Source organism: Patiria miniata, unplaced genomic scaffold (genome assembly GCF_015706575.1).
Source record: "Patiria miniata isolate m_02_andy unplaced genomic scaffold, ASM1570657v1 HiC_scaffold_13, whole genome shotgun sequence".
Taxonomy (NCBI): Eukaryota; Metazoa; Echinodermata; class Asteroidea; order Valvatida; family Asterinidae; genus Patiria; species Patiria miniata.
Genome location: NW_024037051.1, coordinates 53595 through 125683, shown reverse-complemented (window position 1 = coordinate 125683; position 72089 = coordinate 53595). Strand labels below are relative to the sequence as shown.

The following is a 72089-nucleotide window of genomic DNA, read 5'->3' as shown; positions in this document are numbered from 1 at the left end:
ACTTCCCCTTCCCCCCGGCTATATGCGGCATCTCCAACCATGGCAACCAGTGAATATAGGAAATATCCAAAAAAAAGGTAAGTGTTCTTTCCGCAAAATGAAAACAGTTTAAATCGGGATGTACATGAATTAAGAACGCTTACCTTTTTGTGATCCGTGCGCTATGGACAGAACTTTGTTTGTGTTCAAAATTCCCTAACTTGAAATGTACATGAGTGATTTGAATGATTCTTTTACTGAAAAAAAACTCATTAATTAGGCTTTCCAATCCCTGACTTTGAAAGTGCTACATGCAGAACTTAAATAAATAATTTGTGTGGGCCAATTGGGTTTCCTCATTTTTTGACTCGCCCTTTATAAGGTTTCTGCCTGGAATGCCATCACTGTTTTGATCATGAATATGGGAAATTGCATAAGCATAAAAACATAAAGGGCACAAAAATGCCCTTTAATATGACAAACCAAAACAAGCGAAATTAAGGTTAAATGGGACACAAAGGTTCATTGTCGAGGATTGTATTAAAAAATACATTACATGGGCCCATTAACACGAGTAGGTCATTTTTGTTTATACGAGGCGGTCACGGTAGGTGTGTATATTTTTGTTGTTCTCTTTTGTTGTTCTCTTTTCTATCAAACCAGACTATTGATTTGAAACTGTAAAAGAAATATGTTTTTTTTTTGGTCGTTAGTGCGATTTGTTTTTGGTATTGTTAGAAATGATTCTTGTCTTGTCACAGATCAGCTTCGGCTGTCTGGCGGGTGCTCGGCGCGTGAAGGACGGGTGGAAGTGAACCTGGGCACGGCCGGCTGGGCCAGGATGACACGGTGTACACATGAGCAAATCACGGACCTCCTAGCTGATGGAATGTGCCAATACCTCGGCTACCCATTGGCCGTAGGTCCCATGGGTGCCTGTACGATCGGGCCACCGGCTCAGAACGTCCCCACAGTAAGGTCAGAACATTGTGACACAGAGGACACAGACCCGAGAACATGCTTCAAATTGGCGCTTGAACGCAGCTGTCTACAGCCGGAACCGTCTTGCATAGTTGGCGATGTGGAATTCACTTGTGCTGGAGGTAAGTTTGCGACACTGCTCTCGTGGTCATTTTTAGGCTGACTTTAATATTTCTTCATGTGGTATATCAGGCCACTGATATAATACACCGCTAAAGATAAACACTATTTTGATGTCGATGGACGTCGAACCATATCACAAGTTGAAAACAAAGATCATATCACGGCCGATCCGATCTACATAATAATATCTGGCCTAGTCTTAATTTGGGCCAGGATTTGATTTGGAATATATTTTGTTTACACTTATAAAGCCTATCCGACATGCGCGGCCAAGGCGCACACGTCAGGCAGGGTTGAAATGACTTGAGTTCAGTTTCGATTCGAGTCCGACTCCAGTCACAATTTTTGGCGACTCGACTTGACTCAAGACCAAATGGGTGTTAAACTGACTCAACTCGACTCGAGTCAGTGTGAGCAAATGACTCAACTCGACTCGAGTCCTTCATCAGCAGACTCGACTGGACTCGAGTCAAAGGCAAATACTTAACACTCGAGTTCAAAACTCGACTAGATTGGAATCACTTCCTTAATGACTCGACACGACTGGAGTATCAAAACTCATAGACTTGTTGCAACTGTGGCGCCAAATATGCCCTAGGATTTCTTGGCTCAAGTGGCAGGTTTTCAAGATGGCATAGAAGGCATTCATCGAATGCAGTCTAAGCCCAAGACTTTATTACCTGGTCAATAATTGCATGACTTTTACCATAAAACACTTTGTTTGCAGATGACGAAGTCATATCTACCAACGCAAATTTTACTGATGTCTTCGACATTCGGCTCGTCAACGGATCAAGTGGCTTCTCCGGCACGCTGGAGCTTCGGCACCCGACGTCAGGCGGTTGGGGCCCGGCCTGCGTCTACGCGCGTGGTATCCACGAGGTCGCGGTGAAAGTCTGTCAAATGCTCGGATCTCATTGCTTCATCGAGGTCGCCAAGACTGACTTGATCCACCGGAGCGGGGCAATGGAATACATTTTACGGTATCCATTTAAAAGCGAGTCGGTGTGGCTGAGGGCTGAAGACCGGTGCTGGATGCTGAATGGATACAACCTGAAAATCTACTGTAGTCTAGGTTTGTGATTCACTATATGTTATGATCCAGTTTGCTCAGACTTCAAGCTTACACAATGACCGCACCTGTCTACTGTCACAAATGTTGACGCAACTTCACGAAAGAAAATATCCCTTCACTCATCTTACAATTATCTTGGCTTGTCAGACTGGACTAAATTAAATACGCCAAAACTGGGGATAATATTTCCAGGCAAAAACCTCTATCGAAGTTCAAGGTCATGAAAAAGTATAATACTACACAGTGTGTGTGTAAAGGCTCGGGTGCTGAGGAGCTGAAATTCAGATTTAAAGATCCGACATGAAAACAATGAAGAAAATAACAATTCAGTGAAATCTTAAGCAAACTACAACAATCATTTGGTGTTATTTTCTTTTGTTTTCAGATGTAACATTGAATGGTGTGACAGTAAGTCTCCACCCAGACCAGACATGCAATAGTCGCTGTGGCCAGCCATCAACCACTGACCAGTGCGGATGTGACGTCATGTGCCACGTGTTTCGAGATTGTTGCTTTGACGTCGACAGTGAATGTCAATTTTTGTCCGTGGACACAAACGCAACCAATCACGAGTTTCTTTCCTCAACATTGTCAAACCACTCATTATTGTCACACCGTGACTATCGGTGTGTGGAATTTCGCCAGGGTTCGAACTACCGTCTGGTCAGCACGTGCCCCGGCACATGGGTAGACGATGACATCAGCCAGCAATGCGAGTCCGAGTTTCAACCTGTTCTGTACCTGCCGAAGGCTATCCCTTTTAAGAACTCCAGATGCGCATTCTGCCACGGCGTGCTACAAAATCAAACCATACCAACTAATCATAACACCACGTTGGTTCTCATAGACGATCCTCTGGAGAGTAAATTGCAGCCGTGCGATCAGCTCATTGGCTCCTGCGACAGTCAAGACACGGATGTCGTCAGGGAGCTGTGCGAGAGCTACATGGCACCTGTCGAGAAGTATAAAAACCCTCACTGCAAGTTGTGCAACACCACTAGAAATGACACAACTGAATCAAGTGTGTGTTTCAAAGTTGTGAAAAGGGATCCCCCCGATGTCATTCTTCAAACCACTTTAACCTTTCAGCGGATTCCCCTCGAAGTAGGACCCGTGGAACGTCATTATTACCAACCCTTTAGCCAGGACACACAGATCGTTTGTGATCAGAAACAGTTTTTTCTAGAAGTCAGGGTCCGGGACCGTACACAAGAAATCCTGAGTGGAAGTCTTACCCGTTGGGAGTCATTGGAATGTCTGGTTGGCGCAGTGTCTCATTCAAATCTCAGCCAGGTATCACTGAACGTTACCTCAATGCTTCAACTACAATTAGTTTTACGTTTTGGCGAGGAGAGTTTGAACGCAAGTGGCTTTCCCTCCGCGTCTTTGTCTTATATCGATGAGCTAGAGAAAGTCTTGGATAGTATCCTGCGCTTGGATGGGTATCCTCTCAGAACTGATTGGGCTGGTCGCTGCAATCTTTCACAGGTTGTGTTGAGCGAGGAATGCCAAATGTCTCAACCGCCAGGCAGGAATGTGAGTGACAGCCAATGCTTTATCGTCGAGGACAGAAACTGGAAAACACTGAACTTCTCTGGAGATATGTTTGTCTATTTTATGAGTACCGGTGAGCTTGTGGCTCCTGTAAAAATAGAAAGGAACACAAGTTACATCACTCGCCGTAACGACACCACTAAATCGACGTTAATCCGTGTTTGTGGGGAGAGACCAAGTAATCTAACGTGTAAAACTTTAAATGATGATGATGCAAATGAGATAGCGAATCAAGATGCCAAAGTGATGTTGGCCAGTGGGGAGACATTGGTGTGTTTTTCCACGTTGGACCAGGATGTGAATCATGCTCGGGATCCCTTTACGTTCTCTAACCCAGAACTGGTAATCAACATGGTAGGCTTCAGTCTTTCGATGGCCGGTCTGGTAGTGACCCTGTCGACCTATTGTGTCTTTCCTTCTCTGAGGAATGTCCATGGTCAAGCCATTATGAGTCTGTCCCTGACAATTTTCTTTGGTCAGCTGTCTTCGACTCTATCAAGCATTGTGGTCAAGCCTTCCCACCAAGGCCTGTGCACCGCGGTGGCCATCACCACTCACTACGCCTGGTTGGCAATGTTTGCCTGGATGGCTGTCATTTCCTGGGACTTCATGCGTACTTTCACCACCGCCAAACCAGCCGCCACCAAATTCAGCGACAGGCGTAAGTTCCTTCGTATGTGCCTCTTCGGCTGGTGCTCACCAATGCTGATTATCGTTCCCAACCTAGTGTTGTATATCTGCGAGTGCACTGGCGTTGATTTCACCTACGGAGACGAGGTCGCTTGTTGGATGTTGGGCAGTTTCAAGCTGGCTGTTCTCCACGCTCCAATTCTACTGTGCATCTGCTTCAACATCCTCTGCTTTGTGTTGACAGTAAGAGGCATCCGTGCATCCAAGAAAGCTTCAGCTATGCTCAACAATAACATGCCTAGAGCTCAAATAGTTTGGCGTGAGCTTGTTATCTACGCAAAGGTACAGTACCAACTTCACCACCTATCCAGTGTTGTTTTATATTTTTGAAACGAAGTATAGAGACAAAGGTTGAAACGGATCGAGTGTACAAACAAGATTGGATTTACCCATGGGCATTAAGGGGATGCAAGTGTGCTCACAATATACACCATATAGTTGAGCAAATGGGTTGGTATGAAGGACAGTGTTGGTCAATGTACATGTACACTCTTCGGGAAATTCTATTCACTAGGTTGGTCAAATTCGACCCGAATTAACCAAGAAAATTAAAGGCAAATGTTGGGCAAATAAAATTGATTTTTGTTTATATAGATTACTAGTTTGCTGAGCTTTGCTTGGATCCTTGGCTTCATCGCAATGGTGAGTGACCTTCAGGTCTTATGGTATCTATTCACCATCTTCAGTTCACTCCAGGGTTTCTTCGTATTCCTGTCGTTCGCCTTCAATGGCCAAGTGAGGGCGCTGTGGAGGGACAAGGTCCGTCAGCTGCACACGTCGTTGTCGTCCTCGCCCTCTACGTCAGCGACGGCCGCGGGTCAGTCCCATGAAGAGCGCCATCGTTTGACGGAGCTGGACACACAGGTCTGATGTGCTAACCATTACTGTCAAGGTCTTCGCCTTCGCCCTCTTCGTCAGCGACGGCTGTGGGCATAGACATATTAACCTGAGACTTGGCCAAGTCTGGGTTGCGCTCGGTCTGTGCCTATATAGTAAATCCACTCACAGCGCATATCGCATACTTACAGTACATAACGCGCGCCCTCATGCGTCGAATCCGGACCATCACGATAAAAACGTACATGTACATGTTATTTTCAAGTGATGCAGCAACCCATTGCTAACTTTTGCACCACATGTATGCACATGCTCTGAAATACATGCACACACATGCAGTGACATGTACGTGTAATACGCGTGTTGTACAATGTGTGTGCGCATTGTTATACGGCACTGAAGTGGAATGCGCGCTGAAGTGTACCTTGTCGGGCATCTGGAAAGACGTAAACTAAGTGATTTTTGCATTTTTTTTTTTTAAATTAAGATACCGACTTAAAGCAATTCTGACTTGAGTCAAGTCTATATTAACCTAGACATGACATTTGCTATTGCGCCTCTGAGCAAAATGCTGCGCGTATAGAATAACTAAGAAGTATGCGCGTAAATCGAAGCCATATGCATGACGTTCGAGCATTGCGTAATTAAGCCGCGTGACGCAGCCCGTTTTGCTCACAGAATTTACAACGTAAAAGCAGATAATGTCGTGTCTAGGTTCTATTATATGTCTTTTGCTGTGGGTCAGTCTCATGAACAGCGCCCTCGTTTGACGGCGATGGACACAGGTTTGAAGTGCAAACCTTTGCTGTCAAGGGCCCAGTTTTATGGCATCTGCTTTTAACATTATTATTAAAGGAGCATCCCTGCGAACTGTGCAGCGGAAAATCCTGGGTTAACGAGAAGCGCATTTTTATGGGTATAAGCAAGGAATCGGCGTTGATCCTGAACTAAGTACTCTTTACCGATTACCGGTACTTGCTTAGGGCAGGACCGTGACAATGGTAGATCCAGGATTTTCAAAGGGGGTCGCAGGGATGTAGAAGCCCAAGATTTTTCGGGAGGTGTTGCAGCCAATCATTCATTGCATATGCAGAAACAAAGGGCCTTCAGCAGTGAACTAAGATTTGCCGTGCTGTACACCGTTGTTTCATGTGATAAATGTACGGTTGCCGATAATTTCCAGATAAAAGCCTACTATTGGTCGGACGGAAAAGGAGTGGTTCCCTCCCCCCCCCCACAAAAAAAAGCATGACAGTGACCCTGGATTTGATGAAAGTCGAAGAAATGATAAGGCAACGCATGCCAGGGTGGAGTTCAAACAGAATAATATGGCCGCTTTTAATTAACTAAGGATGATTACCATATTTCGTGGTCATTGAAAATTTGTCTGGACATTATGTTTGTAAATAAGTAATGAATTTCTTGACACATGGACTGTTATGATATTATGGTTCACGTATTGTGTTTCGGATAATGTTCTGTTCTGTATAATACCGTGCTGTGTATAATACCGATTAAAATATTGTGAAAATAAATGTACCTGTAGTGTAAATAGGACAAAGTCGTTGGCAGTAATTAAAACAAACCACAACTGCGAGTGCACAATAAGCTCTCTGGCCGTCTTGCATGAAAGTCTTGCATGAAATCTATCAAAACGATCCCTGCCACAGCTTAAAAATGCGACGCCCAAAATGCGACGCCGATGGCACATATGGATCACCATACTTTAGATTTATACCTAGATTTCATAGCAAATTGATAAACACCACGTGACTATGTGACCATAACACTACTGCACATATTTTGCCTCCGTTTACAAACCGATCATAAACATCTTTCCAAATTGTTACAATTTTTCTTAAAGGAATATACATCATTTGCTTTTGCTGTAATTTTCAGAAATGGATGGATTTGGGGATTAGTAAATTTAGCAAATATTGTTACATTGACTTTTTTGATATTTTGGGTTCGTACATGCTATAAAAACTAAGAAAACAATCATTTTCCTGTAGTCTGGTTCCCTGACTCCATTTAAGATGAAACAGAGCAATGTATAGACATTGGGAATTGTTAGGTCATGGAACCAGTCTAACTGGCTTGTACCCGTTCATAGGTGTGTAATCGATTGCAGACAAATGCGGCTTAACTAAATATGGTCAATTGGGGCCACTATTTGAAAAATAGCCAGTTTTGTCCAACGCTGGTCGGCCGACCAGCGTTGGTCGGTCGACCAGCGTTGGAAATTGGTACAAAAATACCACTTTTCTTGAACTTGACAGTATACCAGGTGTCATGATTTTACAGGATACTTAAGACTGTCATTCACTAAGGCCAAAAAAAAAAAGTCTCCGGTTTCTGGTATGGAGCTTGCCCCAAAAGTGGTGCGGCGACGCGGCGTTTTTTTTTTTTTTACCTGTTTTTTTTTTTCTTTTGGCTTCAAATGTCGGCTGATGACTGCAAATGGTGCCCGACTAAACTTAGTGCAAATATATGGGAGTCCAGAGAGGCCACATAAATCTTATTCTCGATCATAACCCCATCTAAAAACACGTTAAAATTGTGCAGCAGCAGAATTCCAGTCAAACCAGTGAGTTTGGCGGTTTTGAAACATCATCTTGTATTGAAAAAAAACCTTTTTCATTTTGCCGACGCGCATGGCTACGGCGACGCGCGCGCATACCAGAAACCGGAGACTTTTTTTTTTGGCCTAACAGTCCAGCAACGTATTTCAAAATAATTTGGTATATCTATTTTTTAATATTTGCAAATGTTGTATTTTCCCTTTAAATATTTAATTAATGTTGTAAGCGCTTTTTTTGGAAAATTAAAATTTGGTAGTTATAGTTTATGGGAACTGACTTGGGGGATTTATTTTGGTCAATTTTCCGGGTACAGACCGACCGACCGAGTACCAAGTGACATGTAGAAGCTCCTGCCACAGCTTAAAACCCTGCGCAGAGTTGACCCTTTGGGCCCCAGGTAACCGAATTTTTTGAAAAAAAAAAATGAGGGCCAATGACGGTCACCTTCCATCTAATCCTCATTCGACCCTTGCCAAATAAGCTGGTTTAATGAACTTTACAGCCAGGGCTTCACCCAGGCCGTGTCAACAAACTTTCGACCAGGCCTCCTGCCAAGTCTAATTGAAACGTCAACAAAGACCTGTAACTTGACACAGCCATCTCCCTTCATAACTGCATACAACTGCATACCACAGCCGCCAGTCAATTATCTTTCCAGCGCACTGTCTGGCAACTGTCTGGCACGTGGCTTTTTGTTGTATTGCTATGAATAGGGTCTTGGGTAGTGCGGAAAAGTACGAGTTGTTGTAAAGTTTTTTTGTAAGCGCTGCGCAAGGTTAAGAAAACCCACCCGGTAAGAATCTACCTGGAATCCGGGCCAGATTTTTGACCTGCATTTTCCTAGGTTGAAGAACGTGCAACAATTAAACTTATTTTGGTTTGTACGTTTACTCGTTTTGTGTTTAATCAAAACGACACTTTCCGGGTCCACTTGCTCGAAAAAAAAAAGGACTCGGAGAAGTCGAATTTTAACCCAAATGGTGTCAGGTCAACTCTGACCAGGAATCTGACCTGGGACTTTTAAGAGTGTTCTTGTCGTGAGGTTGTAGCTTGTTAGTAGTTTTCACAATTGCTCGAAAAAAGTGACTCGGAGAAGTCAAATTTCGACCCTAAATGGTCTCGGGTCAATTTTGACCAGGAATCTGACCTGGGACTTTAAGAGTGTTCTCGTCGTGAGGTTTTAGCTTGTTAGTAGTTATCACAATTGCTCGAACAAAAGTGACTTGGAGAAATCAAATTTGGACCCTAAATGGTCTCAGATCAATTCTGACCAGGAATCTGACCTCGGGACTTTTAAGAGTGTTCTGGTCGTGAGCTTGTAGCTAGGTAGTCGTTATCTCAATCATTTTGTGTACGTTTTAATGGACTCCATTCGAGCGGAGTTATTTCTAGTATCTCGTTAATGAATGAACATTAAAGCATACCTCAAAGATGGCTGCTGAATGCAATAACTATACATTGTAACAAACACCTCTTACAATCAGAAGCATGATGGGAAGGGAACATACATAATCGTCCACCTTAGTGGCTTAATGAGAGGAAAGGAAGTACAAGATGTGAATAGGGAAGGGGCAATGATTTAAGTGGCAACATGCAGAGTGAAGTTTTCGATTTCATGTTAATAAATAATAATATAGTCATAATAATAACGGGTTCTTATCAGTGTTGTAGTCGAGTACTTTTTTGCCGAGTACCGAGTACTGCCGAGTACCTAGGTTGCCGAGTACGAGTACGAGTACTTGTGCTTCCGAGTACTTACGACTTACAACTCCTACGTCCGACTTATAATCCGTACGTACGCTTTGTAAATAATAACCCGTACGTTCAAGTTATAATTCGCACGTACGAGTTATTAGGCAATCCTGGACTGAGGACAAAAGGGTTAGGGCACAAACAACACGTCTACGATTGACCGAACGTCCACGATTGGAATTCGTGTACAAAACCAATGATAGAGCTGTTGCTAAAAAGTACAAACAAAGGAATGAGGATTAGGGACAATAGGGGGTCCACGATTGCCGATGTTTACGAAGATGGGTGCGTTAGCGGAAGTAAGATGGAGTTTGTTTACCGTGTCCGTAATACAGCTTTGTCAAATCTACCACACTTTAACTAGTTTTTGTCAGTTTTAAAACTAAGCCTAATATTATACAAAATAATAATGAATGTTTATGAATGCAATGGTGAGAATATTTTCACGAGTTGAAAGATTGAATGGAACATTCTATCTTTCAACGAATGAAAATATTCTCACCATTGCACGAATGCAAAACATTCATTATTTGTTTTATATACCATCCAAGTAGATCTTTTTCATTCGATTGAAGGATAATACTTTTAGAACAAACAAAACTCACAAAATTGTATCATATCCACTACTTTTTTTCAGCTTGTTCAAAGCTAACAAAGGTTTAAAAGTCAACTCATCGACAATAATGAAGATTAACATTGTAAGTTCTTAAAACAATGCAAAAAAAAGCATCAAGGCAACTGCATCAACTTCAAAGGCAAGGTTTGTACTGCTATAACGCATGATGTGGTCTCAGTAGCGCAAAGCGCCGAGCCGCAGCGCGTCTTAGTGTGCACGCGGCGTGCAATAGATCAAAAGGGATGGGACGAAAATGCACGGTGAATTGAACCAAATATGCACGGTTATGACGCAGGCCGTGCAATTTTTCGATTAATGAATGCCACGTGATCTACATGTTTATGTTGAAATAAAAGTTCAAATATATCAAATGACAAGGATCTATATGTCAGTTATATAAAACAAATATAGGCCTATTGAGTGGCTTTAATTTGTGAATTCGCCTCGTGAAATAGAAAAGTTCAGATTTTACATTGCGATAATATTCCTCCCCTTTCACTATGAGCCACTCAATATTTGTATACTACATCAAAATGGCGACCGGTGGTGCTCGTTTTGCAATTTTAACCGAGGAAGAACTGGGTGACTAATAAATAATAAATCCGGTGTTTTGTGTGAAAGTTAAAGTTATTAAATGACACAACACTAACTTTCTGTTTGTCTCCTTAAATATGGACGCCTGTATAGGCCATGTTGTTGAAATGTGCATTAAAATAACAGCAATATGACTTCGCACCTCTTTCTTTTTCCTTTTTCTTTCCCCCCTCTTTTTTCTCCCTTTCCCCTTTCTTTTCCGGGGGGGGGGGGGGGGGGGGGGGGGGGCAAGCGCCCCCTGCCCCCTCCTGGCGACTCCCATGATTGATATTGATACTGATCCTCAACTCTGAGGTGTGACAGTTATAATTAGATGTAAAATCAGAAACAAAAACTGTAGAGGATAAAAAAAAATTAGTTTTTGTGTAATATTTGGAACAAACAAAGGACAAACGTACGACATCACGTGACTCAAACGGAAAGCGACCGAATTAGAAAACAAATTTTAAAACAATAATAGGCTCGCTCCATTTCATAAAAATAAAAGGGATAAAGTACATGTTATTGACTAGTAACTGTGAAATGCTCACGTAATTTGTATACTCTATTCCAAAATTATGTTTATTTTAATAAAAAAGATCACACGATTCAGCTGTCCACCACTGATCATTTACCGTCCTATGAATATCCATTAAATACAAAGAAATATGGTCGTTTCCCCACCTCCATGAATGAACGAAATCTTGCAAAGGTAAACAGACAAAAATCGCCATCAATATTTCAGGAAAAAAGCTGGCTTGTTCCTCGTATTCAAAACACAAAATCTGATAGTAAACATAATGTTTCAGTCTTGACTCAACTGATTAAAATCTTCATAAGATGGATTTTTTTGCGTCGGGGTGATGTAAATCAAATTAGGTTTTGCCCTTCACCGACGTATTTAAAGGGAATATACAACATTTGCAAACATCGAAAAATAAAACTACCAAGTTTTTACGAAATACCTTACTAGGATGTTGGTAAATGACAGTCTCAAGCATCTTGTAAAATTATGGCACGTGGTGTGAAGTCATTTTCAAGAAAATGGTATTTTTGTATACATTTCCAACGGTGGTCGGCCGACCAGCGTTGGAAAAACCTAACTATTTTTCAACTACTGCTCCAAATTTACCATTTTCTCAGTCCAAATTTTGTTTGCTATTGGTTACATGTTCATGAACGGGTGCAGGCCAGCTAGACTGGTTCCCTTGCCTTACAATTTTTCCATCATCTATAAATTGATACATTTATCTTTTGTGGAGTCAGGGAACCAGACTACATGAACATTTCAGTTTTTCTTGGTTTTTCCAACCTTTTCGAACACAAAATTAAATAATGTCGGTGTAACAATATTTGATCTATTATACTAACCCCTCAAATTGTTCATTTCTGAAAATTACAGCAAAAGCCAATGATGTACATTCCCTTTAAACACTGTATACTCAGCGTGCTACCTCCCAAGTGAAAGTTGAAAAAAAAATCACTCGGGTGGGACTTGAACCCACGACCTCCTGTTTTCTAGTGCAGACGTCAATACCACTCGATCACCGAGCTAACGGGATCGGTTGGCTGGTTCGAATCTAATGTACATAGCAGCGGGTACTGCATTAACTATTCATACATGGACTTTTTTTGCGTCGGGTGATGTAAATCAAATTAAGTTTTGCCCTTCACCAACGTATTTAAACACTGTATACTCAGTGTGCTACATCCCGAGTGAAAGTTGATTGATTAAAATCTCATTTGAAATTGAATGCTTGCATGTATTCTGTAAACTTCACTCAGCTCAATAGCTTCCAATGGCATTCCATGAACATGAAATAAAAAACATACTTTTTAAAGTAAAACACCTGATAACTTCTGACGGATCAATTTCATTAATTCTTTTTTTTTTCAGATGAGTGAAAGAAAATACTTCATTTGTGTATCAAAAGAAATTTAATTCAGGTCACTTTCTTTTTTGACTCAGCCTGTATCTTTGAATGGCACTCACGGGGTTCCGTACAAAAGGGACAGAAAATGCTTCATACATGTTCGGTATGCGTTAATACGGGGGGGGGGGGGGGGTAGGCATTTGGAAGAAAAACGACATTACAGGCAAGGGTAATTTACTAACGTCTTTCAAGCTCCAGTGCAAGTCTATGGCGGTCTGATTTCACATCAAACGATTCTCTTTTCCGGAGATTTTATCGCATGGTATGCATGCCATTCTAAGAGTAGGGCGAGTTCACCAAAAGTATGGCACGCACGGCCATAACCCGTACTAAAGCCAGGCCAACGGGGAACAATTCTCTAGAGCGCGGATAAAAATACAAATAGACATTGCGGAAAGTTTACCGAGTTCAAAATTGTTCAAGCATGTAGGCCCCTCCCCCTTGCACTGTAGTCATAAAAGCCGAGTTGTCCCACTGCACTGTGCACCGCACCTCTGTTCCATTGGTCACCGTTCGCTCAGCTGCTTGCCCAGTGCCCACAGGTAGAAGTTTTGGGTAAGTGGTTGCTCAACGAAACAGATACGGGGCGACAGGTTGCGGTGGATGTTGCGTTTAACGCCCAACCATTTATTGCATCGCAAAAGGAACTTATCTTCACTTCCAGTGCTTTAACTTGCCGTCTCATCCCTCATTCCTGTTAAAAACCTCTCTTTTGCTGCATTGAAAGTCGAGTTGGGGTCTTCCAAACAGGTACGTTTTTTGGTCATGCCTTTCTTTTCCACAGTCAAAACACCAGACTCGTTTTTGCGTTGTGCGACGAACTTTACACATGAGGATAGTTGCGAAAGGCTGTTTTTATGTGGCACTGTTCCCACGGGCGCTTGAAATGAGAAAGTTGAAACAGGTTTGTTATTAGCTTTTATTCGCTTGATATGAAGCATAACCGAGCAGTTACTTCAGGGAGGTTAGAGATTTTACGATTTGAAATTCCAGAGAGCGTTTTCAGTTTCATAATTATGTTTCGTTTGTCTTGGTTGTTGGTATCTAATCTTTGCCAAGGTTATTTAGGGAATTTGGGACAAGATCTTTAATCTTGATTACACTTGAGAAAAGTTGGGATTTTTTTTTAAATTTTCAATATCCATGGACTTTTTATGTTTAATATGATTTTGATTTCAAACGTATAAAGCCGATGTGGCCCCTATAAATTCTCGGCATGGGGGAAAGTGTTGATGAATTGGTGGTAACAAGCTTTTTAAAGCCCCCCCCCCCCCTCCCAAAAGAAAGAAAGAACAGAAAACAGAGGAGTACATGTATATAAATTCACCTACTAATGACCTTAAAATAAGGTATATTATCCCCCTAGTGGGTTCTTCAAACTTCACTCATGATAATTATTTCCTCGAAACTTAACCCTAACTTTGGCTGTTCTGACAAGTTGGGTTTTTTCCCACCTTTTTTTCATGCAGGTTCATACGTATGCCTATCGAATTTTCATTATTTTTTTTCTCCATGCATTTGAAGTAAGAAGAAAAATCAGAGGTCACCTTCATTTATCTAGTCTTGAACTTTGATTGAAAGGTTGTCTTGTTGAATATAGAATAGAGTGGCTGAGGGCGAGTTCAAACGTTGATTGATCTCCCAAAAGGAAGGGTTGCATTCGGTAACTATTGTACAAAACGATGACCACAGTCCAGCTGTACAGGCTACACCATGGGCGTCGCGAGGGGGGTGAGGGGAGGGAGCGGTTGTCCCACCCCCCCCCCTTCCCCCGGAAAAGCAAAAAAAAAAAAAAAAAAAAAAAGGAAGAAAAAAAAGAGAAAAAAGAAAAGCAAAAGAGGCGCGAAGTCATAGTGGTGTAAATTTAACGGGGGGGGGGGGGACAAAATGTCCCTGCCCCCCCTCTAAAACTGATAATTCGAGAGAAAATGTTGAGAAATACGGGATTTTTTGGGGTAAAATATGTTTTGCCCCCTCTAGAAAAAATCCTGGCGACGCCCATGGGCTACACGTGTTAAGCTTTTGTGTTCTGCTGGCAATTGATACCAAAAAAAGAAACCAGCTCAGATACCCACTTTCAATTACATGTGCATCTTGCCTTGAACTTTGATTGCATTGCTGGCAAGGAGAGTTCGAGTTCCGCGCACGTAAGCCCCCTTTTTCGCAAGCCCTCGGAAAATACTGAGTGCACAGTGAAACGACGTTGGTCAAAGGCGCAACCCAATTATAAAAAAATACTGAGCTTTTCTACTGTCGTTTGTACATCAAATGCGTACTCGACCTCTCGTTAAAACCCCATTCCTTCGGCCCTTGGTATATTTGCACAGCGAATTTTTATTGTCAATTTTTGACAGCTTTGCTGTTGATCAATACTTGACAATGATCCAAAGGTTGGGGTTGGTTGAACAATTTCCCTATAGTAGGATTGAAAAGAAGCTTTGTCAGTGGGTACAGGTTCTGACCTTCAGAACAAGCAAGTTCCTTCACGCTATCGAAGTGAAAACCTGGGAAAATTTGCAGTCAATTTTTCAAATTCGGGCTTAATAAGATGATCCCACAAAGCTATTATTCCCCGACACGTCGTAGCACAACCACTTTTCTGCTTGAACAAACTTCCCAGCTTTTCCCACAATTAATACCTGACTATTTTTTTTAAGCACACTGACTTATTTTTCAATCGTGTGTGCATTTTTTTCTGGCGTGATTTTGTTCAGTGAAAACACCCTTTGTGCGTTTTAACACCTTAATTTGTATTTTGTACTACTAAAAAAAAAAAAAAAAAAAAAAAAAAATCGGTTTTATTCGATTTGACAGCTTTGCGTGTTCAAACAAGTGAGTGGAGTATCCCAATGGGCCCAAAGCGAAACCAAATAAGGGTTCCGGAATGTATTGTTGGGGAATACTCTCTGGAGGATCAGCGTAGATTTTTAATTATATCTGTGGTTTGCAACCTTTTATATTGCTTTAGGAAACATTTCTGTGCCTGCATTGTGTGTGCGTTAAGCCGTGAATTTCGGGGTACGCGCGATTTTACACGTTCAGGGCATCAGCACTTTCGTTACACTTGGGTAAATTCTTTACTTGTATTTCAGTAAACGAAGGTTAAATTTTGGTCCGAAACGACACCAATCTCAAAAACGTATACAAACAAGTGCGAGTGCACAATAAGTTCTGGCCGTCTTGCATGAAATTCTTGCATGAAATATATCAAAATGATCCCTGCCATAGAGCTTAAAAATGCGACGCCCAAAAATGCGAGGCCAATGGCACATATGGAACACCATACTTTAGATATATTTCTAGATTAGCTTTTTTTGTAGTTATATTTTAAGTCAATTTTCCACGGACAGACAGACAGACAGACAGACAGACCGATCACCATGTGATATGTAGAAAGCTCCTGCCAGAGCTTAAAAAAGTAAAAACGGGGAAGGGTGGGGAATGGTATTTATTTTATTTCTTTCTGGTAATGAAACCAAGGATTCCTCAAAAGTGCCCTAGGCACTGAAGGCCGAAAGCCTGACGAAACCTGTAGAGAGTAGACAATGAGAAGACATTACAGTTTTAGAGTTGGGAGGAACTTAAAGCCCAAAAGAATATTTCGGGGAAAACCCACGGAATCAGGTATAGGGACTGAAAACCCAATCCAAATATTGGCCCAGGCGTGATTCGAACCCGGGTCACAGCGGTGGAAGGCGAGGAATATACCGCTACGCCAACCTGACTCCCCAAAGATCCCATGTCCTCATAACTTTTAATGTACAAATCTCATGGGACATGCATGTCAAGAAAAAAATACAATGCCAAACAATAGGAACAAAGTAAGAAAGCGTATTGGTCCCCGGTAGTATACAACCAGACTGTGTTTTCTCTACGTTGACTTCATTACCGCAACCACTCCCACACGTCAAAAATCCACTTCGGCCAACCCTTTGAAACATTCTGGGTAAGCCAATGTCATGAAAAGGTCCGTGCTTTATTCAAAAACGTCTCGAATTAACATGGCCTAGATTGAGTTAGTATGGTGAGTTGTGATTGATGATCGAGGAACTATTAGAGTATTTCCATCCAGACCCAAACGCCTTTTTCAATTCAGTGGACTCAAACGACGAGAATATACAGAGAGAGTCAAAAAGAAAGTGACCCGAAGTAATGATTTTTCTTCTTAAAAAGCAATCAAATTTGAAACACTAGTGAAGTATATTTCAAAAGAGCATGTTCGTCCATTTATCTAAAAACAGAATTAATGAAACTGATCCATGCTATCAGAGGTTTTGCCAGTTTTACTAAAAGGAGTAAAAGAACCCATTGTATTGCTGTCCATGGAATACATTGGAAGCTATTGAGCTTAGTAAGAATTACAGATTACGCGCATCTGATGAAGTAGTTGAAGCTGCGAAAGCTTATGCACACTTTCACTCTGGTTTGTCATTTAAAGGCTACCTTACTTTTATATATTTGCCTGACTAACACGGCTGTCCACCACTTTTAGATTACACACAAGCATTCAAATACGAATGAGATTTCAATTATTTAAATCAAAACTGAAACTATGTTTATTGTCAGATTTTGTGTTTTGAATAGAGGAACATGGTTAGTAATCTATTTAATTTCTGAAACATTAATGGCGATTTTGATATGTTTTTCTTTGCAATTTCTTCTCCATTCAGTTCACAAAATTCTAAGATTCTCTTGAGAAAGTTACAACTCATTTCAAGTTGGAAAAAAAGCTTCGAAAGTATTTGGCGCGAGGGCATTGTTGAAAAACTGTTTCTTTTAGATTAGCAATTGCGGAGTGAGAAACGTGTGAGGTATAAAACCCATTTCTTAATCGTTTCACATTCACTGTAAAACGAAAATGCACATGAACATTAAAGGCATGTGGAAACATTGACAATTACCCTAAACGAACCTACTAACGTGAAAATACGACCGGTGTCATATGAAAATCGGACTCGTATGAAAATCGGACTCTTTTTCCCTTTTATTGGTTAAACCCTCTCACGTGACCGGTCCCTCTCCTAATTATCTATGCATGAGCATGCGCAATACCACCAATGAGTCCGTATTTCATAAAACCCAAATTCATGCTACACCGGTAACAAACACGCTGTGAAATTATTCCGCCTGAAATGGTGTCATTCGGCAGAAGATAATCCTTGAAGGTGGTTTTAATACACTTTTAAAACTTTCACGGCATTCGTTAAATACTGCGAAGAATACCTATCCTCTTGGACCTCAACGTCACGGGTACTAGGCTGAATGAAAACTGTGTCCGATCCTGAGTGATGATACTATTTCTATTGGTGTGAGCGAACGTGATTATACAACAATGCAATTATTGACAAAAGATGGAATTTTTAGTAGAGATTTTTGTTCACAATATGATCGGGCTATTCTCCGAATCTGTTTGTCCAAAGTGACTGGAATGTGTTTTTTAAGCCGTGTCACCGGGTTACAAAATTCAATTCAGTAATATTTACTCAATGCTTTTTTTCCCCAAGTGCAAAACAGGTCCGCTGTGTGTATGCTTCAGTACGGGCATTCATCGATCACATACCATACGACACTTGTGCTCGTGATACACATTTCTCAATGTCAAAAGCTGGTACAACAACAAACAACGACCGGTTTTGTTGCCTATAGTATCTATCATGTTCGAACATTGGAGTCTAGTCAAAAAGACGCCCCCTCTTGTCATCGGAGACATAATAACGAGGTTTGATGATCTTAGCATGGGGCAACGAAAAACACTCACAAACAAACCCAAATTTGGCACAGAGATTGTGTAGTCTACAATAACGTAGGCCTAATGATAAATTTGATGAATGTGTCCCAGGGGCGAATCACAACCTCATGTGAGCTAACCTGGTAATAAATCTTTCACTGTGTTTATACAAGAAACTGCTTAATGTGAGCTTTCTACTGTCACGGACGTGCGAATCTACGATTTTGATCAAGTGTCAAACGAAATGCACTTCTTACCCTCGACAATGACGTCACTCGATCCCTCCGACTGTTATCTATTTTCGACACTTCATTTTGCTCGAGCTGATTTTAACGATCGGCGAGAGCTGAACTTCGTGACTCTCAACTTACTGGTCGCTAGTCCTGCTGACTTGGTAAATATTGCTCAAAATAGTTTACAACCGAAACCGCAGTTAGGAAGCAGGGGGCCGTGTATGTGTGTCAATGCTGCAGTCGAGTTCGAGTACTTTGTCATGAGCACAAATATGAGTGCGAGTACTTTGTCATGAGTACGAGTACGAGTACCTAAAAAAACCTCGAGGGCGAGTGCGAGTATATGAGTATATTCAAGGGGATCTTCCCGATGTTCCCCAATACCTATGTTCCCCAAAATCCTTAGGGGTAGCGTTAGGGTTAGATGGTTGGAATCGTCCCAACTGTAATTGGAACCCAAGTCCCAACTGTACTAGGATAGCCCAAACTAGAGCTGCGGCAATCCCAACTCTATATAGTTGGGGCCGATAGAACGCGCCCGCTGAGTGTTATGATTCTCGATATCTAGCCACAGTCTTGTTACAGTTTTGCATAATTAATCACCGAATCTGCTCGCACATCATAGACCCTTGCCGTGCAATGGGATATTCCACAGACGATGCACGAGGAGGCTTCCTGTGTTAATTCACCACGAATGTAATTGTTATCATCTTTTTAAGAGGAATATCAAAATCCACATCGGAACTTGAAGTTCCTGTGGGGAATTGCAGTATATTTTATCCGAATTTTAAAATTGTATACAGATTTTGAGACATGAGAAGTTTTGTCCCCTGGGGTTGTTGAAGTCGAATTCGTAGTTTCCGGGTGAAAATGAAGGGAAGGAGGTAAGCATAGTAAACGCTTGTGATTCCAGATCAGCTATGAAATACGAAAACAAAAGGCTCTTTGGGGAACTTTTTATTAATCGAAGGACGATCATTTGGCTCAGGTTCCGTCCATACTTTGAAAACCATTCTTCCCTACTTCCGTGTCTATTGTAGTGATTGACTTTGCCAGGGCGCGAAACCCGACCCGCACGCTCTGGGAAACTTGAGTAAACGCCAACAAGAATCGGATTATTATCCTTCGGAGGAATTAAGTGAAACCGAGTAGCATCATTTCATCCAGAGCTGTCCATCCAACAATAGATTGGCGCAGGTAGAATTCAAGCTAATCGATTGTCACGTTCTTGCACGTTTCAATTCGGCAGTAATTGCGTGCAGTATAGGCTAAGAAAATAGCCAGTAAAGATTTAGACTTGATGTCAAGTCGTTAGATGGTCGTATTTTGTCCGTGAACTTCAGTCGAACTCTATCGGCGCGGCTGGTATAAGACTAGTACGTAATCGGATCGGCCGGGTTGCGACAAATCTAACGACTTGACGATTATGTTCTGGCACGGTTATTTATATATGCAAGCAGCGCAATACATAATGCAGTGCATTTTTGCTGTGAGATCCAATCGCACACCGCTATGCAAATGAGGACTCATTCATTCCGTTACATGGGGATCAGTTCTTCTCAATACGTCAGGGACATGTTTGCAGATCTGGCGACATTTTAAAGGCCAATTCACTCAGCTTGGTCAATTGTGTATAGAAATAAAATGTATCATTGTGATATACTTGATTTATATGAGTCATGTATGCCCTATAATGAATTTTGTAATGTTACACAACACAAAGTACACACCCTCGAAGTAATGAGAACGATCTTCCGTGGCGGCCTAGAATACGCTCTGGAATCTGAACCAATCAGAGTGCTCGCATACAATTCACTAGTGATTCAAAATATTCCCATGTGTTGTGTACAAAATTGAAAACGTATTCGCCAAGTCGGTAATTTTATCAGAAATAGTCAGCATCATTTGTCCTGGGAACCAGACTACGCGCATTGCAGCGATATTTTGCGTGCGTGGAGCCGGCCAGTAACCGGTTACCGTACGCAAAACAATTACCGACTTGGCACCAAGTCTAGTAAAGATTCTGATATCAACTAAACAGAGAAAAAATCATCGATTTTATATACTATTCATAAATACCTCAGACAGTTTAGCTATTTCTATTGGTCGAGAGCCCGTCACGTGGCCGGTCTTAAACGGATGATAAAGACATGGCTAGCTGGTCTTAAACACTTTTCCAGTGTCACAATAAAATGTGGACTCCTAAAAATCCAGTGCCTTTTATCGTTTCATTGGTTGAACGTTCACAATCCTCACGTAGGCATGCGCAACACTACCAGGGAGTCAGAATTTTATAGTTCTAAATTCAAAACGCAACGCGCAATCGTTCTGCGCGACATCGCGTAGAACATGATACGCGCGCGTCAATCTCCATAAAAGGGTTGTTTACATCTTACTCGCCAGCTGAACACTCCATTATTTTGCAAGAGGGATGTTTCAAAAAGCATAAAGTGAATTTGTTGAACAAAATCGGGATGTTTTGAACGAATTATATGATTTTTTCTTACCGAAAAGGTATTTATGAATGGGAATAAATATGTGCTCTGTCTGTATTTATCTCTCTGTTTAAGACCACTTAGAGTCTGGGTGCTGATAATTACCCTCGCCTCCGGCTCGGGTAATTATCAGCACCCAGACTCTAAGTGGTCTTAAACAGAGTGATAAAAACCTCCAGAGCACACATTTATTCCCTTAATAAACAATACGGGCGAAATTATATTGCCACTCAAAATATTATTGAAAACGTCGAGTAATCAAAACAGGCTTTTAAACTGTTCCCTGATAATGAAATAGACTCAAATACAGACGCCTTGCGGCAACGAGGGGGACGAATCTTACTCCAAACGTTTTAATCTCGACGTGTTCTTGCGGGTAAAAAATCAATGCAAAACGTCACACACCGGGCATCGCAAAACCGAATGACGTCAGACAATACTGGTGTTATTTCGAACCTTCCGCAAGGAGCAGAAGGATTTGCGAGACCCTCACCCCTTAGGCGATTTGTCGCCGCCCCCAGAGGCTTATGTCGATCGACCAGGTTGAAAGCATTTTAGCCCTAGAAGTTATGAAAAGTATTTCTTTGCGATAAAGGTTGTGCGTGCAGGTGGCTTAGTAAACAGGTATTGATGTAAAGAGAGCCTTAGGGCCTGGCGTTATTACTGCTACCCAAATTCCTTCCAAAATCTGTTTTTTCTCTTTTTCTCTTTTTTTTCCAGGCAATCCCTGGATAATCCGATCATATGAAAAAAATAAGTCAAGCTGAAGCATTTTGTTGTTGCATCACTCAATTGAATAGCGTATGGTATGAAAACTATTTGCTGAGGTTATTGCACTTTCAGCATGCCGTTATTGAAAAAAAGTGAAGAAAACATTTAAGAAATTAGTCGTAATCAGAAGGCACGAGTTAGTTTTTGCCATTGGGTTGAGCTTAAAATAACGTAGGCAAAACTGAAGGGTAGGTTTTAAGGTGTTTTGATTAACTGGCGAGTAAGATGAGAGATGTCATCATCCTTCAGCAAAGCGTATAATTATATATACGATTGCAACTTTCGGTATCCGCTTATATCGATGGTTACTAAACTTGGGCAAAAACCAAAGCGGGTTTTGCACAAGATATTCAACAAAACAGCGTGATTGTGACTAGCTGTGACTTATAGAAACAGCAGGTGACCTTTTTGAGTTAGGCTTTTTTGAGATTACAGAAGTGTTTAACTGGTAATAAGCAATTCGAGCTTATTATCTTGTTGTTGGATGGGCCTGTCCATCATACATAAGTTTGCTACGATTGAGATGCCGCTCCGTGAAGTTGTAATGCAGCTCACTAATAATATGCCGTAGATCTACAACTCAAACGCATTGCACACTGGTGTGCCTTGAAATGCAATGCATTGTTAGTGCAGTCTTTAAAAGAGCGAGTAAAAGTGACGAAACTTCTTTGAGCTAACTAAACATTGGGTGTCAAAATTGAAAATGCTAGTGTACGCTGCAAAACTGTGCTTAGCAATAAAACACTTTTTTAAACACTTTCTAGCTATCAGTTTGTAAACTAAAAACTAAACATGATTAGAGTAAGGATGGATAAGTGCATGTTTAGCAATTGAACACATAATAATATTTAGCTTATAAACATTTTTACAAAGTGATAGCAAGATTGTGTTGAACTGCCAAACACAGCTTTGAGAGTGTACACTTATCCAATTTTGTCATTATTCTTAGTTTTGTTATTATTCTGACTCTTCCATGCCTGAGCGCATATCAAAACTGGATCTTGAAATTAAGCAGCATGTGTGTTCTGTGAAGCTTTGATCACGTCATCAAGGGGGGGGGGGGGGGCTGTCTACCCGATGTTCCCGAATACCTATATTCCCCAATACCCATGTTGCAGTTGAGTCACCAATGCCGAGTCCGAGTCTCGAGTCACAAGCCTCGAGTCCGAGTCCGAGTCTCGAGTCACAAGCCTCGAGTCCTAGTCCGAGTCTCGAGTCACAAGCCTCGAGTCCTAGTCCGAGTCACGAGTCACTTGTTCCTAGTTGTTCACCAAACTGATCACATTTTTTTAAAAATTATTTTTCAATCATCCATTGTCTTTTAATCCCAGTGTATATAGTACGTTTACCTTGTGTGTGTGTACATGTTGTTTAGACCCAATATGAGTTTTCCTTTTAAAGGGAATATACAACATTTGCAAACATCGAAAAATAAAACTACCAAGTTTTTGCGAAATACCTTAATAGGATGTTGGTAAATGACAGTCTAAAGCATCCTGTAAAATTATGGCACCTGGTATACTGTCATTTTCAAGAAAAGTGGTATTTTTGTATCAATTTCCAACGCTGATCGGCCGATCAGCGTTGGAAACAACTGGCTTTTTTTCAAATACTGGCCCCAATTGACCATTGCACTTGTTTGCAATCGATTACAAACCTATGAACGGGTACGAGCCAGCTAGACTGGTTCCCTGACCTTACAATTCCCCAATGTATATAAACTGCTCTGTTTCTTCTTATATGGAGTCAGGGAACCAGACTACAGGAAAATGATCGTTTTTCTTGGTTTTTATAGCATTTTCGAACCCAAAACCTCCAAAAAGTCAGTGTAACTATATTTGCTTTATATTTCCAACCCCCCAATTCCATCCATTTCTGAAAATTACAGCAAAAGCAAATGATGTATATTCCCTTTAATTCCCATCCCTAAAAAACCCTCCTCCATCCCTTCCCTCCATGTTTATCATCCAAATATTATTCCTCAGTGATCCTTTCCCATCCCTACCCCTTCCCTTGTGACGTCCCACTTTGTTCCAATTATTCGATTGTTTTGTAGTCTGTGACACTGTGTATATCCTAGAATGCCACGTTCGTCGCACAAATATACGCAACGTTGTTTTTTTCTTTTGATGAAAATACGTGACTCGAGTCACCAAGCTCGAGTCCGAGTCATCATGGTCGAGTCCGAGTCCGAGTCATTTTCCAATGTGACTCGAGTCGAGTCCGAGTCACGAAAAATGTGACTCGAGTCCGAGTCCTAGACTCGAGTCCTACAACACTGCCAATACCTATGTTCCCCAAAATCCCTAGGATAAGGGTAAAGGTTGGGGTTGGGGAACATAAGTATTGGTAACATAGGTATTGAGGAACATAGGTATGCCCATCAAAGGTGAGTGATTTGCACAATCTTCGACCTTTCGATGTTTGGAGCGCCCCAGTAATGATGAAAAAGATATCTCTTATGGGCAACTTCGATAACTCTTTATATTGGCTAATGTCGCTCAGGTTAGCAAATGTCATAGGCCCTAATATAAGAATACTAGATTTTGCTGAAATTTTCGTCCCTTATTTATGCGTTCATGTGACGTGAAATAGTGGCATTTCAGTTGCATAGGAGGCGTTCTCCATGGATTGCTGTAGACCGCTTGGCGTGTTTCCAAGAGAGCGTCGGTAATATGAAACTAAAAAAGCACCGGCGTGAAATATCAACTAAAAAAGCACCGGGGTGAAATATCAACTATTAAGCCATAAAAGAGATATTCAAGGAATATTTGCTTAATCTTCAAGGAGGAAAATATGATACGGATGTCCTGGCAACGGTGTGCCGCGATGTGCTTTTGCATCGTTCGTGCTGAAGAAAAGATGCTACACGTCGGGCTAAATTAACCTTTAATGCAGCGCTCATCGAAATGTCAGAATACAGTCGTTTTCCTAAATAACACCTCGGGACACCCAGTTTGCCCTTTTTCGAGTAATTCTTTTTTTGCCAACTCACTGCACTTATTATAATGAAATGCCAGCTTATTGTCCTTTTCACCAGCCCATCTCCGTGTGAAAATAGCACGGAATCTAGAACTGCTTTTACTCTAGCACGAATGGCTGTGTCAACACGCAGTCATTCTTGTTGCAGGGATCGGTCGGGGCCCCTGAGGATAAAAGCGGACGGGCCCGGGGCATGGGCACAAGCAATATACGCAAGAGACCAACAAACAATATTGTGCTGTCAACAGGCAGTTCGATCAGCGCTATCCACTGGTTTGGAAGCAAACGTGTGGATACCATCAGGTCTGTCATATTTTGCAAACCTCATGCATACCTGTTCATTGTTCTGATGCACTGTCTGCAATACGTCATGTTGATGCTCTTGCAACGATTTGTAAAGAATCACTGAAGAGCATGATTTTGTATTTTGCCTCTCACGAAATGCATTTTGTTCTATTCAAGAATGGGGTGTGAGGTTGACCTACATATACTAACTGACAGTGATGGAACTTTCGTCTGAATTTTTTTTAACAGTATAGCCCAATACATTGTACTGCTTTAAATCGAGGTATTCTTTTATCGGAAATATTATTGTATACGGCCAAATTTCGAGAGCAGCCATTGCGAAGTTCAAGACACGAGCAGGTACATGGCAATAGGTTGAAGTTGGAATGTTAGAGTTTAAGATGACTGTTATTTAATCAGTTCAAAGGTAAGGCTGTCACCATATGTGTCTCGCTCTCATCATATATAGTGTTGTAGTCGAGTACATTTCCATGAATACGAGCACGATACTTTGCCATGAGTACTGGTACGACTTTGTCATGAATGCGAGTAAGAGCAGGCATAAGGCGTTTTTTCCCCCGCGATTACGAGTACGAATACGAGTACCCCAAAAATATACTCGACGAGTACGAGTATGGGTACAAGTACGAGTACTTTCCAGGAGTAGGAGCAAATGTCAATGAGTACAAGTGTTCTCAATGGCTCTTTGCTGATAAAGTAGGCATTAAACAAAACAAATTGCACGTACCTCTTAAAACAAATGTAAATTCTTCCGGGAGAACATTGGCAAGATTACGAGTACGAGTAATTTGTCGTACGAGTATATACGAGTACATGTATACGAGTACGAGTACGAGTACGAGTACTTTGTCATGCGAGTACGAGTACGACTACGACTACGAGTATGAGAACGAGTACTATAACACTGTCATAATTATCACCTAAAATGGATAACCCTTGATGGGAAAAATAATATCATGAAAACAAAACATATAGTAGATGTTACCTGTGACGTAGAACGGAAAGAAACGCCAAGAGAAATAAGAGTGACATTATGTATTAACCGCTACATATTTTTTAGAAAGCTTTCAATCTGCGGGATATTCTAAAAAAAAAGCTGACATCCCAAGATTATTGTGCACGTAGGCAGTTGGTAGACGGGACTCATTCACTTTCTTAAATTTATGTTCGAATTCTTATTTTGCAGGTGAAATATCTTCGTTTTGCAGGATGTAAAATGTTGAATAAAACATGTTTTCAGTTTAAATATAAAAACCCTTTTCCCGAAAAAAAAATATTTTCCAAATCAGAAGACATTTTTTTTCGAACCTCAAAGTTCCTTACCTAAAGGTGAGTTACAACTGTGGCGATTTGTTTCGATCTTATGTACATTAGACGATATTCGCATATCATAATAATCTACATACATCATAAAGCAGAATGATTCTATTGATCCATATATCGACTTCACGCGCCGGTTGACATTTGAAAGAAGGACAATCTCGTGGAAATGGCAGAAGCGCGTATCAGATCTCCATCTGTTGCTTGAGAAAACACTGACGAACAAAGACCATCACCGGTGCCTTGTGACAGAGGACACAGGAGAAATCCCGAAGGTTTAGAGTTGCACTCCCTAGCGGCCCCGCTGTTTTGAGGGAAGAAGACACACAAATCCCGATGTTATTGGAGTTAGCTTCTAGATTGAGGTTTAATAGCACCACCTGTCTGCGCGAGAAGTGGAGATATAAATAACTGGAAATTGGAAAGAATGATCGATATTTTGTTTTGTTTCCAGGATGGGTTGTGTGGAGAGCGCAAATGAGAAAGATGCTAAGCGGCAGCGCGAGGGCATGGCCATGCAGGCCAATGATCATCGCCGCAACGTTCCAAGGGCCATGGGTGATAACCAGAGGAGACAAGGATCTCACAGTCAGGGGAAGCAGGGCTCGCGTCAGACGAAAGTCTTAGCCAAGGGAGTAGACATTGCCATCCAGACGGAGCAGACGGCGGGGCTGTTACTGCGGCGAGTCAGTAGCAGGATCAGGCAGAGACACAAGAAGTCCTTGGAACCTCCCGATCGGACCCTCCTCTTCGACCTCAATCGCAGCGTGGCTCTGAATCACTCCAGGGTGTCGCAGTACATCGAGCAGGCCCTGGATATGCCCGGGGAGCATAACGGTTCCAACGCTGCCCACAAGATGATGCTGCCCAATGGGAGCATCGTGTCCAGCGTTGAAGCACCGTTATCTGACAGGGACAAGAAGCTTCTCCAAGGATGCTGGAAAGAGGTGCAGAAAGATTTGATCGAGTTCGGAGTGGATTTGTTTGTCAGGTGAGTTTCCAAAAATTACTTCTATATTTGTGGGTGGTATGACGTCAGTTGAGTGAAGCATAATAGACATCTACACGCAAGTTTTCATCGGTTGGTATGTGTTACCAACTAGCACTCCTGACTCAAAAACCATTCAGGTTCAGGGAAATGGGTCTGGACACAAGATTAGAACATTTCAGAATTTATTGGATATCCGCGCCGGCCTACAAAACAACTGTTGCCTAAATTAAGCCCGTGCATAGCACATCTCAGCAAAATCGGGCTGAAGAATATTCCTGAAAACAAAAAAAATCACGTATATACTAGAATCTGAAATCAATTTCATATCAATAGCCTCATACTCTGTCGTTCTGATGGTTTTCCTTTTTGAAGTATTTTGTGTTGCCTATATGTTTACTTCTTTACTATTTTCTTCAGTTTGGACTGTGTAATGGAATGTGTCTATGAAAAAAGGAAAATAAGTGTAAAGTGATTGCCAAATAAGTATCATGTTAAAAAAAAGATAAGGATTTTAGTCTTTACCTGATTCCATGAATAATCCCTGGAATGTCCTTCAGGGTTTTCCCAACTCAAAAAACAAAGTATTTCATCACTGTTTTTCCATTCTACGTTTCTGCTAAGGCCCTCAAGCTACAGTGCGTCTGCACTTTTGTAAGGATCCTTGGTTTTATGACAAGAAAAAAATAAACTAAATATCAAATAAAAATAAATTCAAGTCATGATCGGAATTTCAGGCTTTTGGAAGAAAATCCACCGCTGAGGGAGCTCTTCCCTTTCGGCAAGCTGAATCTGTCACCGGAAAAGCTGAGGCAGAACGCGGACCTTCGCTCCCATGGTCTACGGGTTATGGAGACCATCGGCACGGCGATTGAGGGTCTCAACGAGTGGGATCTGATCGTGCCGATCTTAGAGGACCTAGCGGCGAGGCATAAGGTGTATGGTGCTGTACCCCAGCACTTTAATGTAAGCGGTGTCCCCCCTTGACATTCTTATTTAATTTAATTTTGTCAACGAAACCTACGATTCCTCTAAGTGAAAAAGGGAGAAGACAAAACAAGGGTCAAATAAAACTACTATTGTTCAACAAGAACAAAAAGATTGGAACAATTGTAATTTTAAGAGCCAATATACGATCTACAGAGTGAGTAAAAAAAAAAAACGAAACCCAAATGTCGGGACTATTGTTTTATTAAAGTGCTGATGCATGTAGCACTTTCAATATCTAGGATATGAAAGCCCAATCCTTAAGCTTTCCTTTAGTGCAAGAATCATTCAAATCACTCATGTACTTTTCAAGTTACAGAATTTTAAACACAACCACCGTTTTAAGGTTCTGTCCACGGATCACAAAAAAAGTTCAGTGTTCTTTCAGCAAAACGAAAACATATCACATGAGGATGTGTGTGAATTGTTTTCATTTTGCTGAAAGAACGCACACCCTTTTTCGTTATCCGTGGCCAGAACTTTAAAACGGTGGTTGTGTTTAAAATTTCATAACTTGAAAAGTACACCAGTGATTTAAATAATTCTTGTACTAAAAGAAAGCTTAAGAATTGGGCTTTCATATCCTGGATTGTGAAAGTGCTACATGCAGTACTTCACTAAAACAATGGTCCCAACATTTGTGTTTCGAGTTTTTTTTTACTCAGCCTGTATCGGTCTGTTAATTTATACCATCATTTGTTTCCAGCCCCTCGAACAGGCGCTCACGTATTCCTTGGGAAACGGTCTACCACCCAAGGTGTTTACCAATGAGGTGCAGGGGGCGTGGCTAAACCTCTGGAAGGCGATTGCTACAGTAATGAGCGATACAATGAGGTAAATGAGGTACATAGCTGCAGCCTGCAGATATTTATAAACTTGTAATCGTGATTTTGTTTGCCAATGCTGTGTGAAGTTAATGAGTCTTTGGCTCCGAGGTCATTTGCTAAGTTGGTTGGAAATAGAGACTGAGATGGCAAGAGGTTATATGCAATCTACGTAGAAAAAAAGACTCCAAAAGTCGTTATACAGCGTGCCTCAAAATGAAATGTAGCAATCAAATTACTTTTTTTTCCTGAGGAAACTAAATCTGTTTTTTTATTGTAAAAACAATTACCATGAGATGATACAGTGTTTCTTTACCCTTGACAGGATTTTTGTTCTGTGTGATTTTGTTTAACAGTTACGGCAATGCTTTTAAAGACTCTCAAAATCTGTTTGGGTCACTTTTCAGATTATCTGGTATCTAATGAAAGGCATCCACACAATGCCTTTCATTATAGATACCAGATAATCTGAAAAGTGGCCCAACTTGGAATTCAAGTCCTTTCATTTAATTGGCTGTATCTTTTGACTGGGGGGTCCAAATGAGATGGGATAAAGACCATTGTGTAGAGCATTTTCAATACCTTCGGACCCAGTCTGTAGTTAAGTTTTTCAAAAAGAGAGTGCTAGTATTGTTATACATTGTATTTATGGATTGACTGCTTCATTTTATTGACACACGCTGCATTTCAAGAGCAGCTACTATGGCGATTCAATGTTATGGCCTGACTCCCATCAGGTATATCAAGTCACGGGTGGTAGGTATCTCAGTGGAAATGGTAGATGTGCCACTAGGAGAAAATGACTCCTCCTACCTTTTACCCTACAAATTAATACAGAGAAGGGAGAGGAGTTTTTGAGAAGCACGACGAGGGGCCGATATCTGCTAGAGACAAGCGGCTGGTTCAGGCAAGCTGGAGGTCGGTAGAAAAAGATCTGGCCAACTTGGGTGCAGGTTTGTTTGTCAGGTGAGTTCATTGAACAGAATTTTGCTTCCCCCTTACTTCTAATTTATTTATATCGTTTAAAACACAGTGTCAACAGATATATTCTCCCTAATTAATCGCCTGCTTCCTTTGTTTGTTTTTCGTTGCCGCTATCTTGAGTGGCCTGTGACCTTCTGGTTGGCGATCTCATTAACAAAACAAAAAATGAAAATTAGGGTAGGCATGATATCCATTATATTTATTAGCCTATTGTTCGTGTCATACAAGATGCTAATTCTTCGACGAATCGTTCTAGAAAAATTCCAAGGATCATATACGTTTCCCGTAGTTTTTTTTGTCGAGTGTTATAAAATCCTCAAGTGGTCCTAAATGATTGTGCAAATGTCACATCTCTTCGGATCCTATAGGAACCTGTAGTAGATGTAAACAAACTATAAGAATCCTACAGGATTCCTTTACGATTTCCCTTTTCCTACCTCCCTGGATTCCTGCACCAACACCATCAATTTAAACGACAAGTTCTGTCCCTGTTTTATTCAAAGGCTTCTTGAGAAAAACCCTGCCATCAAGAACCTCTTCCCATTCGGCAAGCTCAACTTGTCCCCCGAGAACCTAAAGGACAACGCGGACCTGCGAGCCCACGGCAAGAATGTCATGGAGACGATTGGCACGGCAGTGGAGACGCTGGACAACCCGGGAAAACTGGTACCTCTCCTGAAAGATCTCGGAGCGAGGCACAATGCTTATGGCACCAAACCGGAACACTTTAAGGTACCATACACTGAGACTAACATACATCAATAAAGATACTTCCTTGGACACCTTCAGACTTCTCCGACGACTAAAATGAGAAGCCATTACTGAGGGGCACGACGCTAATGTTGGCAGGCGATACGCGCGCACTCACAGCTCCTCGACCAATAGGGTTTTCCAACTAGGCTACACGCGCCCTTCAAATCATGTTAAGAACACGTGCGATGAGAGGCGAGCGTGGTATCACCGTGATAATGCCGATCAATTAGTCTATTTGCGAAATAAATTAAGCAAGGTAACACTCCCCCCTTCCAAAAAATAAAATCAAAAATACATAAAAAATACCGGTAACGACATCTTACCCTGAAAATATATGCTTTTGATCATCTCGGATTCGTCGCTAAAGCATTTTCCGATGCTTATTTTATTTAAAGGATGTCAAAAGATCTACGTGCGAAATCATGAATGCTTATCAAAATCATCGTGTTATCAATGCTTATTACCATGGAGCTATAATAGCTCCATGTTATTACAAACTCAGTGAAATCCCCCCTTTCCGAGAACACGTACTTTTCAATGAGTACTTGTAAAATCGGAGTGGAAGCTTTTTGTCTACATTTTTCTCGCACAACTATGAGTCTCATTTTCATTTACATCCAACTGTTTCTTGGTTACGATTTGCAATTTAAAGTATGTGCGAGTTTCAACAATCACCTGTTTTTTTTTATTTTGCCAGCCTCTTGCAGAAGCCTTAATCTTTACCCTGAAGGATGGTCTGCCGCCGAAGGTGTTCACTGCAGAGGTGCAAGGAGCCTGGGAGAATGCCTTGAAGGTGGTTGCAGAACTCATGAGTGAAGCGATGAGGTATAATAACTATTGAACCTATCAGAAAGACAACAGTCGAGTACTTGCGATGGATCATTAGGTACATTACGTGTCCGCTCACAATTGCCTCCATTCAAACATTATTTTTGGTGTTTATCTTAATGGGTACAACAAATGCAAACTTCTCCCTAACGCCTGATAAGTATGTTCACGATTTAAGATTCTATGGTGTCTACACAGAAGGTTACCGTCTTGTTGTTGGAATACAAAAAAACACTTCAAGTGACAGAAGAGTGACGTATTCGTCATAAACCACATACATGTTTTATGTTTTTCAATTAAAGCAATGTTAGTTCCCCTTGGAGATTCCAAGTCAAAGTCCGTGAATCTTATAATCACTTATTCATTTGCTTTTGTAGATTTTGTTATTTCCATATTGAAATGATCACTTCACCGACGTATTGAAACGGAAGCTCGCGGTAGCCTGGACTATTTCCCACCCTTTGCCATTCCACCAGTTGCCTGCAATGTACCTGCTGATACTAAGTCGGATTAGTTGAACTCTTCAAGGTTTGAATTTGTGGACTTGTGAAAGTTTGGTTATTGGAAATATCGCTAATTGTTAATCTTGCTTACTGCAGAAGCGATGATGCTGATGTTGGACCGTTGTCTCAAAGAGACAAACGGCTCGTTCGTGAGTGCTGGAAGGTCATACAGAAAGACATGGTCAACTTGGGTGCAGCCCTCTTTGTAAGGTAAGCAAACGTCAGTTATTGAGGAGCTTAATGCTGGGTCTTTACTTAGGTCAATCATACACTTGGATACCGATAAGTAAAACCTAAAGGACTGCTGCGAAAGTGTCCGAAGTCCTGATGTTCTATAGGCAGCTGGTCAACCCTACACCTTATCAGCTTATATACTGTGTCATCTTCTTGGCAAAAAACCTTCTTTTTAAAAGGTTTACAGTGATGTCCTAAAAATTTTGTTATCAGATTGTTGGAAAAGAGCCCTCCCATTCAGAACCTCTTCACCTTCGGTAAGCTCAACCTTTCAGCGGAGAAGCTGAAACGAAACAAGGATTTGAGATCCCACGGACAGCGAGTCATGAGTACCATCGGTGCGGTGGTGATGGGTCTGGATGACCCAGACATCATCGCTACCATCTTGGAAGACCTTGGAGCCAGACACCAGATGTACGGCGCCAAACCCGAGCACTTTCCGGTAAGAGTCTTGGACTTGTTACGTTTATTATTATTTTGTTTTGGTTTTCACGTCAATCTTTATTATTTATCCCAAGAGAAGCAAGTACCCCTCAAAAGGTAACACACGATGATTATACTCTCTAAATTCCAAAGAGTGAAAATTCACTCCATTCGAGTGAAGATTAACTCCCACAGTCGGAAACTAGGGACTAGACGATTTAGAGTGAAATTTGTTCAATCGTAAAGATCGAGTTTTCACTCGAGCTTCGACTGAAGTGGTTCTTTTTCAGACTATTTCAATCGAAAATAAGAATGATTTTCACTCTAAAACGTCTAGTCCCTAATTTCACTCTTTGGAATTTAAAGAGTAGGCCTATATGTTTATATCTTCATACTTGACATATCGTTTTAGTACCTAAAACATCATTCGCTAACATATAATTTATACAGATAATTGATTAATCTATCATTTTTCACAGATTTAGTCGCGTCCATCACAAATCAAATCACAGGTCAATCGTAAGTTGGGTCAAAACAGGGTTTGAACAATGACAACATGATACATTTGTCTCAGCTTTTTTGTTAATGACTCGTGAGTAACATGAGATGACTTGACCTCCACCCTGATTTTTTAGGGGGTGTGGTTGTATTTTTATTGTAAATAAAGCTGCCGCAAAACAAAAGTCTATCCAGAAGACCAATCATTGTGACAAACTATCGGGGATATTCTCTTTTAAACTGAAGGCACTGGTGGAGGCGCTCATGCGTTCCCTGAAGAACGGTCTGCCGCCCAAGCTGTTTACCCCTGAGGCTCAAGAGGCTTGGCAGAACCTGATGAAGATGGTGGCAACGTCCATGAGCAAAACAATGAGGTATGACCTCAGGAACCTCTCAGAGGCCAATTCTATGGTGGTGCTCGGCACAGAAATTTGCTAAGAACAGAATGTCATTTTGCTTAGCACAACATTTGTTGCCATTGCAAAATGCCATAGCAGCATCTTCTTTTTCGCAGTTCAATGAAATTATCCCCTGGTCTCCATAATAGTCGAGTATACATTGGAACCATGAAGTCGATATAAGGGTGAGAGTCGACTCAAAGTTGGTTACGGTGATCAACAAAACCGTTATAGCTTACAATATCGGGATTAACAGGTGCCATAGGTTCCAACTTTGTATAATATTTTAACAAAATGAGAAAATATTTCATTTACACAATTTAATTGCCGCCAATAATTAGGCCGATGATAAGCCTGTGCTGACCTCTAAATCTCCTTGAGCTATTTTTTTCCAGGAAACGCGCCCGCCGGCCAGGGTATGCATTTACGGGTAGTACAGGAACCGGGCACCCTATTGAAGTAAAACAAGTGTACCCGGGTACCCGTGAAAGAGACCCAACCCCAAAATTTAAATCCCTGAAGTTCTCCGAAGGGCTTAGCTTTACGGTGAAAACTGCAACTTTCACCAGCGTTATCTGTTGCCCGTTAAAATGCACATAAACGTAAAATCTGTTTTGGTTTTCCAGATGGCCTGATTTTCATTTTGAAAATTCCTCACAAATGGCATATACAACTTTTCTTTTCACTGTCTGAGAAGTTACTAAGTAATTTGTAAAGTTGGTTACGGGTACCCGATCCCATAATCTGGAACCGGTTCCTGACATCAGCGGTCGGGTGCTCGGGTACCCGGTTCTGATGCACACCCTGTATAGTTAGTTCCCTTAATTTGTCGCTGACCTGTATGCATTGTCAGACAGTTCTTGGTTTTCCCATTGGACCGATCCAGTAAGCACCGCCCCATGGTGTTCTGACCAATCACAACCTTGATTTATGTCCGATGTGCGTGCACAAAAGTTCGACATGCGTGCACGCGCGTATGATGCGCGCGGCAGGAAAATGCAGCGTGGCATTGGAGAGGAGCACGTGTTAATTTGCCCACGTGCGCAGTGGGTGGTGCTTACTGGATCGGTCCATTGTCAACCGGTTTGGCTTACTGCTTATGAAATAGTTCTTACACATACTGAGTTCAGATGAAATAAATACAGCCAAACCGAGGACAGCCGGCCGAGTTTCAAAGTTGACCCAAACCGGGTACTCAAAACTACACTCACTGACGACAGAAATTGGCATGAATGTGTGTGCCGCCTTAATTGTGTTTCAAGCTAAATCAAATACTAAAAGTGATTTTGTTTTCGCCAAAATTAATTGAACAGGAGCGGCAGTAGCGAAGATGAGGGGCCGATTTCTTCCAAAAACAAGCGCCTGGTCCAGGCTAGCTGGAAGATCATGGAAAAAGACGCAGTTAACCTGGGAGCAGTCCTTTTTGCCAGGTGACAATGTTTTTTTAAGCCTCCTAGTTGACAGAGGGTTGACAGTGATCTATAAATCAGAAGGACATTAATGAAAATTGTTCGTACAAACGTTCTTATTTAAAATCTTTGAGTATTGGTTTGGATAATCTATGCATCACGAATTCCACGATGAAATTCCTTAATGTCGAAGTGTTTTTTTTTTTCGTATTCATTATGAAAGACTTTTGGAGAAGAATCCTTCCATTCAGAAACTCTTTCCCTTTGGCAAGCTGAACCTACCGCCGGACAAGCTGAGGCAGAACCCGGACCTGCGAGCCCATGGCAAGGGGGTCATGGAGACGATTGGAATTCTGGTTGCCAGTCTCGACGATCTTAAGGACATCGTTCCTACGTTAAAAGAACTCGGCGCCAGGCATAACAGTTACGGCGCCAAACCAGAACACTTCCCTGTAAGTTTTGTTTTTCGAGTAATATTACATATTGGGACAGGGTTTGACGGCTTCCTTTGGATCTCTCACTATTAGACGCCTTAGCTATGTCTTTGAGACTTCTCTACAGGTACTATCATGGGATGTGCGCAGGTTCAAACTCTGCACTTCTCGTTCCTCCATCGCGTACCTTTACCAACTTTACCCACTCTACTCGCAGTCTCCTCTCATCCATTTACCGTTTTTTTCATCCAAGCCCTGGTACAATGAAGTACTCTTCAAGTTGCTTTTCTCGTACCGTCTCACTGTGGATCTCCTCACTTTTTTTCCTTTTGGTTTCAGGCCTTGGTTGAAGCTTTCATGTTTTCCATGAAGACTCGAGTTTCGGCAGAGGTGTTCACGGCTGAGGTGCAAGAGGCATGGAGGAACGTCTTGAAGGTTGTGGATGTTACCATGAGCACCTCTATGAGGTAACCTCTCAACTCTCAGCTTTGATAGATCAATAAATCAGTACAGATGTTCTATAGTGTAATACACTCGCATAATATGCATTTGACTTCTCCTGATGTCATCTGCACGTCTTGAAGGTGTTAAATCATGTTAGGCTGGTGAGTCGATCTGCAAAATGCACTGAGAATAATTAATTCAACGGATTCTTGCCAATTCAAAGCCTATACATCTTTGTATTAGTCTTATTCCTTTTGTGTCCTCTTTTGATTGGTTCCTTCCTTCGCAGCAGCCATTCGAACGGTGCATCAGATGTAACGATATCTCCCAAAGACAAGCAGCTGGCACAGGGGAGCTGGAAGTTCATTCAAAAAGACTTGGTCAACTTGGGCGCCAGTATGTTTGTAAGGTTGGTAGACTATTTTTTTCTCATAACAATGAAGTATGAAAAAAAACACCTAGGAACGTCTATGAAAAAGACACAAAGGAACGCACGGTTTGGGGAGTCAGGGTGGCGCAGTGACGGTTTCTTTCTTCGCCTCCCAGATCCACCTCTATGTGGCCTGGGTTCGATTCCTGCCCGGACCTTATGTGGATCGGGTTTTCAGTCCCTACCAGATTCTGGGGGTTTTCCCTGAACATTCTTCTCGGGGTGTCCTCCTACCTGTAAAACTATCAATTCTTTTCATAGTCTCCTGTATACAGGTTTCCTCAGGCTTTCGAGCTACAGTGCCTGGGGCACTTTTGAGGAATCATTGGCTTCATTACCAGAAAGAAATAAAACACACAAACACACAAACAAACACCCCAACAACCCAACAAACAAAGCATAATATTATTTACGAATGCATTCTTCAAATTAAATCTGTAAATTTTATTCGAAGGTGTACAATCGAATGGCTTTTTAATAGTCGCATGCATGTTGTCAGGAGATTTTACCTCCACACGGGGAATTTATTCATCTTTGGCTGTCTTTTTCGTCATTCAGGCTTCTGGAAAAGAATCCAGGCATACGGAAAACTTTCAGCTTCGGTAGGCTCAACTTACCGCCGGACAAGCTGAGGCAAAACCCGGACCTGCGAGCGCATGGCAAGGGGGTCATGTTGACGTTTGGGACTTTGGTGTCAGGAGCCGACGACCTGGGGAAAATCATTCCTATGATGGAAGACCTCGGGGCTAGGCATAAGACCTACGGCGCCAAACCTGCGCACTTCCCGGTAGGAATGCCCAGTTAACAAAAAATATTTTTTGTGTGTTAATGGAATTTGCTTATTAGTATTACAAGGCTGAAAGTCACTCAATGGAAAGGGCTACTATAAAACAAGGAACAGAGACGGGCACAAGGGTCGCTTGGCCCTGGCCTGTACACCAAACAGTCCTAAAGATACGTGCTAAATAAGGCTACATTAATTGTCCTTATCTGAAAACATCTACAAGGCCTAAAGGGTCTCTTGACAGATCATGTTCAATAAAGAACCCCTTGGCCACAGGGTGATCAGCAAAGATGTCGTTATACCTTTACCTTCCCTGTTGATGATTTTTCACAATCTAAATGGACATCACCGTTTGGGGTTTCAGGCTATCGTTGAGGCGTTCATGTACTCCTTGAAGAAAGGTCTGTCACCCAAGATATTTACGCCTGACGTTCAAGAGGCATGGAGGAACATCTTGAGTGTGGTAGCTGTTACAATGGGCAGCACTATGAGGTATGCTTCCTCCGCCACCTACATTATTCGTTACACCTTTTCAAATCATTTCCTCCATTCCCAGTGGTGCTTGTAATGGCGCTTCATACCAATGCCTCAAAGCGCTCCGCAATAGATATTTGTTGTTACCCCTGTTCATAGAGTTGATGAAAAATAGAGGGCTACTGAAGAGTTCATAACCTATTTCCAGTGTCGTAGACGAGACCTTTTATGGGACCTCAAACACTTGTTCATAATAGAACATTAGATTCGATTTAAGTGCAACGTGAATTGAATAAAAAACTTTTTAAGCTTTCACTTTAGGCATAAAATAAATAATGATGGATTGTTTAAGTGTTAAATTAAGATCTTAACCTGTTATTTGATTGAAGGCTGTGAAAGGTCAATGAATACTGATAGTAGTAGTTTTCCTTCGACAAATAATGACAATTTTACTTAACTTTAAAAAAAATAAAACAATCGAAACATACGCGGTCGGGAAAGGTCTTTTGAAAGGTGTCTTCTACATCAGTGCAAGTTTCATGATAGCTTCCTGTCATGTTTAATTTATCTTGTGTCACTCGTTATTCCTTTGCAGTAGCGATGAATCTGGAGTGTCAGAAGAGGAATCAACGGCATCTCCGATATCTCCCAAAGACAAGCAGTTGGTCCAGAATAGCTGGAAGTTCGTTCAAAAAGACTTGGTCAACTTGGGCGCAGTTATGTTCGTAAGGTAAAGTCCCCTGATCGTCTGTTCAAGAAGACACAGTCTTTTTAATCGACCTGCTCAAAAGAACATCCCGGATAAATTGTCAAAATATCCCAAAGGGATAATAAAAGCAACTTTTAAAAGACTAAGACCCATGCACTTTAAAGCAAGTAAAAACATCATCATACACCAAAAAATCTTGCTTTTCAATGACATTCTCGGGAATGCATGTAGCCCAAAACGAAACATCCAAGCTGCATTCAACTTGACCTAAGCTCGATAAGAATTGGAACCCTTTCCATCTATAGAGCATCTCTGATGATATCTGTCCATAAATTAATTAATTCAATATCAAGACCGGCATGCCTGTTCGCTTTTCTAAAAGGCTTCTGGAGAAGAACCCTTCCGTGCAGAATCTCTTCTCCTTTGGCAAGTTGAACCTGCCGCCCGAGAAACTGAAACAGAACCCGGACCTGCGCGCCCACGGCAAGGGGGTCATGGAGACGATCGGCACGGCAGTTGCTGGGCTAGATGACTTGGGGAGGATAGTTCCTATCCTAGAGGAAGTCGGAGCTAGACACAAGATTTACGGCGCCAGACCTGAACATTTCCCAGTAAGTTATGTCCCCAGATTTTATTTTTTCACACTCTAAAAAGTTCTGGGTCATATATTGACTTGATTCTTTTCTTGGTGAAAAGCACACCTTTCCGGGTAAAAATAACCCCTTTTCGGGTCAAAATTACACTTCACTGGATCATTTTCCGGATCATTTGGACCCTTTGAAGTATCAGGATAATAACAAAGATAAGGGGGGGGACCTGCAGATGGACTGGATACAGATGTTCTCAAGGATGGTATATATTCGGTTTGTTTTCATTGCAGGCTGTTGTTGAGGCATTAATGTATTCCCTCAAACAAGGTCTGTCACCAAATGTCTTCACGTCTGAAACGCAGGAGGCGTGGCGAAACATCTTGAAGGTGGTTGATGTGACGATGAGTCGAACTATGAGGTAGTAACATTTTTATTATTTTTTTTAAATTGTTTTTTTTAACGTAAGGTTATATACAGATGCTTGTACATAAGCGCCTCTATATGAGGTTTATAGTCAAAAACAGAATAAAGAGAAATCGTAGGCCTAAAGGAAATTATTTAATTTTGTCAAAACGTACTGGTCAGATTGGTTGTTGAACAGGAATGATCAGAAACTGCCTTCTACCCAGTTCGAAATATGGCAATGTGTATCTTTTGGCAAAATGGGAGTCCAATATTTTCATCGTTATAAGACAAATGAGTTATTTTATGTTCCAATAATCATTATACAACAGACTGGATGAGAACGGAAATTCAGAGGAGGGGCTGATATCTCTGAGAGACAAGCGTCTGGTTCAGAAAAGCTGGAAGGTCATGCAAAAAGATTCCGTCAACTTGGGCGCCGCACTTTTTGCCAGGTTGGTTATCTGATTTCTTTTTTTCATTTCTATTTTTGTTTTAATCAACCAGGCCGGGTCTGCTGCCAACCATGAATGATGTTGCTGCTGAGTCTATTTATTTTTAATAATAAAATGACAATAAGATTTATATTGCGCTTTCTACGGGCGTTTCCAAGCGCTCTCTTGTGTGTGTGCCATTTGACACAAACAACGTTTTGACTCAAAAGAGTGTCATTATGACACGGATGATTGTCATTTTGACATGGAAGAGTGTCATTATGACACGGAGGATTGTCATTTTGACATGGAAGAGTGTCATTATGACACGTAGGTTTGTCATTTTGACATGGAAGAGTGTCATTATGACACGGAGGATTTTCATTTTGACCTGGAAGAGTGTCGGGGCAAATCTGGCTGGATTCTGAGTCGAATCTGACCCGGAACTTTATAGGGTGTGTAGCTGACTGAAAGGTTCCAATGTTTTCTTTGAATGTCCAAGGTTTCTGGATAGGAACCCATCCATTAGGGAGCTCTTCCCCTTCGGCAAGTCGTCAGTTCCTCCCCAGATGCTGAAACACAACTCGGACCTGCGAGCTCACGGCAAGGGGGTCATGGAGACGATCGGCACGGCAGTTGATGGTCTGGATGACCTGGGGAAGATAGTTCCCATCCTGAAGGACCTTGGGACTAGACACAATGTCTACGGCGCCAAGCCTGAACACTTCCAGGTAGAAAACAGAACCAACCAACCGACAAACAATAACTTTAACTTTGTAGGCGCAAACAGATTCGAATTCCGGGTTGTTGACGAAACTTTACATGTTGCTGTTATTTAAAATTTTTATTATCTCTGATTTTCAGATTGGATTGGTTAAAATCACGTGATATTTCCGCTGTCTATACCCAGAAAAATGGTGCCATTCTAGCGCCATCATTCGAGCGAAGGTAAAATCTTTCACAAATAGATGTGAAGAAAGGAACAAATCAAACTCACAAACAACAAACGGAGGAAAACGATCCGACTTTAATCAACTGTCGTTTTTCAGAGTATGAGACAGCTATGTACACGAATATATATTCGTATATAGACATTCCCTTGGTCACACTAGGCAATACAGGGTGAGTAAAAAAAAGAAACCCAAAGGGCAGGACCATTTTTTAAAATGAAATTCAGCATGTAGCACTTTCAAGATCTAGGATATAAACAAGTCAGAACGACCAATTAATCAGCTTTTTTTAGTACAAGAATCATTCAAATCATTCGTGTAAAATCGGTAACGCAGACTACAAACAAGGGTGAACAAAAAAATCACACAGAAGTCATCAAAATGGGAAAAAGTCGATTGCAATTTTTGTTTGGTACTTATTTGGCAACGCTATGGCCACATAAAAACCATGATCATATCAGAAACGTCAGTTCTATACGGTGTGTAAAAAAGAGCGGTTCTAAATTAGCACGGTGTGGTATTTATATTGCACCTATGGCTATAGTCTGATTCAACATAGGTACCATAAGATGCACATTATAGAACCATGGTTTTACAGTGTGGTCTGGTATCCAGAATACATTGCTATCATCCATCCTGGTATCTTGTCTTTATTTTGATGCAGCCCCTAGTAGACGCCTTCATGTATACCATGCGAAATGGTCTGTCATCCAAGGAGTTCACACCAGACGTTCAAGACGCGTGGGAAAACATTTGGAAGGTGCTGGCTGAAGTTATGAGCAACGGCATGGAGTAGAATCTACACTGTAAAAACAGTGTTTAGCATTGAAACACATCAGAACGTGTTTAGAGTTTAAAACGTATAGGAATGTGTTTCAATTCTAAACGTATACCACTTTGTAATGTTGTGAAACTAAACGTGTTTATGTTTTGGACATGTACTTAGGATTGTATATCTAAGTGCGCTTAGGAAGGTGTTTAAATGCTAAACATAATTATTATTCATTGAACATGTCAAACGGATAATGCGTGTCACAGAAAAAAGACATCTAAACATGTCATAATGCTAAACGTGTGGAAAAGTGGGTACAGAATAAGTGTTTAGAAATGTGTTTAAATCCTAAGCACCACTTTTACAGTGTAACTGCAGATTTTTATGCGATCACTTTGAAATGTGATATAACCTTATTCACGAGTCGGCCAAATTACATTGAAAGCAAGGTAGAGTCTTCATTTTTGGAACTTGCGAAAAGAAATGAAAGCAATGACATAAAGTTAATTACAAGTTAATACCAGTCTGCTCTGATGAATAATTTAAAATGTGTGATTAACCATGCCCTAATGTTTTAAGCCACATTTAAAAAAACAACAACTGAAAGTGAAGCTAAAATGAATACATAGTCTGGCACCATCCCATTCAACAGGTCACAATTTATAAAATACATTCAGGGAACACGACCAAAATGGCTTCCTCGTGAGGTCCATGGTCCATTAGTCCTCCAGTGTCAAGTCACGAGCAAAACTTTTGAAAAGCGACAAAGACACTCCTTTATTATTCTTTGACTTGTCATGGACTTGTAACGGACTAGTAAACCAACTTTACAAATAAAATATAAATCTCATTTTTACACTGTGATTGATTCCATATCATCCAGTTTTGTAATTTGACAGGTAAGGATCGTGACGTATATTTTATTCCAGTCAAAAAAAGTTGTATATTTTATCCTAGTCAAGGTTTTACATTTATGATATTTTTGGCTCGGTAGTGAGTAGACTTTTAGGAGAATGTTAGCATAACAGTGCGGTGTTTACCGAAGACAAGGCCAGATACTTCGTGCGAATGCTTTACGCGTATCCGTGATGTCATTTTCGTTTTGTATAATGCACGAGCTTTTACAACTATCGCAATTCTCTGCGACTTTTTGCTGGTTTTTAAGGACCTTTTTGACATTTGTGACTATGTGTAATCCTTCTTCTAATGGTCTAATGATGTTACTTTACAGTCAACACACGAAAAAAGTCACTAAGACTAAAATATCCGCCAATTTTCTTGTATAAAGACTGTGTTTTTGTATCTATTTTATACTTAAGAATATTTCTAAAATTTCAATTAACGAACAGGTGTTTTCACTGATGAAGAAATGTATATATTTATATATAAACGTCTACACGTTTACCGCTCTACATTGTAATCAGCTGTTTGGGGCATTATTTTATGTATACAGCCGTGTACATTGTTGTTGTCAAGTCAACAAGTTAGCTGTTTTTATAAAGTAAAATTAGATTGTTTTTGTCTATAGTTTTGAAATGATATGTTTTAAGAAAATGTATTCTGATCATAAGCGGATAAATTCTCGTATAATTATAAAATCCAATGTATCTGAAACGGCTACTTATCATATAGCAGTATCGATAGAAAACAATTAAGTCCATGAAAAGTAGAAACGATCTCCTCATGAAACACTTTATACAAATAATAAATGTTTATGAGTGCAATGGTAAGAATAATTTCATGAGATGACAGATGGAATGCTCCATTCCACGAGCCGAAGCTGAGTTGAATGGAACATTCCATCTGTCACCGAGTGAAATTATTCTTTCCATTGCACGAATGTGATACATTCATTTTGTTTTATACAACACCTGAATAAATCCTCGTCATCTGATTGGTCAGAGCTACCAATAGTGTGACGTGCAGTTAAACTTTTATTTACCGTGGAATAGAACTTTTATTTTTGCAGTGCGGCCGGGTGGTGGGTTTGGGACGAATTATTCAATGACAAGTGGTCAACGATCCACCAATCAGATGACAGGGATTTATTCAGGTGTTGTTATAATCCCGTATGTAGCTTCTACAGAAGAAAACCTTTTGGACTGAAATATAGGCTAATGAGCAAGGGCGAGGCCTCATTGAACGGCAGAATGGAGTCAAATGCACTGCTATTTTCCATACTTTGGTTTGTCTTATTTTTCTTCTTATAGTATCACTTGAGTGTGTATAGTTCTGATACATTTATGAGAGATATTAGAGAATTAGACCTCGTGCTCCAGGTGATACACCAGGGGAGTGAACTTTTTATTAAATGCCGTATTCAACCGTTTAGAAATAAGAAATCGGTGTATAATAATTATTAGTTTAAAATGTTTTGAATAGAAATCATGTTTTATATAGAAATCGATTATTCTATATCTCATTAAACTATTAGTAGAATACTTTCCAACGAGACATGGTAATTTTCGAAAGGTATGTATATTAATATTAATTGCGTATTTTCTCGCAATTGTGTTAGAAGAAAATTACACTCGAACAGCCTGTTACGATTGATTGTACGAATGTGAACGTCGTCGGACCCTTTACATCATTTCTACATTAAATCTGTATACACATATTTTTTAATCGACCGTACATTGTATACGATTAAATTTATTTCTTGTCAGGTTTGTCTCATTTTTAGAACATTTATTTTGGGGTTGCATTTACACCTCTAGCGCACCAAAAGATCCGTCTCAATTCATGTCGGACGGCAAGAAATGTGAAGTTTGTCAGTCCGGCCTAATTCTTCATGAACTCAACGTGAGTAGATTTAATTTCGTTCGGTGTCTCTTTCGAAAGTAAATAACTTTCGTGGTGCTAGAAAAACAACAATTAAACAGTATTTTCGGCGTGATCAAAGATAGCAAGGGCCGAACAATTTGGGCAGTTATCCATTCCTCAGAAGTGTCTGGAAATAATAGGAAAACCAACCTTGACTGATTTTTTTTTCAATTCTCGCACTTTATTACGTGTTGTTTTCTGACAACAGAGGGCGCTGTTGCTAAGATTGCGGGCAAACAATGTGCACATTTTGAACCCACAAGAATTATGGTGCTTACTCAGTGTCCGACCGTCGGTGGATTCAAGATTTTTGAAGGGGGGACTAAACTTGTGCACGTGGCTTGGCTGTCGATTTTCAAGATTTTTTCGGACGGGGGCGAGGAGTGACGTTAAAACACAAAAAGACCAAAGGCCTGATGCAATGAATCAAAATTTGTAATTATGAGCATGGGCCTATAACGTTATTCAGTGAAGTTCGAATTTGGGATTATTTGTCGGGGAAGGATGTTTGGTCACCCCAACGTAAGTTATTTATTCGATGGCTGGAAAAACAACACCTAACACCAATACAACAAAACTGACCACGGCAACAAAAGTTTCCGGGATGTCGCTGAAATACTGAAGCTTCTGCGTGATTTTGCTTTACATGAACATGGACGATCGTAGGCCATAGGGCCTATCTGCGATGACATTTTGATCAGCGTTTGACTAGAGACGTTCGCACGTTGCAATCAGTGCGCAGGCGTAAGTTGCGATACAAATCAATCGTTTGTCGACTAAGGGCCCTTGCCCGAACTTGCTCGTAATTTGCGTCAACGGCTTTAGCACATCTTTGCGCCCCCAGCGGCCACGTACAAAAACAATCAAGTGGCGGAGGGAGGGGTCACGCCCCTTGAGAGTGTCAAGGAGTAATTTCATGATTAATTTTGCATTGTGGCGATTTGAATTCATTTCTTGCAGTGTTAGTTGCATATTTTATATTTTTGTTTTTACATTGGTGAAGCGAAACAAGGGGCCATGCCTCCCTGAGGATCATTTGTACTATACACGCATTTCGCTCGTTCCAATTATAACACTTCTCAAACTCCAAAGAAGAATGTTCACAACCTGATCAGTTGAAATTTCAGCTCAGTGCATTATCACACGTTTCGTGGAAATATTGAAAATGATGCAAAAACCTTCTGATCACGAAACACGATTTTGACTTTCAAAATATCAGTCCATAATATTGACGGTCATTTGAAATTTCTCACGTTTCTTAAAATTCAGCAAGCCAGACGGAATAATTTCATGGGGTGTTTGGTATACCATTGCGATCTTCAATCCAAGAAAGCTTTTTGATATCGGTAGGTTGGTTTTACCACGTGTGTCAACACCGTGTCCCATATCACGGCAAACCGATCTTTGTTATCTCTCTCTGCTTGTTAAGAAGATTGTGAGATTTGTGCATTTTCTGGGTAAGTTCCCTGATAGTTCGAGTAGTTTGGACTGCTCTGTATGCAAGGGCGGATCCAGAACACAATTTTTTTTTGGGGGGGGGGGGCCCAAAAAAATTTGGTCCCCAAAAAGTGTGTCCCAAAAAATTACAGCGTGGGGTTCGGAGCCCGCTTAAGGTCCCCGAAATTTTTTTGGATTCTAGATGCTCTGTGGTGCGATCTGAGGCAATTTCTGACCACTTTAACCAATGTTTTTTGAGGAAACGATAGTGGTGTACTCATTGTCATGCCTTTATTGCGAACATGGGCGTCGCGGTGGGGGGGGGGGGGGGGGCGCAGCGCAAGGGGGGGGGGGGGTACTTCCCCCCGGAAAACGAAAACAAAAAAAAGGAAAAAGTGGTGTGAAGCCATATTGATGTTTATTTGATGGGGGGGGGGGGGGGTAGGGCAAAAGCTCCCCTCGAAAAATGATAAATTGAAAATACAATGAACAACTTAAGGAATTTGGGGGAAAACTTTGCTTTGCCCCCCTCCCCCTGGAAAAAAATCCTGGCGACGCCCATGATTGCGAAGTCACTAAAAAAAAATTTTTTTGGGGGGGGGGGAGGCAGGCTCGATGGGGGCAGGCTCGGTCCTGGTGCAGGTTCGATGCTCAGCTCCGGTAGTTCCAACGCCGGCTGCACTTCTGACCACCGGCGTCGGCACATCGTCAATCCGAACACGACGTGCCCTCACCCCAGACTGCGTGGCCCGTGTACGGGGACTCCCACGCGGCCTCTTGGCAATGCCGACATCCATCCTGCTCGCACTACGCAGAAGCTGGGGCTGATGACCGGGTGGACTTAGGCATTCTTGGACAGTTACTCGATGAGATCAAACTTAAACCAGACAACGAAACTACTTTTAGAATTTCGAAGATAACCTCGGATGAAATTCGAAGTTTAAACTTGAAGCTGAACAGGAGAATAGCGATAACGATGTTTCCACATTCAGTTACTGCAACGAAGTGGTCTTCTCCACGTGACAACAGTCCCTTTGCCCCTCCCCGATCCGCCCTTGTCTGTATGTAGCAGTATCTGACATCCTTTTAGCTTAGTGACTGCAAGTTATATCCAAACCGTCTCAATGATTCGGTCAAAGCATACAGCAGCTTTATATTGACCGGTATACTTACTGCATGTGCAGCAATTAACCAAAGCGGGCGCCCTTAACACACACGCCAACAGTTCTTTGCGTGTGGTTCGTCGGATTACAGTCAACTCGACCGTTTGCCATCTCGACTCGAACCAACTCGACCGTTTACCAACTTTTTTTTACTAGTGTACTACTCTTTCATATCTAGCACGAGTTCGTCCCGGCTTTTAAATCAGCACAGCCACTCCGTGTTACGAACAGATGCAATCATTCAAATCCAAAAGTAAAATCATTTTGCATCTGTTAATAAAAGATGTACTTATCAATAAATATTCCTTTTCTCGAACCAAAAAAATGGGTAAATAATTATTTCTTGCTTGCAGAAACAGCGAGTACGCGTATATGCACGTTCCGTGTTGCCGTGTTGTGCGAAGCGGAATTGGAACTGTATTTTGCCCGTGTGCGTGCGGGCCGCCAGGCATCATGTCGCGATCATAATGTGGGCCAGGACACGGCTGTGACCTCGTGCGGTGAACATTACTTCTTCTTTTTTAATGAGAGATACAAATACAAATACAAACTGTTGTTCGTTTAGTAAGGATTCAAATGATATTATCAAAAATATTGTTCGGTTTCGAAAACTTAGAATAAAAAATTTGATAATTTGACAATTTGACAATAAAAATGACTGAATGTTTCACTTTTTACCATTTAAATCATTATATTTCCAAAACGCAAGCTAGTATAAAAGTGACTTAAAATATACCCGACCGAGTGGTTTCTGTGAACCAATGCTATACTGTCGATCGCAAACTATCGGCTCCCCCCCTCTCCACCTGTTAAGAACGCCCCTGCGTACGGTTCGACGTCATAGCAATGGTTTATGGTGAACATGAATGCTGCTGCCCGAATTACAGTCAACTCGACCGTTTGCCAACTCGACTCGAACAAGTACCAACTCGACCGTCGTACCAACTCGACCGTCGTACCAACTCGACCGTTGAACCAACTCGTCCGTTGACCAACTCGACTTCACTTTCGAGTCAACTCGACCGTTTGTCAATTCAACCGTTTGCCAACTCGTCCATTGCATGTACAGCTCGACACGGAATCTGAAGCTGCGTAACAATCAGGCCCGGATTAAGTGTTTCGAAGGCCCCAGTATGGTGGCCCTGAAGGGACATCGCATATCGCAAACGTGTGCGCATACGTATGCGATGTCGCGAAATTTATCGCGAATGTGTGCGCACACGTATGCGATATGCGATGTCCCTTCAGGGCCACTATACCCCAGGCACCAGTGTTCCGAAGAATGGAGAAGGAAGGGGAAAGGAAGAGGGAATAAGAACAAAGTGGAGAATGTAAATAATAAACACCACTGCTCAAAACTCCGCGAAGCTAAAATCAGGTTCTGCAACCCATGGCAAAAGATTGTGCATTCTGTCATGTCGGCACAAGCTGCCGCACGAAGTCGCTTCATATACGGGCGTTGACAGCTACAGCTGTGCATATAAAAAATATAAAAATATAACAAAACTCCACTATATGATTTAAAGAACCCCCCCCCCCCCCGCCCTGCAGTCTGGGATCAGGGAACAGGCCTGAACAAGGTATGCGCAAAGGTACTGAGCATGAATATGCAGTTTTGCGACAATGATATAAAACATTATAGCTGGATTGAATTTTGTATTTTCGAGCAATTTTAAAAATTAATTTCTAACGATTACAGTACAAGCTCTCAATATAACAAATCAATCATTCTTGCAATTGTCCTCCGATAGAAAAGAAAGAAAATAAAACAAAAAGTTATGTGGCGATGGCCAAGTCTTCAGGAGTCGGACTTATGACCCTAACTCAATGAGCCCCTTACCGACTTCCAATATAGAACTCTTCCGGGACTCGGTACCCGGCCCACCACACCTCCTTCCCTGTCCATCCATGTAACTCGAAAGTCAGGCACCATAAAGGGAGGAAACGAGGTGGCACCCTAAGCCTTGCTGCCGAGTCAGCAAAAGAACCCCGTACCTATACGCAGATGCCAACCTGGACTTCGCAGACAGTCCCAACTTGTGAGTCAGCTTACCGACCGACCGAGCTAACTGCTGTTGGTAAATGACGACGGGAAATTAATACTCTTAAATGACAGAACCGCGGGCATTGAAAACCAAAAAAATGACACCAAGCGGGTTCGAACCCCTTACCCTGGGTCCGCTGTCACACAGCTTAACAACTCGGCTGTTTCGATAAGTGCTTTTCTCTTTGCGTTTAAAACATAATCTTTATTTCTGCCGTGGGAGAGTTACTTTGTGTTTCATAGCTGCACGAAAGATGCATCAGCATCGCGCTTTACACATGAATGCTGTTACGTAACTCTTTTCTACAATCATTTTTATGTAGGCCTACCGAGCGGATGACTATTCAGAGTCACTACGAGCAATTAACCTTACCCAAACTCGTCCTTATTCTGTCTCATTAATTGTCGCGCATCTTTCGGGTGGCACTGACATGTCGCGCTGATTGAGAGAAATTCTAGCAAGTTTCCCCTACCTCGTTATATTTATATCAAACTGCTGACCCGTTTACAAATATTTACGAGGGAATTTTGTTTGTCTGATTCTAATTCAGATCCCTCAGCTAAAGGTCATCCTTGGGAAAATTAATCTGTTCTTGTACTTACAATAAGTCTAGGGAATGATGCCATTATTACAATGTCACATTAACGTCAGCTGGAGGCATGAGAATCGTGACCACGCGAGTGCAATGATGTCCAGTGGCGTAAATCTGTGCCGGCGAGTGGAGGGGGGCGTAGGGGATGACCAAAATCATAAAATTCGGGCGATTCACAATGCAGTGCGCCACCAAGATTTTGCCATGGAGAGTCAGTTTTTCAAATTACGGTCGACAAAACAAGGCCCATTTGAATGAGTTTCATTAAACAACCTTAGTTAATTGGCTTTAAATTTGGGTATAGCGTTCTGCCGCATTACTAAAAACAAATTGATGCAAAGAACAGAAAAAGGCAAATTTATGCTCGCATCATACGCTGACGAAACTACTGACCGGTGTCATATGAAAATCGGACTCGTATGAAAATCGGACTCTTTTTTCCTTTTATTGGTTTAACCCTCTCACATGACCGGTCCCTCTCCTAATTATCTATGCATGAGCATACGCAATACTACCAATGAGTCCGTATTTCATAAAACCTAAATTCATGCTTCACCGGAAAAAAAACTAACAATTTCAAATATCCCGCGCTGCGAATTTGTCGACCATCTCCGTAATGCACTAGGAAAAATGAACTCTCCGTGGCAATCTTGGTGGCACATGAAACGCCCGAATTGCCCGGCCGTGGACATTCGAAAATGGGGGGGGGGGGGGGGGGGAAGGGGGGGGGGGGGGGGGGGGGCTGGACACCACATTATACTGGGACGCTCTTTATCAATAATTATGCATCCTCGCGCTTACGTTTTAAAAGCTTTTGTACTTTGTTTCTCCACTTTCCAGTGCTATTGAATACATTTTAGTTGCTGGGACTTCGGAAAATACCTCAAAATCCTCATTTTTTTCTCATCACAAAAAAGTGGGGGATGATTTAATAGCCCATCCCCCGGTCCAAAAGTATGGGGGGGTGTATACCCCACCCCACCCTCGCCCCGGGAATTACGCCCCTGATGACGGCGCACGGAGCCAACGAGCCTGCCACTCGCATGGTCTTGTTCGTGTTTGGGTTGCCATACGCCTTTACTCAAGTCTACGGTCATGAAAAGGCCTTTGAGATGAAACAAAGCAAACCCATGAACTGAACGATCTAAATTGGGGTCTTATTGTGTACTTAACAAGCGAGTAGGCCTATAATTTTTACTAACACCTGCACATGTAATACGCAAATCGGCGGCGGCGGAACGTTTGTTTAAACTGGGGGCATCACCAAAAAAAGACATTTGCTCAGAAAAAAGCACCTTCCGTCGGTGTGAAAGAGTAGAAAATTGTGAAACTATTTTCGTTCACATTTTAAGGAATATATGTTACCCAGAGCAAAATTTACTTCCAACATTGATATACACTTTTAAAATGGTACCATATTTCAATAGGGGGCGCTGTTCAAATTCGACGGTTATTAACACTACATTACAGATGATGTACCGGTACCGTATTTTGAACAGGCGGACATTATACCAGTATCATTTTTTGGGGGGTGTCACAGGGGTGTTTCGATTTATTTTTAGGAATTTGTATGATAATTTTTTTTGACAGAACTGGGGGGGGGGGGTGTTTGACCCCCCCCCCCCCCCCCCCCCCTCTTGATCCGCGCCTGATGTTATGAGTAATCAACGCCTGAAGTTGGATACACTAGGAAAATCATGTAATAAGAACCGGAAAATGTCCCTGTCTAAAAAGTCACATAATACAAATCTGTGGCTATAGATTAGGCCTATTGGGAGTGGGGGTTACAAGGACGGATCCAGAGCACACTTTTGTTGGGGGGGGGGGGCTGTACAAATCAACCAGGCCAAACTGGTAAAGGTCCTAGCTCTAACAGCCTGTTGGCACCAATTCTCGAGGGCGTCATTCGGTTCTCAGAGTGGGGGTGGTACATACATGTGTATCTTGATCAGTACTAAGTGTGCGAGTGCGAAGCCTAAACGGCGCGGGGTCCGGGGCCCACTTAAGGGCCCCTGAAATCAATTGGATTCTAGGCACCCCGTGGTGCGATCTGAGGCAATTTCTGGCGACTGCCAAAGATTTAGCACAAGATCATCATTTAAACATCTTTTTTGAGTTTGGAGTCATAAAATCAGCTGTTCTGAGCTATAGAATCAAATGTAGGCTACATATTTTTATTCAGGGACGAAAATCGTTGGAGAACGACATCAGTTCTCCCCCCCCCGTTCCCACCGATCGACGCCCATGGTTTGCACCGTGCTTCAGAACGACAGACTTTACACGTACATTTTATACGTAGGGCCAATGCATACATGCTGTACAGCGTCAGTGGTGAAATCGAAATTTTTTAGAGAGACCCTAAAACTTTTTTAAAAAGTTTTCTCTGCGCGTGTTGGTGTGTGTGGGTAGGCCTATGTGTTTTATGGCACACTGCGGTATTTTATAGGCCCTCCCCCAAGTTTTCGTAGGCGCCAATTTTTTTGTAGGCCCTAGACACAGTACCTACTGTGCCTATGGGTAATCCGGGCCTCACCCAAGTGCTACATCACGATATAAACAAACAATCAAGAATTTTGCCTCTTTGGGGGTGGGGCTTAATTTTATAAAAGCGGGGGCAAATGTTATTAACAGAAAATCGAGACGGTAACGGACATTTCTTGGTGTTTTTTGTTTTGTTTCCATTCAGTACAGTGAACTGGGTGGACAGAATGTTTACCTGTCAAATTACAAAAAGAAATTGTTTCCCTATTTGGGAGTGTGTCATACTTTTTTTTTTTAGAAAAAGGGGGCATATTCCAAAAGTGGGCTTGCGGGAGCCATTATGTCAGCATCAGGGTGGCTGGCTGTATTTGCACACATCTCTTCAGCCTGCATGATATCTACACAGTTCAGTGCACACTAGGTTTTGGCTGAGCAGCAGGAACATCTTGCAGTTGCACACTTGTCGGTGGAATAGACTTGGTACCAAGGCTGTACTACCGTCTATCAAGAACTCTCGATTCCCCCTCCCCCCCCCCCCCCTCCGCCCCCTCCGCTCCCTCCGCTAAGAATGTCATTGCGTGCGGTTCGACGACGGACGACCGAGTGGTTTCTGTGAACATATTATGCTACTGCGCCGGTACAAAGCTGTCTTTTCGCGAACTCTCGACCCCCTCCCCGCCTGTTGTTAAGAACGCCCCTGTGTGCGGTTCGATGATCGAGTGGTTTGGGCCAATAAAAAGTCTCAGGTTTCTGGTATGGAGCTTGCCCAAAATGTGGTGCGGCGACGCGGCTTTTTTTTACCGTTTTTTTTTCAAATGTCGGCTGATGACTGCAAATGGTGCCCGACTAAACGTAGTGCAAATATATGGGAGTCCAGCCGCCACATAAAGCTTATACTCGATCGGAACCCCATCTAAAAACACGTTAAAATTGTGCAGCAGCAGGATTCCAGTCAAACCAGTAAGTTTGGAGGTTTTCAGACATCATCTTTCATTGAAAAAAAAAACCCTTTTTCATTTTGCCGACGCGCATGGCTGCGGTGCGCATTGGCCTTAGGGAACATCAATTCGCTGCTGCGTGCGGTTCGAATTTGATGACTGATTGGTTTCTGGGAAACTGAATGCTGCTGCGTGGTACAAGGCTGTACCGTCTATCGTGAACTCTCCCAATAAGAACGTCTTGCACCAAGACTAAGTGTGCTTGCAACATGTTTGTTCCTCAGTCGAGCTCCAGACGAAAAGATTTCCGTTGTAAAGATGACTGCCAGTGGCGTAGCACGGTCATTTTTATTGGGGGGGGGGGGGTTAAAACTCGCACATCCGTGGTGAAATGTTCACACGTTTTTTTCTCCGGACGCTTGGCCTCCGTAAAATCAAAGGGGGGGGGGGGGGGGGGGCGGGGGGCTGGTATCATCTGTCGATGGGGGCGCTGTTCAAACCGACGATTATGCGCACCAACGGACAATATATGGTGCTTTTCAGGGCGATACATGCGTGAAATTCTAAAAAGAAAAGAAAAAAAAAGGCATCCAAAACGGCCGATGGCACACAAAAAAGGGCACCACTTCTTTTTAAAAAGGGCACTTGTTCAGAAAAAAGGGTACTTGTTCAGAAAAAAGGGCACTTCTTAAAAAAAGGGCAGCCTTTACAAAATATTGGGGGGGGGGGGCCCCTCCCGCTGGCTACGCCTATGCTGACCTGGATTTCGACACTCTGTTGGTCCTTGCCATGTTTTTCTAACGGATATATTACTTAGGCCGAGTGATTTCAATTTGCTAGGAAATGGTTTCCACATAATTAATTGTGTCAAAAAACGGTTAACAAGTAGCCAATATCAAAAGAGACATTTTGTACATCAACACAAACCCTATGGAGAAAATTCTGAAAAAGCAAAACAATAAAAAAAATAAAAAATGAAAAAATCTGAACGAAAACAAGAGCTGTTTCGACTTGCCGAAAACAGCTGATAATATAAACACAACATTTAGAACGCCCACTTTCTCTGAAAGCCATTCAAAGGGGCCTAGATGTAAAGAAAAAACCCTCAGTTTTGGGGGCAAAACCAAACAAGTGTTCTGAGTTTCTTTGAAAAAGTGTAATATAGGTTTTCCCGGCCAATTCCCTAAAATTTTCATTCACTTCTAACAATCGGTCATTCATTTTCGTCTGAATTTGAGAATCCTCTGAACACGCGTTTCATTCTCGCTATACCAGATCCTTTGATTCCATTTCAGTTCATTCAATTAAGTGATCGAGCACCACCTTTCGTTTATGTTCATTCAGATTCGTTTACAAGACTTCTTTTTCGCTATTAGAGGGCGATTTTAAACATTGCCCATTCTATTTCAGTGTTAGTTTAATGTTCTGTGATCAGTCTGCTATTTTGAATGAGAAAAACGTACGCTTGCCCCCCCCCCCCCCCCTCCTCGAGAACGGAAGATCTTTCGTTGTAAAATTAACTAACCTTGTACCGACCAGCGCGGTTCTAGAGCCTATATTTTAGGGGGGGGGGGGGCTAGCAGGGGTGGATCCAGAATTTTTGCGGGGAGGCGTGCTGAAATGTAGATCTGACCGTTTTTTTCTCCGTTCTCCGGACAGTTAGGCCACCGTAAATCAGTAGGGGTGGGGGCTCGTACATATGTTCAATGCTGATAAAATCCTACAATCATGCACACTATATAACCTCAAAGTGTTGAAATGCCCCCTTTCTCACGACTAATTTTTAAGGGGGGGGGGAGACCGTTCGCATGTGACGTCACCTTCTAACATTTGCCACTGCCATTTTTTTATGGAATTCTTTTGGGGGGCTAGACAAAAGGCCCCCTCCCCCATCCCCCGTATAGAACCGTGTCTGGTAACCACACTCCGTTGGTCCTTGCCATGTTTTTCCGACAAATATAATACTTCCAAAGAATGATTTCGATTTACTTGGAAATGTTTTCCACATAATCATTTATGTGCCAACAACTGCTAAAAAGTACAAATAAGAGACATGTTCATGCATCGACACTGATACGAGCAGAAGTCGTAACCCATGCCCCCTTAAGGTCACATCTGGAAAAGCTTTCGATTCGGTCCTTGACGCCTCTCTGGAACTTTGCCAAAAGATTCATTTCTTCAAAATCATTCAACAACATAACGAGGGGAACTGTGACGAGGGGAAAAAATAATTTTGTGGCGGTTCGGGTGTTTTCTATTCTGTACAGTAAATATGTGTCGGTCTGTAAGTTCTTGTGAAGATTTGCAGGACGGTTTGATGTTTTATAGAATATGAAGTGTCAAAGTTCTTACCTCCTTGGCATATGCACTTCCCCAACATTGGGCACAATTCTTACCTGCTAGCTAGCGAGAGGGGGGGGGGGGGGATAGGATACAACTGCAGACTGTAATTTCATGATATTCGCATCAGGCGTATTGATCGTTCAGGTCAGGTTGTGCCATCAGTAGTATTCTAAGAAGTGAACTGATTATGAGCCTTGAGTAGAAAAAAAACTCTTCTATATAGCTGGAACTTTGTTGATCAGTAGAAAGCCATCCCATAATGATATTCACATCAGGTGTCTGATCTTTTGGGTCAGATGTGTCATCAAATATTTTTAGAAATGAACTGATATACGATCGAGCGGAAAAAAAGCTCTTCTATATAGCTGGAACTTTGTTGATCAGTAGAAAGGCCATCCCATAATGATATTCACATCAGGTGTCTTGATCTTTGGGTCAGATGTGTCAGCAATATATTCTAAGAAATGCACGAGTCCTTAAGTGGAAAAAAAGCTCTCCTAGTAGCTGGAACTTTTGTCGATCAGTATAGGATGCCATCCCATAATGATCCTTTAAAAATCCGGCCATAGCAACTTGGGTTTAGGACCTGTATATAGGGGCTTGAAATTCTGCCTTGCCTGCATTCTGTGGATTGCGGTTCCCAGGGATTGTCTCAACCATGTATAGTTTGGTGAGCCGAAGAGGCCGGTGCGTCTGCCTCCTATTCCTTGTTGCTATCATAACTTTTTGCCGGGCGCAGGAGCTCAGCTCATCATGTAAGTAAGATACCCTACTTCGAATCACCAATTGCTTTCATTAGCTGCTTCGGCCATACAGCCAAAGCAGACATTGTTTCTGTTTGTGTGTTTTTCTCCGTTTTTAAAACTTCTTTTCAGTAACATGGTTCTCTATGGGTTTTGTACACTTTTCTTAAACCCCTACACTTTGACACTTTCGTTATTCTGTCTTTTCATAATTATTCAAAAAGAAACAAATTACATGCTGAGAAGACAGAACAAGTTCTTCCTTCGGCGGCAATTTATCAGTGTAAATGAGAGAGATCTGTTTGTAAACTACACGCTGTCTTTCGTAATATAATTTGCATAAATTGTTCAAACAGAAACAAATACGAATTTGAAGATTAACATTAAATGAAAACATTGCACAAATGTCAAATCACAAATGCTTGCCTTTTCACAAAATTGAACGTCCAAAACGCCCTCCGCGGAGTGTCCGAGCGAATTTGAACGTTATTTAGATGTTTTTTCCCAAATTGAATTCTGACTCTTCAATTCTGTATAACAAATATGTGTAATCGTGTGATCATAAAGTTAAATTGAATGATTTGTGCTCTTTGAATGATGATCTAGTTCGTCAATCAATTTCGTCCTAAATTGAATGAACCTATCGTTAATTCGGATGCTAAGTTATCGAAGTTGGGCGGGAAAACCTATAGTATACTAATGTTTGGGTCGGTTTCAGTTTGCGTTTGTGATTTTCGGCTCGGGTCGGGTTGAATAAGCCATCTTGTGAAAAATCCGAAATCAACCGATATTTACCGAAATAAACCGAAACGTTCGAAAATTCAAGCGGCGCAATAAGTTAGGCAAGTTCGAGCAAGGACCAGTGGTTAACTAGTGGTCGGTTCGTGACGTACCTAGCGCATGCACACTAAAGTTGAAGTGCGAACGACTCTAGTCGAACTATTGTCATGTCAACAACCGTCAAAAAATATTATAAATATTAAAATATACAATATTATTCAACACTTGTTGTTTCTCTTTATTTGAAATAATAGTGGTTGTGTATACAGTCTCGTTTTCACCATTTTAGTTGATACTCTCTAAATTCCAAAGAGTGAAAATTCACTTCATTCAAGTGAAGATTTACTCCCACAGTCGGAAACTAGGGACTAGACGTTTTAGAGTAAATTTCTTCAATCGTAAAGATCGATCGAAATTTCACTCGAGCTCCGACTGAAGTGGTTCATTATTCAGACTATTTCAATCGAATATGAGAGTGATTTTCACTCTAAAACGTTTAGTCCCTAATTTCACTCTTTGGAATTTAGAGAGTCAGTAGATGGTCCCCTTTGCACTATACTATGGAAATTGCTATTGATAACCAGCTATAAATCGTTGCGCGACCAGCCGCGGTAGGCTGGTTCCAAATAGTCGACTGGGGGAGACAACCATCGTTGACTAGAAAGAGTTAACCACTATGGTTAACTAGGGTTTTAACATTGGTCAACAATAATTCTTGCGCGAACCGCCAATCCTCCGCGCGAATGTGCATAGCTATGTTGCATAGTCCATAACGGGTAGGATCACCAGTAAGTCACATTATAAATCTTTTGTTACTGAGAGACGACGGTTTTTACCCGACGCTGGCAAGTATACAGGCAAAAAAAAGCGGACACATTTACCCAAACCAGATACTTGCAGGGTTTTTTTTTTTCTTGTCGGTTCGGGTCCGTATGGTGCTGACTTCGGTCGGATTTGGGAAGTTCGATCGGTTGCTGTCCGGATTCACTATTTATGTTTTTTGGGTCGGTTTGGCCTGGTCAACCCGACCCGATGCACAACATTACACACATCTTTGTTTTCGTGAATATGAAAGGCCTCATGGGCGTCGCCAGGATTTTTTCTAGAGGGGGGGGGGGGGGCAAAGCACATTTCCCCCCCAAAAATCCCTCTAGTTTCCAGCATTCCCCCCCCATTGCCCCCCCCCCCATTAAATTAACAACAATGTGACTTTGCACTTCTTTGCTTTTTTCTCTCCCCCCCCCCCCCTTTTTGTGCTTTTCCGAGGGGGCAAGCGCCCCCTTTCCCCTCCCCCCCCCCCCGCGCCGCCCATGAGTACGGTATGTTAAAACCCAACTTGGTGTACAAGTTGAAGGCTTACTCTTTACAACTGAACGTGTTTTGATCTGTTATTAATGCTGTAACCGTTATTGCCTTGGTGTTAATTTATAGGGTATTGGGTGCAATTAGGGCAGCCCTGCAAGCTTGCGGCACGTGTCTCCCGTTGTATCACCGGCAAATACTTTGATATTTTCCGTTGTGATATTTGTTTTTTTATGAACTAGCTCCCAGCTCCTATGAGGATGGTTACCCTGCGCATTTACCATGCATGGACAACCACCGCCGGATATATTTCCACGGGGAAACCTTGAAGATGACCAGGTGTTCGTCCTGCACGTGTAACAACTCCACTCTCAGTTGTATGTTCGAGTCCTGCGGGCCGGCAACATGTGACAACCCAGTAGGATTTCCGGGCGTCTGTTGTCCAGTCTGCCCTTACAGTACGTTTTTGTTCTTTAAAAAGACTCATCTGCTTTAACCCTAAAAGGGCCGGGTTATTTTTTACAATCTCAAAGGGTTTGGAATTATGGCTAATTAATTATTCATATGTACGAATGGCAATTCTGCTATGTGTACACGACGTATATGCGAAAATCCAGTTTTCACTGCGCGTAGCGCAGGGAAAAATTTCGCTACGCGGCAACCCGTGGTCCGATTTTATGTGTTTGGTATCTAACGATGCGCAAAGCTCGAGGCTAAAAAGTCATAACAGCTCGGGTCGCGAAAAAAAACTTTTTACAGGCTATCGCGGAAAATGTTGAGGGGGGCGGGCCCCCGCCCTTTTAGGGTTAAACTACGGAAGCGTAGAAGGGCCACGAGAAATAAAAAAAATCGAGTTACAATCTCGCCGCGGCGAGATAGTAACTCGCCGTGGCGAGATAGGAACTACATTTTTCTTAATTTCTCTTGTCCCTTCTACGCTTCCGTATTTAACTGTGTTTCACGCCGAAAAAAAGGGGGGAAACAGTCGAACCTCAGCTCTGAGTGAATATAGGTTTCCGGGCTATTTCAAAAGATGTTTCATTCAAATTCACCAATTCTGTCACTGAATTTCACACGCTTTTAACAAAACCAATTAAGTCATTTAACATTCAAGTTTAAGGTTTGTTCACCCTCTTTAGTCACCGGGTCGAGTGACAGATCAAATTCGTCATTAGCTGTTGCCGATGGGCAGCATTCAGAGATCAAATTCGTCTTATATAAATCAATTAGACGAATTCGATTTCTGAATAACAAGGTTTTGCTAGACGAGACGAAATCGAATACCCCGGGGACGAAAACGTACGCTCGTTAGCTTGAATTTGCTTGAACTGAATTTGAAGTTGTCTGACAACAGACGCAATTAATCATTGGAAGTGCACTAAATTGATGTTCCTGGACGAATTTGACTATTAGAAACGGTGAATTCAAATGATAAACGTTTTACAATAACCGGGATATTACTTATAATATTAAAAGCATTATTAACATTAAAAGCACAGTCGTTGGCAGCAGCTTGATGGTTTGGTGTTTAAATGGGGCTACCTTAATGCACCTTAACAGAGGTTGTAGGCCTATAGTTTAACCGTTACTCCGTTAGTGAACCGAGTAAATTTAGATCGTGAAAGCATGTCTTGTACCATCGTCACCGACACCACGAACTGACACCCTCTGCATCACACGTGTACACAAACATTTTAAAATTCAAATTTTCTTTTTTTGCCGATATTAGCAGTTTGTATCATGAAGTTTAACATGACGAAGTTAAAATTGCTGAAATCATCTAAAATAAGCAAATTTTAATGATGAATTTTCAAGAAATTGGTCAATTCTGGTGTTTTTTGTTACCACGAAGTGACACTGCACAGGGTGTCAGTTCGTAAAAAAAAAAAAATTTACGTGTTTTCGGAGAGTGTGCGCATGCGATAGCGTTAGGGAGTGTCAGTTCGTGAAAACGAAACTTGACGTGTTTTTGGAGAGTGCGAGCACGCATTCGCAGTGTGTGCGCGCACTCTCCCAAAAACACATAAATTTCGTTTTCACGAACTGACACCCGTCTTAATCATTTAATTGCTTATTAACTAAGCATATCTTCACAATATAACGTTTATAATTGAGTAGTTAAAGCATTTTCACGTTAAGTGATACTAATACCTCTAAGATAGATAGATTATTTTACTGAGAAAAAAAAAAAAATTAAAAGCGTTTTTCTCCGATTTGTATTACTGCAACGCTGACCACCGGGTGTCAGTTAGTGGTGTCGGTGACGAAATATCGTATGTGTTTTGCACCAGAAAAAAAGGCCAAGTGCAATTGATGTCTATTGTGATTTACCTTGGATTATTTTTACTCCGTTTTAAACCTACTGTTGTTTTCATTACTGTAATCCAGATATAACGGTGACAGATGTTGAGCCAGAGGTTGCACCTGGTACCTCAATTTGGCAGGGAACCAAAAACAAAATTATCCTTGATCTGAACGTGGGCTACCTCAACACCAGAGAAACCACGAGCATAGCAGGGGAGGGTCTATGGACGACCAAGGTGTGGATGAGTTCCTTGGCAGATGGGTCCAATGAACTCTCCGGCACTGTGGTGGAGGAGGCATTGACCGAGGGACAGCAGTCCAAAAACTTGAAGAAATCGTCAGCTGAGCTCTTTAGAATCCCGGAGATTCGATACACGTTTGACCTGACGGATCACTCTTGTGGTGACGCCAAGTACGTCTGTGCCAAATTCAACAAAGGACCAAACGCAGAGGTGGAGAAGGACTACTTGGACTACCATTTCAAGGCAGTCCCGACAGAGGAGGTTTTAACCGGATGTACTGAAATCACCGAATGTAGAGGTATGCAGGCTCTATTTCCCTTGTAGATATTTAATATATACATTTTTTTTAAAGTGGAGATTGACCAAAAAAGTTGTTTTTTTTTTAAATCAAATGACTGTAGTTTTCGCTGCTTGACCTCTACAAATTATTAGGCATAAACATGACAAGGATTTTGAAAGCTCGAAATGATTTCGAGCTCAAGAAATGGTAGCACTTGTCTTTAAAGACTAACCAAAATTATAATTATGGCATAAGTTTTCATAGCTACGGTTACTTCATCAGTAACCGTAGCTATCAGCTCAGTCTTTAAAGTGCTACATTCTCTATATAGCTGTAACTAGCAGACATAAACGGCTGTACTGTATACATCTTGTTCCATAAATATGAAAGGTCGTTCATACGGTATGTTAATAAAACCCAATGGTGGTGTAGGTGGTGTACAACTGAAAGTGTTTTGATATTTTGTTATACAGGTTGAGTAAAAAAAAAACCACCAAATAGCGGGAAAATTTTTGTAATGAAGTTCTGCATGTAACACTTTCAAAATCTAGGATATAAAATCCCAATTAATAAACTTTCTTTTAGTGCAAGAAACATTCAAATCACTCACGTACTTTTCAAGTTACGGAATATGAAACACAAACACCGTTTTAAAGTTCTGTCCCCGGATCACAAAAAAACGGTCAGTGTTCTTCCAGCAAGACGAAAACAATTCACGTACATCCGTATGTGAATTGTGTTCGTTTTGCTGAAAGAACACTTACCTTTTGGGTTTTTTTGCAGGGGGGGGGGGGGGCAGCCGTGCAAACTTGAGGCCTGTGTCTCCCCTTTTATACCGCTCAGCCCATACTGTGATGTATATCTCATTAAAGTATTGTCATAGTTGTATTGAATTTGGTTGTTAAAACATTGATTGCTTCCCTTTTTCATTCTTCTATTATTTGCTGCAAAAGAGGCAACATTTTTTTCGTTCCGACTTTTACTATGTATTTTCTAGCTTTACTGCCATGCAAGGACAACAGCAACCGGATTTCTCTCCACGGGGAAACCTACAAGATGACTAAGTGTTCGTCCTGCACGTGCAACAATGGCATTCTCAGCTGCATGTTTGAGTCCTGTCCACCAGCACATTGTAGAAACCCAATGCGATTTGCGGATGTCTGTTGTCGAGTCTGCCCTTACAGTACGTTGTTATCTTTAAAAAGTTGTAAAAAAACAAATTCCTTGGTATAGCAAGGGGCCTTATATCACTGAATTTTCGCAAATGTCCTTCAATGCAGGAAACTAATAGCACGTGACTCACTCTCAGTTGCGTATGGGGGGGGGTATTAAAACAGCTCTGTCTCAATCCCATCTTCCAAATTGGGGCACACTTCAAAAGAAATCCGCCGGGGGGGGGGCAAGGTGCCCCCCCCCCCCCCCCCCCCCCCCCGCGGATACGCCACTGCGTTGTGTTGCCTGCCGAACTTAGGGGGGAACACATCCTTCGTGTATTACATCTATTGCACAAGGTTTACGGTCACAGCTCTGAGGAAATATTTTGTGCACAAAATCGTATGTGTTTTGCACCAGAAAAAAAAGGCCAAGTGCATTTGATAGCTATTGTGACTTACCTTGGATTATCTTTACTCCGTTAACCTACTGTTGTATTCATTACTGTAATCCAGATATAACGGTGACCGATGTTGAGCCAGAGGTCGCACCTGGCACCTCAATTCAGCAGGGAACCGAAAACGAAATTATCCTTGATCTGAACGTGGGCTACCTCAGCACCAGAGAAACCACGAGCATAAAAGGGGAAGGTCTGTGGACGACCAAGATGTGGATGAGCACCTTTGAAGATGGGTCCAACGAACTCTCCGGCACTGTGGTGGAGGAGGCATTGACCGAAGGACAGCAGTCCAAAAACTTGAAGAAATCGTTAGCTGAGCTCTTTAGAATCCCGGGGATTCGATACACGTTTGACCTGACGGATCACTCTTGTGATGACGCCAAGTACGTCTGTGCCAAATTCAACAAAGGACCAAACGCAGAGGTGGAGAAGGACTACTTGGACTACCATTTCAAGGCAGTCCCGACAGAGGAGGTTTTAACCGGATGTACGGAAATCACCGATTGTAGAGGTATGCAGGCTCTATTTACTTTGTACATATAAAAAAAAAAGAAGAAGACTTATAGCCCCATCTAAAAAAGGGGTCTGTGAAATCACATGACCGTAGGGGATGCGCTGCGTGACCCCTACAAACTATTAGGCATAGACATGAAAAGGATTTTGAACTCATGAATTGATTTGAGGTCAAAAAAGTACCTTCGAGACTAACTAAAATTAAACTGAGGGCATAAGCTACAGCTACTTCATCAGTAACTGTAGAGCTTTTGCCATAAAGTGCTACATTTTCTAATAGCTGTATTTAGCAGAAACACGGATGTATACATCTTTGTTCCTATGAAGGCCGTTCATATAGGTATGTTAAAACCAAAATGGTGGTGTACAACTTAAAAGTGTTTTGATCTGTTATTCGTTGTATGTGTACTTGCCGTGGTGATACTTTTGGAGAGTTTTCGCTGCAATAAGTGCAGCCCCGTAAACTTGAGATCTGTGTACACACGCAACCCGTAGTTTGAAGTATTTCTCATCAGAGCATGGTCATAAATATTTATGACCAATCTCTGATGACAAGATGGAGGCAATCAATGTTCTGATTCAATTTGGTTGTTAGAACATTGATTGCCTCCATTTTCTATTTGCTGCTGAGAGACAATATATTTTGTTCATTAATTGTCCCCCTAGTTTTCGAGCGTTATCCGCAGCGACTCCCCTGCATGGACAACAGCAACCGGATTTCTCTCCACGGGGAAACCTACAAGCTGTCTATGTGTTCGTCCTGCACGTGCAACAATGCCATTCTCAGCTGCATGTTTGAGTCCTGCCAACCAACAACCTGTAGAAACCCAATGGGATTTCCAGGCGACTGTTGTCGAGTCTGCCCTTACAGTACGTTTTTATCTTTAAAATGTTGCAAAAAAATTACACGTGACTCACCAACTTTGTACTGTGTTTCCTGCAAAACAAAGGGGGCGGGGACCACATCGTACTTGTTGTATTACACCTATTGCACAAGGGTTTCGTTCACAGCTCTGAGTAAATTATTTTATGGACAAAACATCCAACACGCAGTCGTTGGGCAGCAGTTTGACGATTGGTGCTTAAATGGGACGTGCATTGTACCTTAACAGCAGTGAACCCAAGTTTTGTTAGGGAAATTACGACTGAGTTATGGGGACTTTCTGCTGTCCTCACTAAATAAAACAAGTATCTGCTTCTGACAAAGTGTTGCACACATTGCGATTGTGAAGTTACGGGCACCGTTCCATATATTAAGAGAAAAAAATCCACTTTTAATTTATTTGACTGAACAAGCTGGTTGGCACCATTAAGAACGTGCAGGTACGTCATAGAATCGTCATCGATTTTTGAGGGAAATTTGGGGGTAAAATGACGATGACCGCGACAAAACGCAATACGAAAATAAAAATGGCGATCACCGCGATGTACCCTGAACATACCCTTAGAACTATGGGGCTCCGCCGAAGCGGTACCTTGAACGTGCAAGGCGCGCTGAATTGCACTTCACCAACCGTAACCCGCTTATGAAAATTGTAATTGCAACCCAAGAAACTGTTCAAAATAACAAAAAAAGGGGTAATAAATTGAGAGAAGTCAGCTTTAGGTTAAAAAGGTCATTTTCGAATGGTAAAAAACACCCTTGACTCTTATGATCGAAAGTAAAGGGGGCCCCGTAACTACATGATCGCCATACATATTGTTATAATTTGATACTTTTCTTTTTGTTGTTTTTTAAGACGTGACTGTGAATCAGGTGACACCGGTGCTTCCCGGCTCTCAGTCCATCCAAGAAGGTCGAGCGGAGAACGATCTGTCAGTCAACCTAGACGTGCTGTACGCCAACACCAGAGAGACAACCAGCGTCGCTGGCCAAGGCCTGTGGAAGTCCTCCATGTGGATGAGCAGTCAGGAGGATGGCGCGGTCCAGCTCCCCGGCACCCTGGTGGAGCAAGTCCTAACACAAGGTCAACAGTCCCAGGACCTCAAGAAACGAAGCTTTTTCTCCAGAAACTTCAACATCAACGACATCCGTTACCAGGTGGACATGTCGGATCTGACCTGCGACGAGGCCCGCTATCTCTGCGCCAAGTTCATGAAGGGGGACAACCCGGAGGTGCAGAAATCCTTTCTGGAATTCCACTTTGAGGCAAGGCCCAGTGAAGATGTGTTGACCGGATGCAGTCCAATTGAGGATTGCAAAGGTTTGTCAATCAACTTTTCAAATTTGTTACGTAGCTTACGTGGCTGCGTGACTTCTACTAATAAGGCATAAGCATGTCAAGGATATTGAGCACACGAATAGTTTCGAGCACAAGAAATATCTTATTTCGAGCGCACAAAATAATGGAAGGAAATTCAAAACGTCTTTTTGTATAAAGGAGACCAATTGTCTATCCTTTGTCTTCCGTACAGGTATTCCTACATCACTGAGCGGATCTAAGATAGCCGGTTTGCTGAGGATTGGGATGAAGGTCGTACGTGGATCAGACTGGAAGTGGGGTGGTCAGGTATACATCTGAATTTGGCTCATTTACTCTTGGGAGGGCGTTGTCACTCCGGGGGTGGGGGGTGGGGGGGGGGTGGGGAGAAGAAACATTTAAACAATTTTCAGAGACTCGACCCCGCAACGTGCAGCATTGTTATCACCGAACTAGCGTGCTACGCTAGGTCGGTGCCAAGCGATGCCAAGCTTTTTTTGCCGGGAAATCTAAACTACATAGAGTTATTTCAAATCACATGACAATTTTATTCAATCACGTGCTGTGTTTCCGCATGCGTATTATGGTGGGGGACTTTGCTCACCTGCAGACGATAATGTTCGCTCCGGGACAGGGCGATGGCTACACTTGTTATTGTGAGGGCGGTGTGTTTTGATTAATGTGTCAGAAAAAAAACTGCGTCGCCTCTTTCTCAGTTCTTGTTGTACAACAACAAGCCAGCTAAGTTCGGGTCTTTACCGACTGTGGACCCAGTGGCTTCAACTGACATTGCTGTTCGTAAAAATTCCCGGCTTATCTTTATGGATTTTATACTGTGGTTTGGTTCGGTTGGACTTGACCTTAATTTTGTTGAGGTCGGGTCGTTAAAGGAATGGCTAAGGCTTGGCCAGGGCCCGGTACATTATCCTCATGAAAAAAAATGTTTGGCTACGTATCCATTCCTGAGCCTACAATTGGAATCCATTTTACGCTACACGTGACGGGTATGGTAGCTAGGATGGTTTTATCTTTATGCTTCAGTAGGGCCTGCATATGATTGATCTTGGTTTACTGACGAATATATCGGTCACTTTGTTTAGCATTGTGTTATTAATTTTGTGGTTGACTGTATAGTTGGTCGACTTCACGAGCGGTGATCCGGGGAGACAGGTAGCATGCATCCCCTTTATATATTTTTTTGGGGGGAGGGGGCGCCAATGGCAAAGTTCCCACTAATTCATCCAAATGAACTACCCGTATTTTGTCACAATACTATTCTACTATAAGGCTACGATACCTTGCTCATCCAACTCCCATGTAACGTATTCTACGAGGAATTGACGTAAAATAAGTATTATGTTGACCAAAAGAAATAACCCGACTGGTGGTTAGACGTACCCGTTTTGAAGTATTAAACGTACATTATCTTGTGCTTATTGAGGCTTTGCTGTCGACTCAAATCACAACTCTCTTTATGTCAGGACGGTAGTCCGCCGGGAGAGGGCCGCATCGTCAGTGAACTACGGAGTAACGGCTGGATAACCGTACAATGGGACTCAACGGGGCGCAGAGACGCATACCGAATGGGAGCAGACGACAAGTACGACCTGAAGCTTGTTGACCCTGCGTCTCTGGATGGATCGGTTCGGTTGGCGAATGGCGATGACGAATTCCGCGGAGGGGCCATTCCACACGAAGGGAGTGGCCTGTGATGGGTCTGAGAGTCAACTGGCTGACTGCCCGTCTCGTTTCTTGAAGAAACGGGCTTGTAGCCACGCCAAAGATGTTGGCGCCATCTGTAGTCAGAAGTAAACTGTTCAGACGCAAGCATTTATTACGGTTTGAGATGATTTTATACTCAAGCAAAGGTAGTCGGAAAAAAATATTCAGCGAGCTAAAAGTGTAAAATTTATAGCCGTGTAACATTTCGTATTCCTTATACAGGGCGAGTCAAAAAGAAAGCGACCTGGATTAAATTTGATGCACCAATGAAGAATGTCATAAAGGGAATGTTCTTCCACTCATCTGAAAAAAATTGCTGAAATTGATCTGAGCAAGCAGAAACTATGCATTTTTTACCGAAAATATCCTTTTTATGGCTGTCCATGGAATACCAGTGGAAGCTATTGAGTTGAGTGAGAATTAAAGATTATGAACAGGCATTCATAAATACCTAAGACAGTTTACGCATTCCTATTGGTCGAGAGCCAGTCACGTGGCCGGTCTTAAACGGATGATAAAGACATGGCTAGCTGGTCTTAAACACTTTTCCAGTGTCACAATAAAATGTGGACTCCTAAAAATCCAGTGCCTCTTATCGTTTCATTGGTTGAACGTTCACAATCCTAACGTAGGCATGCGCAACAATATACCAGGGAGTCAGAATTTTATAGTTCTAAATTCAAAACGCAACGTGCCAGGTGCGTTCTGCGCGACATCGCGCAGAACATGATACGCGCGCGTCAATCTCCATAAAAGGGTTGTTTACATCTTACTCGCCAGCTGAACACTCCATTATTTTGCAAGAGGGATGTTTCAAAAAGCATAAAGTGAATTTGTTGAACAAAATCGGGATGTTTTGAACGAATTATATGATTTTTTTTTACCGAAAAGGTATTTATGAATGGGAATAAATATGTGCTCCGTCGGTATTTATCACTCTGTTTAAGACCACTTAGAGTCTGGGTGCTGATAATTACCCTCGCCTCCGGCTCGGGTAATTATCAGCACCCAGACTCTAAGTGGTCTTAAACAGAGTGATAAAAACCTCCGAAGCACACATTTATTCCCTTATTCAAATACATTTGAGATTTTAATCATTGAGTCAAGACTGACATTTTTGAATATGAGGAACAAGTCAAACCCACCCCCCCCCCCAAATATTGATGGCGATTTTTGTCTGTTTCCTTTGCAAGATTTCATTCGTAGATCATGAAGGTGGAAACGTCCATGTTTCACTGTTTTCATCAATTCGTAAAAACGGTAAATGATAAGGTGGACTACTTGACATAACTTTGGACTAAAGTTTGCAAATTACGTGAAAATTTCAGAGTTACTAAACAATAACATGTACTTTATCCCTATGTTATTTTTATGGAATGGAGCGAGCCACGTATTTTTTTTTTTAATATTTTGTTCTAATTCGGTCACTTTCTTTTTTTACCCGCCCTGTATATTGGACGTTTCGATGACTTATAAAATGGAATCACACAGTGCTATAAGTACTGTTTTAATAACTATTAGATTTATGGTACGCATTGCGCAATTTGTAACTAACGCTTTCTAGCTCAAATTAAAGCTTTAGAAATTTAACAGTTCCCGAACATTGTGTATTCTGCGAAATTTGATATCCGTCATTCTAAATGTTCGTTTTATTCCTTAAAGCCAAAAAAATAAGTCTCCGGTTTCTGGTATGCGCGCGCGTCGCCGTAGCCATGCGCGTCGGCAAAATGAAAAGGTTTTTTTTTCAATGAAAGATGATGTCTCGAAACCGCCAAACTCACTGGTTTGACTGGAATCCTGCTGCTGCACAGTTTTAACGTGTTTTTAGATGGGGTTATGATCAAGAATAAGCTTTATGTGGCCTCTCTGGACTCCCATATATTTGCACTAAGTTTAGTCGGGCACCATTTTGCAGTCATCAGCCGACATTTGAAGCAAAAAAAAAACAGGTTAAAAAAAAAGCCGCGTCGCCGCACCACTTTTTTGGGCAAGCTCCATAACAGAAACCGGATACTTTTTTTGGCCTAACACAGCGTTATTCTGTCAAAGACTTCATCAATTTTATTTTCCTCAAAATCGTTGGCCCAGGCGCGGTTCTACACGGGGGGGTGGGGGGGGGGGGGGGGGGGGGGGGGGGGGGGGGGGGGGGGCGGGGGCTAGGGGGGGCTGTAGCCCCCCAAAATTTTGTCTAGCCCCCAAAATAAATTCCGAAACGGTCTCCCCCTAAAGAACAAATAGCCATGACAAGGGTGCATTAGTTAATATAGTGTGAATGATTTTAGGATTTATTGGCGCTCCCCATTGAAAATATGGCAACCATCAAGGCGCAGTACATTCTCCTCTCAATTCGCGAACACTTCCAACAAATCTACGTATTAATTAAGGTAAATTTACAAGTTGTGTTAAACATAAAGACATGGCAAATAAACACTGCATTGACAAATGGTAGTTTTTTATATATCTGTAAAGTCTCTTTTTGGTTTATTTCGTAATCAGAAACATTTATTCGAAACAACTTGTGAGTACAAAAAAGTTCAAATAGGGTACAAACGACAAAAAAAAATTCAAAATAGGTCCACTGCCTTATCTGATGTGTCTGGTTTCATATGGTGTGAGTGTGACTTGATGTCGACTTTTTTTAAAGCGAAATTATAAGGCGAAGTCACTTTTTAAATAATTAGGAAAAACTTCTTTAATGGCTTAATTTAATTGAAACAAGTTCTTTGATCAAAACCCAGGATGGTTGAAAACCTTGTATTGTCATACAGTTCTATACGCTGAATTAAAGCATTTTTCTTGTGAAAAAGACCTTTTAAATTTACATTGAGGTCGGCTTTATCCTATTTTTAACGAAATATAGTACAAAGAAGGAGTCTGGATACAACTCGCATGGAAACAAAAACAAACCAACCATCCAATCAACCAACAAACAAACAAACACATACATACATACATACATACATAAAATAAATGAAAACAAATAAATCTCTATATACACATGCTATAGACCAATCAGGGCATGCTGTCAATTCTATCACGAAGGCCCCCTTCAATGGCGAAAGCATTGTGTTAGCTATTGTTCAGATAATCCGAAATGGGGAATTAGCATTGCGCAATAGCTTGCACAATGCTTTCGACATTGAAGGGGGCCTCGTGTACAGTGATCACGTGCCCTGATTCGTCTATGCCTTAGCAGATAATGAATGAAAGTTTACACAATTTGGAATGTAATGCGAATTATTGGGCAAGCTATACTATAGGTTTTCCCGGCTATTTTGAAACATTTTTCATTCAAATTCACAAACTGTAACATTCAGTTTTGTCTGAGAACAAAATTCACACGCTTTTACCAAAGCGATTTAGTCACTTACCATTCAATTCCAAAGTTCGGTCACCACATTTAAACACACTGTGGCAGTATTCAGAGAATGGCAGTATTCAGAGATTAAATTCGTCTTATGCCAATCAATTTAAAATTGCTAAATTAGTCTGGCGTGGGTTATTTACCATGTTCCTTGTGCCCGAGGTCCATACAACAAAGTTTCTAACCAGGACAGGATACGAATTAATCCTTTGAATATGATGCCGTGGACTACGTCCAAGTGGCTGCAACTTTGGGCATTAAAAGAGTGAAAAAATAAAGATGACCATGTGAAAAAAACAGTCGATGACCCTTATTTTACTTTGTTACATTGTACCTACGAGTCAATGACATTTCTTTTTCAAGGAAAATCGATTAAAAACAAGCAACATTTGTGAGTAACAGGAAAAGTAAAAGAAAAAAAATGTTGCGAAATTGAACAAACTTTAAATTGTGTGGCAAAAGACGAATTTGATTTCTGAATAAAACTGTTCGGCGTAGACGAGACGAAATCAAATACTCCTCGCCGAAAATGGGCGTTGGCGGATTGAATTCGATTGAACAACAATGGAAATGGTATGACAAAAGACGAAATTAAACATTGGAAGTATTTACTAAATCGATGTTGAATGACGAACTGGAATATTAAAAACGGTGAATACGAATGATACAAGTTTTAAAATAGCCGGGAAAACCACTATTAGTTTACCTGTTCTATGTTTACCTATTTGTAGCCTAGTGGTATTGTTTGTGTGCAAACCATGATTATATATACATTGTACTCTGCGATTAGGATATCATCACTGCTCTAATAAAGCTGTTTTCTCTGTTGCTCATGACTGTTTTGGTGTTGGTGTGTGTATATTGATCACTTACATTGCTAAATTTTAAAGGATAAACTGTATTAGTGCATTACTATTTACAGCAGCTGCAATTAAGTTTGTGCAATACGGACGTAGTGAGGGCAATGCAGAAAGGGGGTATACCTCGCCGTAGATTGGAATGTGCCCCTTTAATAGCTGATCCCCAGGTCCGCTTTTGCTTTGTTAAATCGTGACTTGGATACTGCAATTTTATTAATCTAGAACGGTCACGTGTCAAGTTTCTACAATACATTGTATTTAAATACACATAATTCAACACCACTCAAATACCGTCTGGCACAATATTCGTGTCCAAAAGGTATAGTGCAGTAATCAAAAAATAAAAATAACGACGATTAATTTCTTATACAGTAACTAACACCTTTCAATAGCTATTTGGCTTATGGCACAATATAACAATGTGATGTGAGACGTAGCCTTGGTCAAGGTGCTAGTTGTTATTCATCCCGGCCGTAGCGCGGTAAACGATATCCTCGATAGCGCTATGCATGCGGTGCATTAAAAATACAGCGCGAACAGCGACCTCACGCGGCCACCATT

General features: G+C 41.7%; 3 protein-coding genes across 4 annotated transcripts; all 3 read left to right on the top strand.

Annotated features, from left to right (window-relative positions):
- Positions 1–3753: 3753 nt before the first annotated feature.
- On the top strand, positions 3754–5423 carry LOC119719423 (latrophilin receptor-like protein A). The gene is made up of 2 exons (XM_038188866.1): positions 3754–4684; positions 4997–5423. Exons 1-2 carry the CDS (start codon positions 3761–3763, stop codon positions 5270–5272), a joined length of 1200 nt encoding a protein of 399 aa, XP_038044794.1. The 5' UTR covers positions 3754–3760; the 3' UTR covers positions 5273–5423.
- Positions 5424–26993: 21570 nt separating this feature from the next.
- On the top strand, positions 26994–42308 carry LOC119719410. The gene is made up of 21 exons (XM_038188855.1): positions 26994–27522; positions 28257–28485; positions 29213–29340; positions 30168–30296; positions 30818–31046; positions 31765–31892; positions 32495–32608; positions 32846–33074; positions 33800–33927; positions 35265–35381; positions 35584–35812; positions 36134–36261; positions 36528–36647; positions 37227–37455; positions 37817–37944; positions 38522–38656; positions 39018–39246; positions 39516–39643; positions 39960–40082; positions 40564–40792; positions 41676–42308. Exons 1-21 carry the CDS (start codon positions 27041–27043, stop codon positions 41805–41807), a joined length of 3723 nt encoding a protein of 1240 aa, XP_038044783.1. The 5' UTR covers positions 26994–27040; the 3' UTR covers positions 41808–42308.
- A 13820-nt stretch (positions 42309–56128) lies between these two features.
- On the top strand, positions 56129–67798 carry LOC119719396 (cysteine-rich motor neuron 1 protein-like). 2 transcript variants are annotated; one of them, XM_038188839.1, is made up of 7 exons: positions 56129–56360; positions 58673–58888; positions 60819–61274; positions 62254–62439; positions 65121–65585; positions 65797–65891; positions 67064–67798. In XM_038188839.1, exons 1-7 carry the CDS (start codon positions 56264–56266, stop codon positions 67292–67294), a joined length of 1746 nt encoding a protein of 581 aa, XP_038044767.1. In that variant the 5' UTR covers positions 56129–56263; the 3' UTR covers positions 67295–67798. The 2 variants fall into 2 exon arrangements, with proteins under 2 accessions (XP_038044767.1, XP_038044775.1); XM_038188847.1 differs by lacking the exons at positions 56129–56360; positions 58673–58888; positions 60819–61274; positions 62254–62439 and adding exons at positions 63051–63379; positions 64048–64251.
- Positions 67799–72089: the final 4291 nt, after the last annotated feature.

Bases quoted from the DNA above. Each gene is read 5' to 3' on its own strand.
- LOC119719423 (XM_038188866.1), top strand. From the start codon at position 3,761: ATGTTTGTCTATTTTATGAGTACCGGTGAGCTTGTGGCTCCTGTAAAA. The intron at 4,685-4,996 runs GTACAGTACCAA...TTGTTTATATAG, and splicing joins AGCTTGTTATCTACGCAAAG to ATTACTAGTTTGCTGAGCTT.
- LOC119719410 (XM_038188855.1), top strand. From the start codon at position 27,041: ATGGCCATGCAGGCCAATGATCATCGCCGCAACGTTCCAAGGGCCATG. The intron at 38,657-39,017 runs GTAAAGTCCCCT...CTTTTCTAAAAG, and splicing joins GGCGCAGTTATGTTCGTAAG to GCTTCTGGAGAAGAACCCTT. The intron at 39,247-39,515 runs GTAAGTTATGTC...TTTTCATTGCAG, and splicing joins CCAGACCTGAACATTTCCCA to GCTGTTGTTGAGGCATTAAT.
- LOC119719396 (XM_038188839.1), top strand. From the start codon at position 56,264: ATGTATAGTTTGGTGAGCCGAAGAGGCCGGTGCGTCTGCCTCCTATTC. The intron at 62,440-65,120 runs GTACGTTGTTAT...TTGTTTTTTAAG, and splicing joins TTGTCGAGTCTGCCCTTACA to ACGTGACTGTGAATCAGGTG. The intron at 65,586-65,796 runs GTTTGTCAATCA...TCTTCCGTACAG, and splicing joins TCCAATTGAGGATTGCAAAG to GTATTCCTACATCACTGAGC.